Consider the following 72,089-nt stretch of genomic DNA (forward strand, 5'->3'; position numbering starts at 1 on the left):
GTTTTCCATTATGGAATGGTAAGAGCTTCAGCAGCTGTTTTTGGTTCAGAGAGAATAGGCTGAGTGGTTAAATAAGACTGACCGACACTGTGGCTTGTTGAATCTTGTGAAGTTTTGGACCTAGTGATCATAGGATGATGATTAGCAGTTGTGATTTTCTTTGGAAAAGGCATCACTACTTCAAGCTGTAATCCAGGAGAACAAGGATCTGAAGAACCATTTGAGATAGTTGTAGACAACACAACAGTGGTTGGAATTGCATCAGAAGTGGAATGAGGCACTGAAGATGAACTGACAGTGTGCTTAGCAGCAGACACGTTTTCTTTTGTAGAAGGCAGCATCACCTCCAATTGTATTCTAGGTGAACAGAAGCTAGGAGACATAGGTTTGTTTCTAGTGAGAATGTCATGAGAAGTGAGGGGAGATGTTGATGAAGTAGGCATGGTATTAATAGAGACATTGGTGGTTTCTCAACAGAAATCTGCTGAATCATTAGGAGAACAATCTGAACTAGAGCTTAAGCTATTGAGGTGATTAAGAGTCCATGATGAAACATCCCCTGTTATAGTACCCTCTAGACTTGAACTTGAGCCTGCAATATCAGAATCTTTGAAAAGAAAACAGTTAAATTCATCTTTAAAAGGAAAAGTGGTTTCATTAAATTTGCACTGTCGAACAATAAAAACCTTCCCTGAAGCTGAAAGGCACTTGTATCCTTTATGAGCATTGATGTAACCTATAAACACACATCTTTCAGTGTGATAGGATAGTTTATGCCTCTGGTATGGTCTGATAAAAGGATAACCACAGCATCCGAAGACCTTGAGATCAGTATAAGTTGGTTCTTGCTTGAACAACTTCTGAAAAGGAGACAGATTTGCAATTGGAGCTGAAGGCATCCTATTGACAAGGAAAGTCACTGTGTTAAAGGTTTGCCACCAGAGACAAAGAGGCATGCCAGCATGTGCTAGTAAAGTATGTCTCCTCTCTATTCTGCCATTCTGCTGGTGTAAGTATGGACAAGGGTGCCTAAAATGAATACCATGTTGTTGAAGATAACCAGCAAAAGGTCTAAACTCACCTCCCCAATCAGTTTGTAAACACTTCATTTTAGCATTCAAGTGATTTTCAGTAAAGGAATGAAACTGAGTAAAGACTTTGAAAGCTTCAAATTTTAACTTCAATGGATAAATCCACATGTACCTACTATAATCATCTACAAAGAACATATAGTATCGAAAACCCTCTGAAGAAGAAACTGGTGCAGGTCCCTATAAGTCAGAATACACCAATTCAAGTGGACCATTAGTTTGAAGATTAGAGGTAGGAAAAGAAATCTGATGCATTTTGCCAAATTGGCAAGCTTCACAAAAATTCAAGACTTTATTCTTATCAGAATCACATACAGAAACTTTATTCAGTATCAACTTTAAAGTTTTCTCTTGTGGGTGCCCCAATCGAGCATGCCACAAATTTGGAAGACTAATAGCAACATCCAGACAATCTTTACTCATACAGTTATGATCACTATTGTGATTCTCAACATGTAAACTACTATTATTACTAGAGGGAATATCAGGGTTGGCTGAAACAGCAACATGACAATGTGCATCACATGCTTTAGTGCTAGCACCAGGTGAAGGAGAAGCCATACTGGGAAGTGAGAGTTGAAGCTGATATAAATCATTCTTCAGGAAGCCTTGAAGCAGTACTTCTTTGGCGAGTTTATCCTTAACAAGACATTGATCAGAACAAAACTCAACAATTACACCATTATCTTTGGTTATTTAAGATATACTCAGCAAATTCTTGGCTATATGTGGAACACATAACATGTTTCTAAGATGCAATAACCTTGAAGATGACTTAGAAAATAAAAGAGACTCACTTGTGTATGTGACAGGGACAGATTGACCATTCCCAACCTGAACTGTGGAGCCACCTTGATAATTATTTTTAAGGAGCAGATTAGTGGCATCAGCTGTCATATGATTTGTGGCTTCAGAATCCACATACCAGGTTTGGTCATTAACAGTTTGTGGAGTAGTTATGGACAATTGATTAAGCTGTCCTGAAACACCTCAAACAACATGCTCTGCATAATCATGATTAGATCCTGTAAGACTTGAACAACCATTCTGAAAGTTTGTTGAACTAGAGCCCTGAATGTTTTGAAAACCTTGACAGTATGGAGGACTCTCTTGAAAACCTGAAAAATTCGAGTAAGTGGAAGGTGATTGTTGCATTGTCTGTCTGGGCAGATTCTTTGCCGCAAACATGGCTTGAGCTGTTTCACTTGATTGTCCAAGATTCTGACTATTATGAGACGGCATTAAGGGACTCGTAACAGGTACAGGAAAACCTTGAAATCCGTGATCAAACCTGTGATAGCACTGTACTGCAGAATGTCCTCCTTTACCACAGACTTGGCAGATTAGTTTAGGCCTAAAATAGCCTCTGCCTCTACCCCTATTTCTCATCATATATGGATTATACTAAAACATGCCAGAGTCAAAATTACTAAACGAATTATTTGCTGGTATAAACTGAGATTGGTAGGGTAAAGAAAATTCAGGATTGGGACTTCCTTGACGCATGGGATTTCCAACAAGCTGAGGCATATTAGACACATTAGAGCCCATTGGTGCAAAGGAGTGCATTGACATATTAGAAGATAACGGTACATTAGGTGGCATGAAGGTCTGATATGACAAATTCACACCTCCACTCACTCCACTCATATCAGATATAGGTTGTAAACTTTTGTTCTGAGATACCAAAGACACATTAGTGCTTCCTTGACTGAATCCTTGTTTAGAAACTACAAAAGCTGAACCAAGCTGATCATGAATACAATTGTAGGTATTATGTTGTCTCTCAAGTCGCATCTTATGCTTATGAAGTAGAAATTGAGCCTCTTGTAATGTAGTATTACCACTATTGGAAGTAAGGTTAGCAACCACTGCATCATATTCTGGTCCTAACCCGTCAAGAATGTACAACAACAGCTCTTCATCATTTATATTCACTCCATTTGCAACCAATTCATCCCCCAATTCTTTCATTTTCAGTACATATTCACTAATACTACATGAATCTTTCTTAGTAGTTTGTAGTAAATTTCTTAAATGTAGCGTCCTAGCTTTAGAAACTGATTGAAAATGCAATTCCAAAATATTCCAGATTTCATAGGCAGTATTGCATTTAGCTACGTGTCTAAACATTGATTCAGAGATAGTGGAAAATAACCAACCAACAAGGAACTGATCAAACTTCTTCCAAGTAAAATAGTTAGGGTTTGGTTTCTTTACCGTTTCCCCTAATTCATCTGACTTTTCTATCAAAAACATTGAAGGACAAGCTTTCTCTCTTGTAACAAAGCCATCCAATCCATGAGAGATTAACACTGGCAGAATTTCCGACCTCCAGAATTATAATTCCTCTCCAACAACTTGACTGAAATCGAAGGTAAAGTAGGAGTAGCAACTGTAGCTTCACAATTCGTAAAAATGGAGTCCATTGTTCCTAAAACTAAGGATGAACTAGCCAAATCAGAGTTTGGATTCACCATAGACGCGTGTCTAGGGCTCTGATACCATGAAAGGATTTGTGAAATTGAAGAAAAATTAAAGAAGAATCGAGAAGGAAGAAGAGAGAACACGTGACTGTAACTGAATCTTGTTCTGTTATTTTCTACACACATCGAAGCTGTTACAGATCTGCTTTTATATAAGCATTATAAAACAGAGTACTTAAAACATAGTGTTTAGAGAGTAGAACAAATTGCAGTGTTTTAAGACTTTGTCTAAAATGTTGCGTATTACAAAAGAGAGTCAGTCTTCATTAAGTCAGTCTTCAGTCTTCATTGAGTCAGTCTTCATCTCATTCTCTACTTAATAAATGTTACCAGCAGATCCACAACAAATAGCCAACTTTGATGTCTTAGAATATTGGAAAACCAGAAAATGTATTTTTCTGTATTATCAAGACTTGACTTGGATGTTTAGGCTGTTCATGTCTCAACTGTCTCATCTGAACAAACATTTAGTGCAAGTGGAAGAATTTTAAATGAAAAGAGGACCAAACTTTCACAAAAAATGATTGAAGTCCTTACATGTCTTCAAGATTGGGAACGGTTACGCCATCAAGATCAATACGACGTTGTCGACGATACTTTAATAGAATCATTTTAATTTTGTAAATAGATGATACGGATGAGGGAGGTCCTAGTCAACCCCCAAATTAGTTGTTTTGTAAATTGTAACTTGATAAATGAATAAATCCAAATTTTCTTATATTACAATTTTATTGTATTAAAATTGAATTAATATTTGAAATGTTAAGTTGTTAACAAACTAAAAAAAAAAAAAAAAAGTTGAATTGAATTGAATTATTGATATTTGAAAAGTTAACTAAAAACAATTACACAAAACAAAAGAAAATTAAAAAAAAAGGGTTAACCCGGCCTGGCCCGCAACATAACCCACCCGGTTAGGGTTGGCGGGCCGGGCTGGGCCAACCAATTCCAACAAAGTGGCGGGCCGGGTCAGCCCGACCCGCCACAACGGCCAACTCGTTGCAGGCCGAGTCGGGTTGGGCCGGACAGGTTGCTTTTCCACCTTTAAGTGTAAAGGTGATCGACATGTTTAACGTGGAATAATAATAATATTAATACTAGTAAGGATAAAAAGTTTATGGTATGATAATTACTTAGAGATTTATAATGAGTGATTGAAAGGACTTACTAATTTGGTTTATCCTAAGACTATATTTTGTTAATCCTTTTTGTGCATGCATGAGTCATGAATGAGAATGTATAGAAGGAAAATGAGAGGAAAAAATGGTACTTAGGATTTGGGTTTTTCTTCCCAACTTTTTTTTCTCAATTGTCTAGGTGGAGAAAATTTTATTACAATCAAAACTGGAGTTCAATGTCTTAGGATTTATTGTTTTTTGGCACTATAAATACCTCCTTGTTGGAAACTCGGAACAAAAACTACGCAGATAACTCTTCTCTTCATTGATATTCTCAACAGCAGCCAAGGAAGATGTCTACAAGGGTAAGGGTTTAATTGTTTAGCTGACTCTATTTGGGCAGGCAGGGATCAGATTAATTTCCATTTTTATGCTATAACTACCATCATATATGTTTGCGCAAAGGATCTATGCCTACTTCCTTCTGTGTAACCTGGAGTCCTGGACGATGGTCCTTAAGATCATCCATGACCATAAATATCGCAAGGGCAGTTCGGGGCGGTTGGATGATAATTTCCCGATCCTCCATTGTTGACGGAATAAGGCTCACCAGAAATGAATGCCCCACTTTCTTTCTTAGACAAGCTGCGAGTTCAACAGCGTCCAACCCAACTCCAATTACCTCGATCTGGCTCTGCTCCTCGCCTATCAACTTCAACGTCGATGACTCCACGCCTGAAATTATATATAGAACCAATCATAAGTTTTGTTAATTCATGTAAACTAAAATATTAACTAAGTTCTTTATTACCAAGAAAGCCTCCCGCAATGGACATGGCCTTAGCACGTTCTTGGTGGTTTCCACTGAAAATTGGATCACAAGCTGAGACTGAAACTCAGTAAGTAATAAGAAATTAAACTAGGAAATTAATCTGATCCCAAATAGAGTGAGCTTAATTTTCATTATAAGAAAACTAAATAAATAAACACTGGCCAAACAATTAAACCCTTACCCTAGTAGACCTTTTTCTGGGCTTCTTTTGAGATTATCAATGAAGAGAAGAGTTAAATACCCTACTTAGTAGGGCCCGTGAGGGTGCAAATTGAATGAAAAATAAATCTGATTTTCCTCTTTGAACAATCAGACGGAGGAGTAGAAGTTGGCGTGGGCATACGTGGCTTCTTATCCTACCGGATCTTTTTCTGCATAAAATGTCCACTTCATACTCAACCTGCTGGAAACAGTTTCAACACCCTCATAGTCACATTATTCGATCAACCAGGCCCTTTGATTAAACTTTAATACCAAAACTTCATCCTTTTCCAATGGTCTATTGGTAACCATTTGACACAAGATTTGGAAAATCCATTACACAAATGTTCAAAACAAGTCATCCTAGTTCACTTCATAAATTCTCATTATCTTATTCTGTTCACTACATAACATGAAGATATAAATTACGCCCATTAATGAACAAGACAATGAAGATTTTTCACTCTAACTTCGTGGCTTTACCTAATAGCCTAGTATAGCTTAGGATCCTCTCTTGATCCAAGTCTTATCTAAACAAAATTCACTGCTGTGATTGATGGTTAGTAAAAAGTAAAAGTAGGAAATAAATCTTATTCACAAATATCCCATCAATCCTACATATCGCAACTTCTTGTTACATAAAATGTTAAAAATTTACTCAAATATGCTGAATGTATAATATAACAAAGAATAGTAAGACCATATTTCCATAAATCTGATATCCTACTGAACCTGAAATGAAGATCAAAGTGAAACAGAACATTGTCATCCTTACAGAATATACGATAATGTTGGAATTATGAGGGGGCAAGAGATGCATTTTGAAAAAAACTGGAGTATATCCGAGAAATATCTTTAAATGAATTTAATTGTTATTGAATTGATTATAATTAAAACAACATTGACTATTTATACAAAAATTAAGCTATATAATAAGGAAACATAATATTGTAATAATATCTAAAGTCTCTTAGAATAAAAAAACATAATATTATATTGTTTCACAATTAAGGGAATATATTATTTGCATTCCATTTTGCACCCATATGCAAAGCCTTTTCTTCACGGAAGCTCATTCTACTGATGTACTCTGTTCGTTTATAATTAGGGCCTAAATCAAATAGCCATGAACATAATGGAAAGCTTCATTTACTCTTGTTCTCTTCCATAATTCAAGTGGTACTGGGACCCCCACATGCACATGCACTCACCTTATAAATCTGCTTTCTATAAAGCTGAAGCTGCCGCCCATATAAATCCTTCTTAATAGGCTCAAAAGGCCATATCCAACCTCTCCAATTGCTCCAACGAATTCTGGTTATACATAAACAACCCATGATACAAATCAAACCTATCTCCTTTCGTATTCTTCACCAAATTCAACAATGTCTCATACCCTTTTGTGTTAATTAGCGAAGACTCAATTCCAAACCTCTCCAACACTCTCCCCACTGTATGTGTCACAAACTGTGACCCTGCAGCGTACTTTTCATGTTCAATACAACTCAACTCCACCATTCTGCCCTTCTTTAGCAAATATGTTAAGAAACCTCTCGACTCGACTCTATCCTTCCCCATCATCTCCAATTCTAACTTTGTCATACACAAAAGGAAGACCAACCCACATATCTTTACCACTTTATGGACCAAACATCGGACGTGTACACAAGATATCAAACTCTTCTGGCAAATACTTCAAGAAAAGGAGGGAAGACTGGGTGGTGGGGTTAGAGAGAGAGGCTATATGGCGGAGAGAACATTTTTTCTGTTTTGTTTTGTTTTGTCTTTTGGGGAACTAGAAAGAAAGAGAGTTACTTGAGTGTTGCACAGAAGAGACAAGACAAGAGTGAAGAAGACTACACAACAGTGTGGGGTAACGAATTTGAAACGTGAAAAATGAAAACTGTCCACCACACCAATAATTTATTAAAACGTAAATAGTTAGTTGTGCATCAAATATCAATACAACGAATCATATCAATATTAGCATATAATACGACTTCAATCATCAAAAGATTGGAATTCAATCAATAGGTAAGTGATTAGCTTCATTTTTTCATTCAATTTGGCATCCAATTGTGTCTATAATTAGAATCTTTGTTAGTCTACGTCTTCTTGAGGCATAAGATGGGGTACCAGCTGGTCAGACCTCTTGAACTCAGATCGGAAAAGATAAAAAAAAAAAAAAATGGAGTCCAAATGCTCTTTCTTGCTCAAATGGTGACAGATGAACCTTACGTAAAAGTAAAAAATGGTAATATTAATAATGAATACATAATATTGATACCCATTCCAGATCAACAAGCTAATATGGGGCACAGGATTTAATAGTATATAAGAATCTATGAACTGAAATGTTTGACTCAATTTGCACCAAATCATATGACTGTATTTATTAATATAGTGAATTAACCATATTTCAGTTCACACATAATCCTGCTGGTTCAAATTTCAACTTAATCTGTACATAGGATCTTCCCAGCTACCATCTGAAGGTTTATATGGTGTGTATTGTGTGAATAAGCTAACTATATTTGTGGCTGGTGTTTGTTAAATATTATTAATGGCCTTATAATATTATACCCAAACTATTTGTGATGATCCTAGCAAGGGCATCATCAGTTCTCTCACGAATACGGTGGGCTCATTCCAGCCATCTCAGCAATACCTCCGGGCATCAATGGCCAAACCAGTGGCGGTAGTGCTGAGCATTCCAAGTGCAGCCACTGCAATACCATACATGGCAGCAAAGCTAAAACTAACAGAAATGCTGACTGCAACGGCAAAAATTGGAATGATTGTGGATTTGTGTCGTTATTCATATATATTTTTATTGGTTAATCAATTTCCAAATACAAGATTTATAATTAGCTGGCTATAATTGATTATTAGTGATTGTATTGGTTTCAAAATAATAATAATATATATTAAACCATAAGTCAAACCTCTGCCCCATTAGTATGATAAATAGATTTTTAATATTATAAGGCCATTAATAATATTTCATCTTCAAAGTTTGATGATTGAACTGCAATATATATATATATATATATATATAACATTTTTGATATAACATCATGTGACAAGATATGATTTGCTAATTTAAAGTTAAAATTAAACTTTTACCCAATCATATCTTATCACATAATATTGTATGAGAAATATTGTATGAAAATGATGTATATATATATATATAACATTTTTTATATAACATCATGTGACAAGATATGATTTGCTAATTTAAAGTTAAAATTAAACTTTTACCCAATCATATCTTGTCACATAATATTGTATGAGAAATATTGTATGAAAATGATGTATATAGATATAATATATATATATATATATATATATATATTAAGGTTTAGACTTAATAACTGAAGTGAGGACAAGAGGCAGATGTAGGTAATTGGAGTCTGGTTAGACGCTGTTAAACTCACAGCTTCGCTATGAAGAAAGTGGGGCATGCATGTGTGTGAGGCTTACTCTGTTTTATATATATTGATATTCATATAAATAAATTATATATAGTTATAAAAAATTTAATTCTCAATTTGAATAGTTTAAAAAGATAAACTCTATATTGTAATAAGTTTATTAAGTTATAATTTTTCTAATTTTCATCTTAAGAAAAGTTGTCTCCATTTAGTAAAATTATCTGTATATTGCAAAAAAAAAATATGTTATGTTATTAAAAGTTTAAGATGAAATAAAATATTATCTAAAGTTGTTTGAGATGATGATTTATGCTAGAGCTATTATTACATTTTTAATTGTAGGTAGATTACTCGTAGCATGAACATCTTCTTGTTGAAGCCAAATATTCTAGTTTCTCAAGTATGTTTAAAGCTTTTGGCACAAAACTTTTTGTATTTCCGTACTATCATCCTCATGATTATTTCCTTTATCTTTTTGTCTAATTGTAGTAATGATTTCTTCTTTAGTAAAACAATACACGATTTATTGCTCATTTGGATAATCGAGGCAAATATAATATCATTCGATTAGTGTATTGAAGTTATCGAATCTGGTCACTCAATTCTGCATGACTCTTTTATTCTCTTCATTCACTTCATTTGTAACTAGCAATTCATCGATATTGAGGGTCCTAATTTTGCAATCCTTAAAACCATTGGCAATTGTCTGTGGCTTCACATCAATTAACCATGCACAACTGCATTTACAGTTCCATCAACGACACTTATCTTTACTTGTTTCAAGACACGATCTTCTATCTATTTCAAAGTAGGCAATTAAAACGTTGAATTGAAATCCTAATAATACTAAAATATGAATTAAAATCTTAATATTGTACTACTAAAACATGAATTAATATAAGAAATCAAAACAATAATTTTTGTAACTACGCTTCTATTAAGTATAACTTTCTCATAATAATAAAATTAATTATTTCCATCATTGTAATTATAGAAAAGTTTAATTATATATAATATAATATATATATATTTCATCTCCTAAATTGTTCTCGGCACCATCTCTCTTGACTTAGGGAGAACGCTAGCACTCACCAGTTGGCATGCCCAAACTCCTCCTCAGCGACTTTGTAAGTTCAACAGAGTCCACCCATCTCCTATTACCACTAACTTCTGCGGCTGTTCCTCTATTTTTAAGTCCATTGATTCCACGCCTGAATTAATTAAATTAATTAATATAACCAATTAATCAAAGTTTAATTTGTCAAGGGTGTTTATTCATTAATTTAACTCAAAACAATTACAATGCATGCATGCATGCCCCAACTTTATGTTTGATTACCGTAAAAGCCAGCGGCGACCCTCATGGCGTCAGACTGGAACTCCGAGGCAGGCCCGGCTTAACCCCTAGGCAGGTGAGGCCCCTGCCTAGGCCCCCCAAAAAAGGGGTAAAAAAGAGGGCCTCAAATTATTTTTAAAATATTAAAACATATTATAATTTTTAATTCTCATCAATACCCAAGATTTTTTTTTAAGAGTATTTTAATATATTCATAATTTATCAATTCCCATCAATCTCACCGTGTCCAATCAACCATGCTTACTTAAAACACATTGGCGGCTATTTTTCCATTGAAAATGATACAATTTCACGTAATCTCCAGCTCTCAAATATCAAATCACATCTCTCTCTCCCCCAAATCTCTTATATAAACCTCATTTTACTTCAACGTTTTCTCATTTTTTACTTTCATTATTCTCTATCTCTACTCAGTTTACTCTCATCTCTCTTTCGCATCTCTCTCTTGTCTCTCCTTTCTCATCTTGTCTCTCATTTCTTAACTTTATTACATAAATTTATCAAGTGAATGTGATTTCATTATTATTATTTTATGCAAGGTAATATTAAGAGCTTTAAATCATTTACTCTTAGTATTCTCAACTGATTTTATTTATATTTGATCAAGTGAATAATTGATTTACATTATTATTTTTATGCAGGTAATAATATAAGATTTTGAGTATCAGCAAAGCAAAAAGCAAAATCAGGAGCATAAATCAGGTGCTAAAGTTCTTTCTTAATTTTTATAATTATTTTATTTTAATAAAATATATTAAGAGCTTTAAATTATTTATTCTTTGAATATAGATGCTACTAGGAAGTATGAATCTGGATTTGAAAAACGTAAGAAAAAAAAGAAATAGAAGACTAATTCAATCCCAAAAAGGTTCACTTGATAAATTTTGATTAATACAAAACACCAATGCTAGAAAAACCAAATGAAGATTTAAATGAAAAAAAATATTGAAAATTGTGAGAAATTTTAAAGATAAAAATTCAAATTCATCAAATACTAGTGAAGAGTCATGAAAATTTAGAAGAAGAAATTTCATTCGACAAAAATGAAAATATTAATGATATAGATAAAACAACTATTAAAAATATTTATGACCCGATACACTGGAATAATTTAGACACAAACTTATATGATTTATTAGTTGAGAAGGTCCAATTAGACAAGTTTTAGATTTTCCAAGAGATGAAAATTCAGACATTTTTCTACAATTCATTACATTCGAAATTACCAAATGGAGAAAAACATGATAAAAAATGGCTAATATATTCAAAGAATTAAATAAAGTATTTTGTTTTGTTGTAAATTATTTAGTTTAAAAGAAAAAACATTCAATTAGCAAATGAAGGGTGTGGAGATTGGAAAAATCTTAGTGCCAAGCAAAAGTCACGAAACAAGCAATGAACATGCTATAATATGAACATTTGGGTTGATGTTGAGATGAGATTGCTTAAAAACAAAACAATTGATAAATATTTACAAGAGAAAAAAATAAAGAGAAAGAGCATTGGAAGAATGTACTATTAAGAATTATAGCGGTTGTAAAAAATCTTTCAAAAAATAATTTGGCATTTCGTGGTACAAATGAGAAGATTTATAAGAAAATAATGGAAATTTTTGAGTTTAATTGAAATGATTGCTGAGTTTGATCTAATAATGCAAGAACACCTTAGACGTATTCAAAATGGAGAAATTCTTACTCATTATCTGGTCAAATATAACAAAATGAGTTGATAAAATATTTAGCATTAGAAATAAGAAATACCATTATTAAAAAAAATAAAAAATCAAAATATTTTTCAGTTATACTTGATTGTACCCCAGATACAAGTCATCAAGAACAATGTCACTATATTAAGATGTGTAGATATTTCAATAAGTCCAATAAAAATAGAAGAGTATTTTATAGATTTTATAAAAGTGGATGATACTTCTGGTATTAAAAAATCTTGAACTTGATATAAATAATGTGTGAGGACAAGGATATGATAATTGGTCTAATATGAAAGATAAACATCAAGGTATGCAAAAAATATTATTAGATATAAATTCTAGAGCATTTTATACACCATGTGGTTGTCACAGTCTTAATTTAGTTCTTGTGAAGGCTAATTCATGTACTAATGATATTACATTTTTTGGAGGTGACACAACGTATATACTCATTATTTTCTTCTTCTACAAAACGATGGAAAATTTGCAAGATCATGTTTCTAATTTGACACTAAGCCATTATCACAAACACGTTGGAAAAGTAGTGTTGAAAGTGTTAAAGCAATAAAATTTCAAGCTCCAGAAATAAGAGATGCTTTATATCAATTAGCAGAAACTAGTGAAGATCCTAAAACAAAAAGTGAAGCTATTTTTTAGTAACATATGAGATTGAAATTTTGAATTTCTATTAGGCATAATATTTGGTATGAAATGTTATTTGCTGTTAATACGGTTAGTAAATATTTACAATCTAAAAATATGGACATTGTGTTGCAACAGACAGTTGAAATATCTTGTTTCATTTTTTAAAAAATATAGAGAAAATGGGTTTACATCTTCTATGATTTCTACTAAAGAGATTGCAGAGCAAATGAATATAGAACCAAAATTTCATGAAAAGCGTATAATAAAGAAAAAAAAACAATTTAGAGGATGCAACGAAGAGAAGAAATTGTCTACTGAAGAATCTTTTAGAATAAATTATTTCACATATTTAGTTGATCATGTCATTTCCTCACTTCAAAGTAGGTTTGAACAATTTGAAATATATAGTAATAATTTTGGTTTCATTTATAATATAGAAAAGTTAAAATTGCTTGATGATGATAGTTTGCAGAAACATTGTTAAATCTTAAAAACTTTTAAAACATGACATGCTCTCTGATATTGATGGTTTAGATTTATATTCAGAATTAAAAATTTTAAAAGAAATTATAAACTTGGAAATTAAAACACCACTTGAGATACTGATTTTATAAAAAGGGGAATTCTTTTCAAATGCATGGATAGCTTATAGAATACTGTTAACTATTCCTGTTACTGTAGATTCAGCAGAAAGAAGTTTTTCAAAATTAAAGTTAATAAAATCTTATTTGCGTTCAACTATGTCACAAGAAAGATTAGGTAATTTGGCTATATTATCAATTGAAAAAGATTTGGTTTCTAAACTTGAATATAAAAATTTAATTAGTGATTTTGCATCTCAAAAGGCAAGAAAAATAAATTTGAAATAATTTTTTAATATATGTTTATATTATTAGAAGGCCCCTAAAATAAATCTTGCCTAGGGTCGCAAATGTTCTAGAGACGGCCCTGCTCCGAGGTAAGGCCAACAACTTCGATCACTATCTTTTGCTGAAACAACCCAAATACAAATGCATGGTTTTGTTGGAGAAGATGAATGATGAAGAGAAAACTGAAAGGTGAAACTGTAATTTGAGAAGAGACAGTGGTGTTATTTACAGTCGTTATAAAAACTCTATTATGCCTAAAAATCAGGCTCACATAAACTCGTATCAGCTGGCACTAATCAGAGCTCAAGAAGGTTTTGCATTGTCCAGAATCTGCCATGTTGCCTAAGACAAGAATAATATAGTTGTCAACAACCCAGCTGACTCAAGTTTTATCTATGAATGAATTTAGTTTGCATACCTCACACTTGTCCAAGACCCATTTAATTTAAGGATATTCTTTAAGTTCTTAACGAATGGGAAGGAAGGAGAGATTTGCACAGCACTAATCCACTTGCAGAAATATAATCATTACCTTCAGTATAGCGAGTGTAAATAATTAAGCAATCCCCCTCATAAAATCAGGATCAGACCCTTTGAATTCAACAAAGAAGATAACAAAGGCACAATACTAGAAAGAGAATTGGCTTGATATTTTCTAAGAACACTTAGAATACCAAGCACCTGTGACCTAGATAGCAGTTCATAACCTATTGTAATTTTGCCAACGACCAAGAACTGACTCATATAAAAGATAATAGTGGATGCAGGATTCGCTTTAAGCATCTGAACCATTATAAAGACCCTTATTATCTCTTTCATTTTTATGTTTTTGCATGCTACTGTAAAAATAGTATTATAATCAATTCTTATAATCATTTCATGTGTAATTTCTAAAATCTTTTAAACACTTTGCATGTGCGAAATTGGTGGTGTCAAAATCACACACCAACAAACTCATTGATAGAGTACTTACAAAATTAAAGAAATTAAGAGTGTAGGTTTATGTTATGTTCAATGTTAGGGCTCTAATTAATATCCAAATATGCCGTTTTGGTCGCTGATTACAATCTCTCTAGGGTTCATGTAAGAAATCATTATAATGATGAGTAAATTAATTAGTTAAGCTTCTGCTGTCTGATTAGAAAGTTTGTAATTGCGGAAGCATGGAGATGACGTTATGACATGATAACATAGATGCCCTCCACTTTGTGGATGCTCTGTCGTTGCTTTCTTATAAATGTATTCGACACGTCGGGGTTTGGTTATAAATTAAAACGATTTGAAGTTTCTAAATGGATAAGACAACGTCTTGTGTTTTTTTTTTTTTTCTTTTTCTTTATTTTGGTCGAGGAAACTTTTTGCTTTCTTCCTAGTTTTTGATGAAGGCTAGATTACTTCAGCAAATAATAGAAAGTTAAGGCTGCTAAGCCCTTAAGTCACGGTTTCTTGAAAATAATTTGAAGCAGGAACAGTTTTGGGTTATATTTTTCATTTGGGCTACAAACACTAAAAAGGAAATCATTTATATGGTATTTTTCATACAGGATATATTTAGGAGATTGAATAGTTAAGGCTTCGTTTGATTAGTTTTTTAGAGTAGTATTCTATGCTGAATAGCATTTTTGGAAAATATGTTAAGATTCAGATAAGTTTTGGGTACATTTTTAGAAAATATTTTCATTATTTTTAACTTTTTAAGTTTGTTAATTTAACTAAATACTCTCACAATAAAAGTTTATAAATTAGCAAAAATACCCTCATCTACTCACATATTACCGGTAGTTAGCTACCACTGTGGAAGGTGGTCAGAATAGTACACGACCGGCTAAATCTAGCTGGTCGTACAGTAATCTGACCTTTTTCGGCCAAATCCACTAGAAACGGCCAGATCAACAACCACGGATCTATGATGCATATGGTCGAAAATGGACAGATCAACGCATCTAGTTAAAAATGGACAAATTTGCCAGATCTAACTAGTCGTGTGACGTTACAACAACGACGGTGGCGGCTGGCGGATGATAATGACTTGAGTGGGTGGGGGTATTTTTGTTAATTTAAAAATTTTTATTGATAAAGGTAATTGTTAATGTTTTGCGTTGAATAGAATTAGATTAGATTTTGAGAATATTAAAATAAATACATTTTTGGTTTTAGTATAGAATAGTAGAATAGGATAGTGAAAAAGAGTATGCCAAAGAGACCCAAACTTCTCATTTGGGAAGTTACAGTTGGGATTGATCAATTACCAAAAGAACCAAAGATTTGAAGTTGATGAAGAGGGTGAAAGATTCGTGATGAAGGTGAGTTGCTAGGACATTTTCAATTATCACTTACAAGAGAATTAAACTATCATTATCAAATAGAAATTTTGGTGCTTTCATTAAACATAGGTGGTTGTATCTTGAAAATGATAATCTTGCTTCTTCAGGGAACTTAGAGAGATCAGCTGAAAAGCCCTTACAGCATCAATAGCCATCTGCAAATCAACAAAATCAGCAGGAAAAATGCCACCTCCACTTGGAGAAGATAAACTTATGAAAACTCGAGTGTTTTCAGAAGAATTAATGAAGTGAAAGAAGAGAGAGAGAGAGAGATCACGAATCTCCAGCTCTCAAATATCAAAATCACATCTCCTCTCTCCCCAAATCTCTTTATAAACCTCATTTTACTTCAACGTTTTCTCATTTTTTACTTTCATTATTCTCTAACTCTACTCAGTTTACTCTCATCTCTCCTTTCGCATCTCTCTCTTGTCTCCTTTCTCATCTCTTGTCTCTCATTTCTTAACTTTATTACATAAATTTATCAAGTGAATGTGATTTCCTTATTATTATTTTATGCAAGGTATATTAAGAGCTTTAATCATTTTACTCTTAGTATTCTCAACTGATTTTATTTATATTGATCAAGTGAATAATTGATTTACATTATTTTTTTATGCAGGGTAATATATAAGATTTTGAGTATAGCAAAGCAAAAAAGCAAATCAGGCATAAATCAGGTGCTAAAGTTCTTCTCATTTTATAATTTTTTTATTTTAATAAAATAATATTAAGAGCTTTAAATTATTTATTTCTTTGAATATAGATGTCTACTAGGAAGTATGAATCTGGATTTGAAAACATAGAAAAAAAAGAATAGAAGACTAATTCAATCCCAAAAAGGTGCACTTGATAAATTTGTTATATACAAAAACCAAATGCTAGAAAAACCAATGAAGATTTAAATGAAAAAATAATTGAAAATTGTGAAAAATTTTAAAGATAAAAATTCAATTCATCAAATACTAGTGAAGAGTCCATGAAATTTGAAGAAAATTTCATTCGACAAAAATGAAATATTAATGATATAGATAAAACAACTATTAAAAATATTTATGACCCTACACTGGAATAATTTAGACACAAACTTATATGATTTATTATTGAAGGTCCAATATACAAGTTTTAGATTTTCCAAGAGATGAAAATTCTAGACATTTTTCTACAATTCATTACATTCGAAAATTACCAAATGGAGAAAAACATGATAAAAATGCTAATATATTCAAAGAATTAAATAAAGTATTTTGTTTTTGTTGTAATTATTTAGTTTAAAAGCAATACAATTCAATTAGCAAATGAAGGGTGTGGAGATTGGAAAAATCTTAGTGCCAACGTAAAAGTCACGAAACAAGAATGAACATGCTATAATATGAACATTTGGGTTGATGTTGAGATGAGATTGCTAAAAACAAAACAATTTAAATATTTACAAGAGAAATAATAAGAGAAAGAGCATTGGAAAATGTCCTATTAAGAATTATAGCGGTTGTAAAAAATCTTTCAAAAAATAATTTGGCATTTCGTGGTACAAATGAGAAGATTTATCAAGAAAATAATGGAAATTTTTTGAGTTTAATTGAAATGATTGCTGAGTTTGATCTAATAATGCAAGAACACCTTAGACGTATTCAAAATGGAGAAAATTCTTACCATTATCTTGGTCATAATATACAAATGAGTTGATAAATATTTAGCATTAGAAATAGAAATACCATTATTAAAAAAAATCAAAAATCAAAATATTTTTCAGTTATACTTGTTGTACCCCGATACAAGTCATCAAGACAAATGTCACTTAATTAAGATGTGTAGATATTTCAATAAGTCCAATATAAAATAGAAGAGTATTTTATAGATTTTAAAAGTGGATGATACTTCTGGTATTAAAAAATCTTGAACTTGATATAAATAAGTGTAGGACAGGATATGATAATTGGTCTAATAGAAAGATAACATCAAGGTATGCAAAAATATTATTAGATATAAATTCTAGAGCATTTTATACACCATGTGGTTGTCACAGTCTTAATTTAGTTCTTTGATATGGCTAATTCATGTACTAATGATATTACATTTTTTGAGTGACACACGTATATACTCATTATTTTCTTCTTCTACAAAACGATGGAAAATTTGCAAGATCATGTTTCTAATTTGACACTTAAGCCATTATCACAAACACGTTGGAAAAGTAGTGTTGAAAGTGTTAAAGCAATAAAATTTCAAGCTCCAGAAATAAGAGATGCTTTATTCATTAGCAGAAACTAGTGAAGATCCTAAAACAAAAAGTGAAGCTATTTTTTAGTAACATATGAGATTGAAAATTTTGAATTTCTATTAGGCATGAATATTTGGTATGGAAATGTTTTTGCGTTAATACGGTTAGTAAATATTTACAATCTAAAAATATGGACATTGTTGTTGCAACAGATCAGTTGAAATATCTTGTTTCATTTTTTAAAAAAATATAGAGAAAATGTTTACATCTTCTATGATTTCTACTAAGAGATTGCAGAGCAAATGAATATAGAACCAAAATTCATGAAAAGCGTATAATAAAGAAAAAAAACAATTTATGAGGATGCAAACGAAGAGAAGAAATTGTCTACTGAAAATCTTTTAGAATAAATTATTTCACATATTTAGTTGATCATGTCATTTCCTCACTTCAAAGTAGGTTTGAACAATTTGAAATATATAGTAATAATTTTGGTTTCATTTATATATAGAAAAGTTAAAATGCTTGATGATGATAGTTTGCAGAAACATTGTTTAAATCAAAAACTTTTTAAAACATGACATGCTCTCTGATATTGATGGTTTAGATTTATATTCAAATTAAAAATTTTAAAAGAAATTATAATGGAAATTAAAACACCACTTGAGATACTAGATTTTATAAAAAAGGTGAATTCTTTTCCAATGCATGGATAGCTTATAGAATACTGTTAACTATTCCTGTTCGTAGCTTCAGCAGAAAGAAGTTTTTCAAAATTAAAGTTAATAAATCTTATTGCGTTCAACTATGTCACAAGAAAGATTAGGTAATTTGGCTATATTATCAATTGAAAAAGATTTGTGTTTCTAAACTTGAATATAAAAATTTAATTAGTGATTTTGCATCTCAAAGGCAAGAAAAAATAATTTGAAATATTTTTTAATATATGTTTATATTATTAGAAGCCCCTAAAATAAATTCTTGCCTAGGGTCGCAAATGTTCTAGAGACGGCCTGCTCCGAGGTAAGGCCAACAACTTCGATCACTATCTTTTGCTGAAACAACCCAAATACACAAATGCATGGTTTGTGAGAAGATGAAGATATTAAGGTTTTAGACTTAATAACTGAAGTGAGGACAAGAGGCAGATGTAGGTAATTGGAGTCTGGTTAGACGCTGTTAAACTCACAGCTTCGCTATGAAAGAAAGTGGGGCATGCATGTGTGATGAGGCTTACTCCTGTTTTATATATATATTGATATTCTATATAGAAATAAATTATATATAGTTATAAAAAATTTAATTCTCAATTTTGAATAGTTATAAATAAGAATAAACTCTATATTGTAATAAGTTTATTAAGTTATAATTTTTCTAATTTTCATCTTAAGAAAAGTTGTCTCCATTTAGTAATAATTATCTGTATATTGCAAAAAAAAAATATGTTATGTTACATTAAAAGTTTAAGATGAAATAAAATATTTATCTAAAGTTGTTTGAGATGATGATTTATGCTTTAGAGCTATTATTACATTTTTTAACTTGTAGGTAGATTACTCGCTAGCATGAACATCTTCTTGTTGAAGCCAAATATTTCTAGTTTCTCAAGTATGTTTAAAGCTTTTTGGCACAAAACTTTTTGTATTTCCGTACTATCATCCTCATGATTATTTCCTTTATCTTTTTGTCTAATTGTAGTAATGATTTCTTCTTTAGTTAAAACATACACGATTTATTGCTCATTTGGATAATCGAGGCAGATATTAATATCCATTCGATTAGTGTATTGAAGTTATCGAATCTGGTCACTCAATTCTGCATGACTCTTTTATTCTCTTCATTCACTTCATTTGTAACTAGCAATTCATCGATATTGAGGGTCCTAATTTTGCAATCCTTAAAACCATTGGCAATTGTCTGTGGCTTCACATCAATTAACCATGCACTAACTGCATTTACAGTTCCATCAACGACACTTATCTTTACTTGTTTCAAGACACGATCTTCTATCTATTTCAAAAGTAGGCAATTAAAACGTTGAATTGAAATCCTAATAATACTAAAATATGAATTAAAATCTTAATATTGTACTACTAAAACATGAATTATAATATAAGAAATCAAAACAATAATTTTTGTAACTACGCTTCTATTAAGTTATAACTTTCTCATAATAATAAAATTAATTATTTCCATCATTGTAATTATAGAAAAGGTTTAATATATATATATATATATATATATATATATTTCATCTCCTAAATTGTTCTCGGCACCATCTCTCTTGACCTTAGGGAGAACGCTAGCACTCACCAGTTTGGCATGCCCAAACTCCTTCCTCAGCGACTTTGTAAGTTCAACAGAGTCCACTCCATCTCCTATTACCACTAACTTCTGCGGCTGTTCCTCTATTTTTAAGTCCATTGATTCCACGCCTGAATTAATTAAATTAATTAATATAACCAATTAATCAAAGTTTAATTTGTCAAGGGTGTTTATTCATTAATTTAACTCAAAACAATTACAATGCATGCATGCATGCCCCAACTTTATGTTTGATTACCGTAAAAGCCAGCGGCGACCCTCATGGCGTCAGACTGGAACTCCGAGGCAGGCCCGGCTTAACCCCTAGGCAGGTGAGGCCCCTGCCTAGGGCCCCCCAAAAAAGGGGTAAAAAAGAGGGCCTCAAATTATTTTTTAAAATATTAAAATATATTTATAATTTTTTAATCCTTATCAATCCCACCAGACTCGCCTATGTCTATCTTTACCCAAGATTTTTTTTTTAAGAGTATTTTAATATATTCATAATTTATCAATTCCCATCAATCTCACCGTGTCCAATCAACCATGCTTACTTAAAACACAATTGGCGGCTATTTTTCCATTGAAAATTGATACAATTTCACGNACGTTTGTCTATGGCTCTGATACCATGTGAGAGGTACGAAGAAAACAGGGAGGAACAAAGAAAGAAAGAGATCTGAAATTCTTCTGTATTTTTCACTATGTTGAAGAAGTACAGTAAGTTGACATTTATAGTAAAAACAGAGCAAAAATACGTAAAGCAGAAAACAGAATGTAAAACTGTTACAGAGACGTAAAACAGACTGCAAAGCTGTTACAGTGGTAAAACTAACTTAACAACTTTTCTAACAAACTTCTTAAACTGATTAACAGTTTTAACAACTTCATTAATCAGTTTACTAACACTCACCATAGAATATGAGTCATTTAAGCCCATTAAAAATTGTAATAATTTCTGCTAATTAATGTGCTCAAGAAATGCTTTTGCAGAAACACTGTTTGGTATAGGTAGGCTTACTAGTGAATCCAATTCATCCCAAAAAGACTTAAGTTTGTTGTAGTATATTGCCACAGTGTTTGTTCCTTGTGTGACATTGGCAATTTCTCAGTGAAGACCAAAGATTCGAGTTTCGTTAACCTTATGATATTGCTCTTTCAAGTCTTGCCAAACTTGAGTAGCATCGGTTGAGTAAACAATCCCATTGAAATGTCCTTTGATACCAAGTTGAATATCTACGCAAGCACCAATGAATTACATCGTTCCCATTGCAAAACTAATTGAAAGTGAATAGAGGTCCTTGTGCAGGTTCCATTGACAAAACCTAGCTTATTTTTCGCACACAAGAAGACAATCATTGCCCTACTCCATATCCCATAATTCTCAATCCCTTGTAGCTGCTCAGAGACTAAAACAGAACCAGTTGTATCTGAGGGGTGAACATAAAAGGGAGAATTGGAGTCAATCGAAGGAATTACAGATTCTTCAGTCGAAGATGCCATAATCAGATCAACAAGATTGAAGCCTCGGAGAGCTGAACTGAAACTGAATAAGACAAACTGAATCAGATCAGCAAAATCAAAACTTCAGAGAGACAAACTGGAACAAAAGAAGACGAGCTGAAGCTGAAGAACGGTAAGAATTTCAAGCTCCTTTGAACTTAATCAAAGTGAAATTCGAGTTTGATTGACTCTAGTTTTGCGGAAAAAATTGTTGCTCTGATACCATGTTGAATATATTGAGAGAAATCGAGGAAGAAGCCATTTGGGGAAAAAAAATATACTGTTTTGTTATTGAATAATGCTTTTTACAAAAAATTTATACAATAACTGATGCAAATTAACCCAAGTAACTGCACTTAGCTAACTACAGTTAACAATTAACACAGTCATACATCTTAACTAATCTTCACATTAACTATATACAACTAACTTACTGCTTAACACAACAACTAATTCACAACAATCATGTTTAGTTTCTGCAATCCATCTGAGGATTTCCAAAGCTTAAATAACATAATTAAACCGTAAATTCTTCTCAGCCTCATCTCTAAATATTTTGTGCACCTCCATCAGGCCCAGCTTAACCCCTAGGGCCCCCAAAAAATGGGTAAAAAAGGGGGCCTAAAATTATTTTTTAATATATTTATAATTTTTCAATTCTCATCAATCCCACCATATACTCGCCTATGCCTATTTCTACCCAAAATTATTTTTTTAAGAGTTTTTTAATATATTTGTAATTTCTCAATTCCCATCAATCTCATCATATGTCCAATCAGCCATGCCTATCACTAAACTAAAAACATAATTAGCGGCTCATTTTTCCGTTGAAAATTGAAACACCTTCACGCAACTCTCCAACTCTCAAATATCAAATCACATCTCCTCTCCCACCCAAATGGGAATCACCTTCTCTTATATAAACCTCATTTCACTTAAAGTTTTCTCATCTTTTACTCTTATTATTCTCAACTCAATTTACTCTCTTGTCTCTCCTTTCTCATCTTTATTACATAAATTTATCAAGTGAATGTGATTTATGTTATTATTTTTATGCAAGGTAATATTAAGAGCTTTAAATCATTTTACTCTTAGCATTCTCAACTGATTTTACTTTATATTTGATCAAGTGAATAAATGATTTACATTATTATTTTTATGCAGGGTAATAATATAAGATTTTTGAGTATCAGCACAGCAAAAAGCAAAATCAGGTGCTAAAGTTCCTTCTTAATTTTTATAATTTTTTTTTTATTTTAACAAAATAATATTAAGAGCTCTAAATTATTTATTCTTTGAATATAGATGTCTACTAGAAAGTGTGAATCTGGATTTGAAAAACAGAAGAAAAAAAAAAAAGAATAAAAGAACTAATTCAATCCCAAAAATGTGCACTTGATAAATTTGTTATTAATACAAAACACCAAATGCTAGAAAAACCAAATGAAGATTTAAATGAAAAATCAATTGAGTTGATAAATATTTTAGCATTAGAAATAAGAAATACCATTATTAAAAAAAATCAAAGAATCAAAATATTTTTCAGTTATACTTGATTGTACCCCAGATACAAGTCATCAAGAACAAATGTCACTTATATTAAGATGTGTAGATATTTCAATAAGTCCAATAAAAATAGAAGAGTACTTTATAGATTTTATAAAAGTGGATGATACTTCTGGTCAAGGCCTTTTTAATGTTCTCACAAGTATATTAAAAAATCTTGAACTTGATGTAAATAATGTGAGAGGACAAAGATATGATAATGGGTCTAATATGAAAGGTAAACATCAAGGTGTGCAAAAAAGATTATTAGATATAAATTCTAGAGCATTTTATACACCCTGTGGTTGTCACGGTCTTAATTTAGTTCTTTGTGATATGGCTAATTCATGTACTAATGCTATTACATTTTTTGGAGTGACACAACGTATATACTCATTATTTTCTTCTTCTACAAAACGATGGAAAATTTTGCAAGATCATGTTTTTAATTTGGAAAAATGATATCCTTACAAAGACCTATATAAAGAGGGCTACAAAGTGACATGAGAGAGAAGAAAAAAACAAAGAAAGAACGGAAAAAGAGAGAGAGAGAGAGAAATCATAAAGATCAAGGGTAGCAATTGTCCCCCTTTTGTAATTGTCTTTGTATGCCCCCTTTGTATTTGTCTTTGTAAGCCTAGCACTTCTCTTTTAATTTAACACATAAGCCATTATCACAAACACGTTGGGAAAGTCGTGTTGAAAGTGTTAAAGCAATAAAATTTTCAGCTCCACAAATAAGAGATGTTTTATATCAATTAGCAGAAACTAGTGAAGATCCTAAAAGAAAAAGTGAAGCTATTTCTTTAGTAAAATATGAGATTGAAAATTTTGAATTTCTATTAAGCATGAATATTTGGTATGAAATGTTATTTGCTATTAATGCGGTTAATAAATATTTACAATCTAAAAAAATGGACATTGTTGTTGCAACAGATCAGTTGAAACGTCTTGTTTCATTTTTTGAAAAATATAGAGAAAATGGGTTTACATCTTCTATGATTTCTACTAAAGAAATTGCAGAGCAAATGAATATAGAACCAAAATTTCATAAAAAACGTATAATAAAGAGAAAAAAACAATTTGATGAGAATGAAAACGAAGANTATATTTGGTGGAAGGCAACTATCTGTCACTGTCGGGGTTTTGATCTGTGCCAATTTCTAAAATCAAGGGATGTAAAAATAATTATACCGATTAGTTTATATATTAAATTTTGGGGAAATAACTTACACCTACCCGAGGTTGGGCGAAACAACAGATTGGTACCTAAAAAGTTTCAAAAAGACAAACAGGTACCTTCCGTTAGTGAAAAGACTAGAATGCCCTTTGAGAAATATTAGTCTATTTTTTAATTATTTTTAGACCCCTTAAGTTTATTAATTCCATCAAATACCCCAGAAAAAAGTTTAAAAATTAACAAAAACACCCTCACACACCCATACTTGCCAGATTCTGATGGCTACTGTCGGTGATAGCCGGAATCTATCACAACGGTCTACTCCACCACTGAAAATGGCTGGTAGTTCACCGATCTGGCCATCAACGGTCGCAACACTCCATCTTTGACGACCATTTCTTTAGTCGTCACTTTCCGGCCAGATCTGACATTTTCACGTCAGATTTGGCCTTTTCCAGCCAGATCTACTATAGATCTGGCTGGAAAAGGCCAGATCGGTGAATTACTGGTCATTTACGGTGGTGGCCGCCGAAATCTGGCAAGTATGGGTGGGTGGATGGGGGTGTTTTTGTTAATTTTTAATCTTTTTTCTGGAGGTATTTGATGGAATTAATAAACTTAAGGGGTCTAAAAGTAATTAAAAAAATAGACTGATATTTCTCAAAGGGTATTCTAATCTTTTCACTAACGGAAGGTACCTGTTTGTTGTTTTGAAACCTTTTAAGTACCAATTGGTTGTTTTGCCAAACCTTGGGTAGGAATAACTTGTTCGGCCTTAAATTTTTGTTCTTATAATTTAGAGCTGATGGATGTTGACCAATGGGTGGTAGGGCATGTCGGTTAATATTTTTTCTAAAAATAATTAAATTGGAAGTGGGATCCCTGAAAGTTAGGTAGATGTCAAATAATTTTTATGTTAAAAAATTAAGCACATCGCCCGTTTATTTTATAATTATTTTAAGTCTAAATCTCACCTAATTGAACGTGGGGCATGCATCTTCGATCTTACACATATTCTTTTAAAGATGTCATGCGATGTGAAGATCAGAAGCTTGATGTGATACCACACTATGACACAGAACTTTCATTTTCCATCAATTCAATCCCAGTATTAGTTTTGTCAAATTTTCATAATTAAACAATGATAATACAGTTATCTAATACACTATTCTCAAGTTTAATTTTTATTCAATTAAAATTAAAAAAAATAAGGATATTAAGAAAAAAGGGAGGGGGGAGGGATCATTGCGTATATAACAGGTGTTACTCCAACATAATTTACTATCACAATAACACTGGTTGTCATTCCTCATTCCTGGTTAAAGAAATTTGTGTAATTAATACAGTCCAATCAAAATTGTGTATCAGCTTTAATTTTAAACCCCTAAAAGAAGCAGCGACACTAAACGAGTCAATATTTTTGTCTCAAATTGTTAGGCACAAGACAAAATTTAAGGAAAATAAATTTTCCAACTCATACTCCAAGCACTATCATCCTCTCTTATCTTTTGAAAGACTTTTCACAATTGAGAAGCCACCAACACAACACATCATTACATCTTATAATTAGTTCATAAATGTTGTGTCAAAAATAACACTTATATCAGTACACCAATTAAAGCTTAACAAACACTCAAAAGACAAAGTAGTATTAGCTATCAAAACCCAAATCGCCTCAAAGAGATAGTTTATATTAATTCCATCTCATTTTAAGATAATAATTAATGAGTGGTCTCTACATGTCAAGACAACTTACAAAAGCATTCATTACACCTCAAATGTATAAATGGGCACATCTCTTCACAAAAAAGGAGACGGGGCATATGAGAGCTGAGCACAAACGAGAGTTTCAACCATTATTTTTTCTCTGTAAATAAAATATTTCTCCATTTTTGTACGCCTTACAGGCAATATCAGAAAAATAGTCAGAGAATAATAAAATAACAATGGATGTAAGATTCGCTTTAAGCATCCGAACCACTATAAAAATTCCTCTTGTCAACTATTATTTATTTTTCTGCAAACATATATAATCTCTGTACTATAATCAACTCTCATAATCATTCATGTGTAATTTTTAAGAGCAGTTTAACACTTTACACGTGTGAGTCGTTGGTGTTAAAATCACGTATCAACAATAAACATGCTTAATTTCTTTCGAGCAGGAATGAGTGAGTTGGTGATCATTAAATTAACATGAAAATTTCTTCATCTAATTTACAGTTATGCATACCCTGTCAACATGTTGATACTTTCAGCATGTAATATCAAAATATTATAATTAGAATAATATTATGCTTACAACTGAGTCATATAATTAAACATACAATCAGGCAAAAAAAAAAAAGACAAAGTAGTCATTTTACATGAATTTTATAAAACTTTTGTTTGGTTATATGATTCAATGGTAAGCATAGCTTATTTTTATAATTATTGACCATGCTTATGTGGATAAACAATAGGCATCATTTCTTTCATGTAATGCTTTCTTTTTTTCGTTCTTAGGTCTGAATTTTATGTCCACACATGAATTTTTTTTTTTTCTTGGTACAGTTTTTAGGTTCGAATTTCGATTATATACATGAGAAAATCACATATATAAAATTCCATGTTATTTATAGGTCTAGTAATATCTGAAACATGTCTAACTAAGAAACCTAATTAATGTAGTACTGTACTGTCGGTGTAATGTTGCTAAAATCTCAATATTGTAAGAGCAACATTTTCATATTTAAAATTGTAATATTCCACGTGTACAACGTTACGTCCCTTAAAAACATAATAAAATCAACGTTGTGGAGCACGAATTCAATGAGAAATGTATTTATTTTATCATATTCATATATATCATCAACCTGTGAAATACATAGACGTAAAATTCGATCTGCAGGCCGAACAAGGCAGACAAGCAGAGCAGCAAATACAAAGCTATGAATCCATGAAAATGATAAGCGTGTTTTCTTTCTTTTCTACATATCCATTATTATTATTATTNATTTCTGGTATGCGGGCTTGAAGGGTTGCGCTCAACAGTCAAAAGACTCACAGGTCTGTGTATTGAGCCCAACTTTCTTAAGATTCAGGTTTATATTTAGGCCTTCTAATACAGTAACAGGCTGGGTTCAGCTCCAGCCAACCTGTCTCATTCGACTTGTCTATTCTACCAAGCTGATACCATATAATCATTTAGAAAGGCTGTCTACTTGACTGCAAAATCCAAATCGACAAAGTGACGATTATCAAGCTGCGTCTAAAAGACAATCTCTATGTCATTTTTGACAAAAGCAAAAATGATATGATTGAATCTGACTTTCCTCATTGATTAAATGGTTCATATAGATAAATTGTGGTTTCTTCGATTTTGATAGATGACAACTTGCATTTCCATTTGTGATTAGGGATGCTGAAAATATCCAGCAAGGTTAAATACTCAAAAAACCCCAGTTTCACCATGTGAGAAATCTCTGAATAAGGTTAAGTTCAGAGGTGAGAAATCTCTGAGAAAAATTATGGCTCCGTTTGGTTCACAATTTTGTGTTTTTGGGAAAAGTTTTTTGAAAAAAGTTAAAAAAAAAAGTTGAATTGGGTGGGTATTACGATGTAGGATTTACAAATTATAAAATACCCCCTATGTTTGCATTTTTACAAAACACCCCTTATAATAAAACATTAAAAGTTAACAAAAACACCCCCAATCTACCCTCAAATACGGACAGTCGGCCACCACCGCCGGAGGGTGGCCGGAGTCGCCGTAACAAAAACATTAAAAATATTTAGGGGTATTTAATTGAATTAACAAATTTAGGGGGTTTAAAAAATGTTGAATAAAGTTGAATAATATTATAAGTTTTTGGGTATTTTACTGTTTAACTTTTTTGGGAATACTAAAAGTAGTATTCCCAAAATCCAACCAAACGAAGCCTATATCTCCGGAACCGAGGACAGAGAAAAGGAAAGGTGAAAACTTGCAAAAGTTGTCCTCATCATTGGTAAAAATATGTAATATTATTAAATATATATAATTTTGTACTTAATATTTCATTTAAATTAATGAATAAAATCCAAGGATTTTTGGGTACGGGAGCTGGGTTGGGTATAGTATTCCCCTCCTAGGACAGCCCCATGCTCGCTCCCAAAAATCCAAGGTTGGGGGCTAGGGCCAAAGGAGAAAACATCTTTAACGGAGATGGGATTGGAGATGAAGGTCCCCGACCTTGTCTCAGGAAATTGTCAACCCTATTTATAGTAAGATGTCAGCATAACTCAATCAAATATTAAATAGATTAAAAGGACACTTATTATTATTATTATTATTATTATTATTATTATTATTTTCAATCAATTACATTGAATGCCAATGATTTATAAATTTCACCACTTGAAGCATACACTTATCGAATATTTACCACGTCGAGACAAAGTGCTGCTAGATATATGCTAATCCTCTTTTAAGCAGGTACACCTACATTTTGAAGATTCATCAAACTTGACCTACTTTATTTTGTTTATACTTACATGATTATAAATGGGTGTGGATCTAGCAATCCTCTTTGGAATACCAAGAACCACGATGCCAATTAACTTAGCCCGTTTATTCCATGTCAAGGAAATACCTGATGTCGTTTCTGCACAATGGAGAGCGATGCATACTGAGAGATAATTCTTATTTCTTCATACACAATGGTAAGCGTATTTAAAGATTATAGTGATGCATTTATGAACTCTATTAACATATTAAGGGTGCCGTTTACTATGTCATGCCCCCGTATAATTTCATGAAGTAATAGTAGGACGAACGACTTGCGCATACCCAAGGTTTGCCGTAATAACAAACTGGTACCTAAAAGGTTTGGAAACGACAAACAGATATCTTTTCTCATGTGCTGTTAGTGATTTCTGTTTGTTAATAGTGAAAAGACTAAAATGCCCTTAAAAGTTTGATATTTTAGTTTTTTATAAATTTAAAAGTTTCTAAAAAACCTCCTAGGTTTGCTAATTTAACTAAACACCCCCATATATAAAAAGTTTGTTAAATGACAAAAACACCCCCATCACCCGCAATGCCAAATTCCGACCACCACCGCCGAAAACTAGCCGAGAAATTGCGTTACAACACAGACCCGTCGGATCTGTGTCGTAACGTGTCGATTTGGCCTTTTCTGGCCAGATCCCCCACGGATCTAGCCAGAAAAGGCCAAATCTGGCCGTCGAGGCAGCAAATGGAGTTTTGCGACCTCGACGACCAGATCTGGCCTTTTCCGGCTATATCCGTGGCTGATCTTGCCGGAAAATGCCAGATCTACGGCTAGATCTAGCCATCGTGGCCGCAAAACTCCATTTGCGGCGTCGACAACCAGATCTGGTCGTAGATCTGGCCTTTTCCGGCCAGATCAACCACGAATCTGGCCGGAAAAGGCCAAATCGTAGCGTTACGACACAGATCCGACGGGTCTGTGTCGTAACGCAATTTTCGGCCAGATTCTAACTGTGGTGGCCGGAATCTGGCACTGTAGGTAGTGGGGGTGTTTTTGTCATTTAACAAACTTTTTATATATAGGGGTGTTTAGTTAAATTAGCAAACCTAGGGGGTTTTTTAGAAATTTTTAAATTTGTAAAAAACTAAAATATCAAACTTTGAAGGGCATTTTAGTCTTTTCACTGTTAACAAACAAAAATCACTAACAGCACATGACGGAAGGTACTTGTTTGTCGTTTTCAAACCTTTTAGGTACCACTCTGTCTTTACAGCAAACCCTGGGTATGCGCAAGTCATTTGGCCAGTAATAGTATTTAAACCCATTGATTTGTTAATAGCCTCTTGTCAAATGTTTTTTTGCAAATGGGTACCAATTTTTCAAATCTATGTATGACTTTTCTTTCGATTTAGGGAAGCCCATTGATCCCAAAATCTTCTCTTCATTAGAATACAAGCAAAAGAAAATAGTTTTTTATCATCTTTAAAATGCTGAAGCTTAAAGCTTCCTTAAATCTTTTTTTTTTTTTTTTTAAATTCTGTCTTATTTTTGCACATTCATCACACATACTAAATCTTTTGAACACTATTGCCTTTTTTTTTTCACTAGGATTATCCGAATCAGCTTGCATATACCTCAACCAATCTTCCGAGGTCTTGAAACTACTGGTTGAATAAGAACCTCAATGATCATCCCTATTAGTGTCTAGGATGATTCAAACTAAAAAGCGGATGAAGCCTCCTTTTACTTTTTTTTTTTTTTTTTTACTGCCGGGCTACCTAATGGTGGTTCCCTATTGCCCTCTTCCATCGCCTAAAGTTTAACACATTTTACAAAGGATCTCAATAGTCTTCTCAGATTTAAGCTCCTTAAAGCTTCTTGCTTACTATTGACCTTGGTTTCATTAGCACCTGCCTCACCTGAGTATGGATTCTAGAGCCTATATCATTTTCCCATAGCCTTCAAAATCATAACCTTTAGAAATGATAATTCTCTGCAAACCCTGAACTCTATAAATGTGGATGAAGAACCATTTCCTATTCCTAAATTTTTCTATCCAAACTTGGAAAGAACGGCCTTAAAAAATATTTGAAGACTGAATTTCTGTTCTTGCCTGAGTAAACTCAATCATTTTTTTTTTCTTCCAACCAAATCACACAATATTCCCGATCCATTGAAGATCAAATAAGTTAAAAATTTGTTCTATCTTAAAACAACTGCTCTCTCTTATTTGGAAGTTCCTTGATGTAAATACAGTTATTAGATAATCACTAACATTACTTGTAGCAAGTTCACTTGAAAATAAAAGAAGAAGGCTTTTCCGAAATCCCTGCTCATATTTATGATTTGTAAGAATATTATCCTCAAATTGTGTATACAAAATAATAATTAGTGAGTTCCATGCAGGCGCATCACTCTTTATTCTTAATATTAATATATGAGTAATGTTATACTAACAACTTATTCTCATAAACTTCTCTTACAACCTTAACGTGTCAACTGATTAGCGCTATCAGGTCAGCTCCTACCACACTCAAGGCATACATGCATTACGGGAAACAAACGGTCATTCCTAGAGAAGGAACGGTCGTCCCCTATGAAGGAATGGATGTTCCTTAAAGGAACATTTCCTTCTCTTTTCTTCGTCTTCTCTTCTTCTTCTTCTTCTTCTCCTCCTCTTGAGAAACATTCATTCCTTCCGTTTCTAACAGCCATACCTTTATAAGAAATGGCTCTTGTCTTCTCTTCTTCTTCTTTGTCTCCTCCTCTTGAGAAACGGTCGTTCCTTTCTGTTATGCAATCAACCTATAAAGAGAACTGAAACAAACAATAAACCCAGAAAACACAAGCAACAACACAAGATCTTTACCGTGGTTCACTTGCCCGATTTGAGCAAGCTACATCCACGTTGAACTCTGGAAAGAGAGTTCGCTGCACTATGATTAAAGAACACTCGATTACAGTCACAATTACAAAAGAAAGACTCTCCAAGAAAACCCAGATCGAACACCACTTTCTGAACCCGTAATCTGCCCTAGGACTCCTCTATCCTAGAAATCCCTATAACAAGAACACAACAGTTCTTTCCCTTGATTGATTAACCCAAACCACTCAAGAAACCCACAGATTACACAGAAAAATCATACTCAAAGTAAGAACCCTAGTTTTCTAAAGAAAAACGAAAACCTGCTCTCAATTTTTGTTCGATCTACTGTTATAACAGGAACCCTAAACCTTTTATAGCGTTGACTGGAGGATTGATCTCAGCCGTTGGCTTTCCTTCTGAATTAGCGGTCAGGATCATTCAGGAGCTGTCTCACAAACGACACCGTTCCATTAAATTCAATACGACACCGTTTCAGCATTCACTCACAACACTTTCGTTTCTAATGATCATACATTTATAAGAAACAATCGTTTCATATGAAAAGAACAATCGTTTCTGTTTTAGGTGTGGTAGAGCTGCCGTGACAGTGTTAGATTAGGTGCCACGTCTGTGTTGTGAGAGGGGGTTGTTGGCCTAGGATTATTCTTAATATATATGGTAATAATTGTGGCAAGAGCAATAACCGGAATACAACTTGGACAAATAATATGCTCTAATAATTGGAGGAATATATCAAGGGGTGAAATTGGAAAATAAATTATTAACGGTTCATTTTGTTCCTAGTCCCTGTTGTAACGGTGGGATCCATGTGGAACAAACCGAAACCATATGTTCTTTCGCGGGTAAACTAAGGCGCAAAATCCCGACCACCACCACCACCACCACCATCAACATCCAATCCCTCCTTTCAAATTTCGCTTCCAGAACTTGTTTTGCGCTTTACGCTTTGTCCTGTCCCTTCTCAATCCATGCCATTGAAATTACTATGAACCTCTCTGCCAATGATCTCCGCCTCAATTCTTTCCACGCCACCGCTTCCACCTCCACCTCCACTATTCTCTTCAAGAAAACTTCTATCCACTTCCTCCAAGTTCGCGTCTATCGGAAACGTCGCCGTTTCAAACTTACTGTTAGAAGTAGCCTCAACTATCCTTTCGAAAACCTCTTTCATAGCTTGCCAAACCTCTTCGCCTCCACTAGCTCCCTCGATTTGCTCGCTCCGGCTTTAGGCCTTTTCTCTGGACTCGCTATTTATGCCTCTCAGTCCACTTCTAATAAACCGCCCCCACTATCATGTATTGGAAATTGGGTTTTGTTCACCAGTCCGACGCCGTTTAATCGTTTTGTCATTCTTCGGTGCCCTTCCATATCGTTAAAAGACAGTGATTTCTTAGAGAATGTAAATGAGAAGCTCGTGAAGGAAGATAGACATTTTGTGAGATTAAATAGTGGGAGGATTCAGGTGAGAAGTGGAGATGATGAGAGGGCGAGTGAATTGGAGACGAAATTGAAGTACCAAAGAGTTTGTATAAATACGGAGGATGGTGGTGTCGTTTCGTTAGATTGGCCTGCGAATTTGGACCTGATGGAGGAGCATGGATTGGACACCACTTTGTTGTTGGTGCCGGGAACCGCGGAGGGCAGCATGGAGAAGAGTATTCGGTCGTTTGTTTGTGAAACACTGGAGCACGGGTTCTTTCCGGTGGTTATGAATCCTAGAGGTTGTGGTGGTTCGCCTCTTACCACAGCTCGGTAAGCAACCAAGCTGCTGTTTATTTTGAGCATTTCAAACTTTTTCTAATATTGCAGTAATTTAATTTGTTGTGTTTTGATGTGTGGGAAAGTTCTGGATACAATTAGTTTGTTGTGTTTATTAGACGAGAAATTTCTTTTTTTGGCCTTATGATTGACAATTTGTTGCATAATCATGTTTTATCGTAAAATGTCAAAAGACTTTACTGGCTGCCAACACTGCAATGGTTTTGATTTTGGTTGTTGTTTGAGGAAGGATGTGAGCTTGTCGTTGTGTAGAATAAACCTGAGAATAAAAAGGGGTGGACAAAGTGAAGATAAAAAAGGGAACATGACTTGTTATTTGGTTAAAGCAAAGGTGTGGCTTGATGGGATGTCATTGCTAGTATGACAAATGAATGAGACTGTGCCTGAGTTCCTCTTCGTCATTTGTTTGAGTCTCATACTTGAGCTCTAGGTGATAACTAATCTGTACAGGTTCTTGTTGAATATTTCTTTCCAAAACTAACCTGATAGTAGGGCTGCTTAACTACATTATGTAGGTTATTTACGGCTGCTGACAGCGATGATATCTGCACTGCTATACAGTTCATCAACAAGGCAAGGCCATGGACAACTTTGATGGGTGTTGGCTGGGGATATGGTGCAAACATGTTGACAAAATACTTGGCAGAAGTTGGAGAAAGCACACCTCTTACAGCTGTAACGTGCATAGACAATCCTTTTGACTTAGAGGAGGTCACAAGGTCCTCTCCTCATCACATTGCCTTGGATCAGAAGCTCACTAATGGATTGATAGATATCCTGCGATCTAACAAGGTTGATTATTGCTTCAAATGTTTTACTCTTCCAGTGCAAATGTTTCAAACGTTCATTGGAGGAATGCAACACTCAATGTTTTATTTTTCCAAATCTTGTTAGTCGTTTAATTTAAGTAGGATCCTTAGGTTTGTTCTCACAACTTATTCTAAGTTAATTCTTCAGGAATTATTTCAAGGCCGAGCAAAAGGTTTTGATGTGGAAAAGGCTCTATTGGCAAAATCTGTTCGTGATTTTGAACAAGCAATATCTATGGTATCTTATGGTTTTGAGGCCATTGAAGACTTCTATTCGGAATCTAGTACTCGAAGTATGGCTGGAAATGTGAAGATTCCTGTTCTATTTATACAGGTGCATATTTTTGTGGTTCTAATTCCATCTTGCTTTGGACTTTGCACAAGACCAATTTATTCTTGAATTATGCCTGTTCCAATATTGGCCAAAACTTATGGTATTGTTTATATGGTTCAATGGAACATATTTCTAGGATCTTTTCTTCTTTATTTAGAATCTATTTTTCTGCTTTGTTGTACTGAGCTAGATATAAAGGGTTCTCAAGCTTCACTTTTCTATATCATGAGTAATCTTAATTGAGTATTATACCTTGTCAGTCTTAGGTGGCTGGGCTTATAAGATAACATCTGAGTCAAGTCCAGTCCAGATGTAGGTTAGTCAAAATGGGTTCATTTGTTGTTATGAGTCCAGTAGCAGGTTAATTGAGTTACCTCTTACCAGGGTGAGCGAGCATAGCTAGTTTTAACTTGCAACTTTAGTAACACCACGCAATGAGGAATTTCCAAAATTTCTGTGACTCGTAGGATATGTCTCCAATTTTCACTTAAGGACATGGAACTTGTGTAACATGTGTAAGGAGAGTTGTCAAGGTTGCACTTTGATAGGAACCCACTCTTAAATTGATAGAAATTGGGCTGGGCAGTAGGCCTTTGATAGAATTGGGCTAGGCAGTGTTCTTTTTGTGGGCTTGGGTAAAACTCTCCTTGGAAAACCGGCTTGCCAAAGGAGGATGCCCAAGCCCTTATAAACCACATGTCTACCCGTTTTCCCTCTCAATGTGGGATCCCAACATTTCCCCTTACTTCGAGACCCAACACCCTCGTTGGTCTTTTTTCTAGAGAGCGCATGCCCTCATCGGCCTTTACTGCCCTCCCTTCGAGTCTTACTTCGCCTAGAAGCTTGTCAACAACTCTCCTTCTCCACCCCTCGGGGGGCCACTGAGCCTTGCTGCATGGGCTCGGAAGGTGGAGTCTGCTCTGATACCATTTGATAGGAACCCAATCCCAAATTGATAGAAATTGAGCTAAGCAGTAGGCCCTTGATAGAATTGAGATAGATAGTGGTCTTTTTGTGGACTTGGGTAGAACTCTCCTTGGAAAACCTACTTGTCAAGGGGGGGTGCCCAAGCTCTTATAACCACATGCCCACCCCTTTCCCTTCCAATGTGGGATCCTAACACACTCTCATTTATAAAAAAATACGTCAACCATTTTGAGGTTGCTATGCAGTTTTCGTTAGGAGATAGCCACATACTTGCAAGCCTGATAATAACATTTACTATCTGTGGTTCTTCTACAAGCATACAAACACATGATTATATTTTAGCACATATGTTGAAAATTATAAATAATGCACATGATAAGCTGTTACCTACCATTAAATGCAAAAATTAGATAGCTTTAGTGGTCAATGCAATATAATTCACTTTTTCTGTCTCTCAGTATGGCAAACATCTTTCTTAATTATCTGCTTAAAGATCTAGTAGTGGTTGTGATTTTGCAAAATATGCATCAGTTATCTGCTGTCAATAATGTCTTGCTTGTCAACCATTCCACTATTCTGAAGTTGATCATTAAGATAAGTGCTCTGTCCCTTTAACAGAAGTTAACTAATCATAATCCTGTCAATTTGTCAGAATGATAGTGGAACACTGCCACCGTTTTCCGTCCCACGCAGTTTGATAGCTGAAAATCCATATACTAGCCTTCTCTTGTGTTCTTGTCCTCCATCTACTATTATTGCAAGTAATAGAGCTGCTGAATATTGGTGCCAGCATCTTACCATCGAGGTAATGACTTCTTTCTCGTTGGCTACTGAAGATTGAATACAGGAATTTAAATCTACCTCATTGTCAACAAAGGTGGGTTGTTTGTCTGAATGGGCGGCTGATAATTTCTATCATTTCCATTGCAATGTCTGGGTCTTTTGAATCATTTAATAATTTTCATCTATTGTGTTTATAGTTCTAAGAATCACACTAAGATTACTGTAACATAACTTTTAAATAAACTATCTCTGAATTTCATTGTTTTGAATTCTTTATAGCTGCTTCTTGAAATCCTAGTGTAAACCATTAAGTTTTTATATCTCTTTATTTACTTAAATTTACCCATACGGAATATATTTGTGTTAGAATTTAATGAGCAATTTTCTCTTTGCTGAGAATGCTAGCTGTGGAGAGTTAGATTTTTTTTTCCCTGAAATTTTGATTTGATGTTCAGGGAATGAAGATCATTTCTTGTCTATAACAATACTCTGATCTGATACTCAGCTATAGTATTTTTATTTTTCACTTTGTTTTTTAATTTATTTTATTTTATGTTCGGTCCTCAGCAATTCAATTTTCGTTCATATCTTGATCAGCAAGAACAGTAGAATCTTTTAAGGGACTTATTGTGTTGGAATCTCTTGGTTGCATTTATGTGTTTCTTTTCAAGAGGGAAAGAGAGCTAAATTTCTTTGGAGTTGGTTTATATGGGAAAAACAAATAATCGTATATTTGGTGAGAAAGGAGATGATAACAATGAGGCTTTATGGGATAGAGTTAGACCTTTTGCTTCTAGTTGGGCTTCAGTTTCAAAGTTGGGAGGAGATCTTGGGCTAACTTTGTTTGCTTATTCTAGGATAGGGAATGGAAGATTATGTTTGGTATATTTTTTTCACTGTCTTGCAGATAATAGTTCCCCTCTTCAGATTTTTTTATCTCTCTGTAGATTTCTAGTCCACTGATATACATACATCAACCTCTTCTTTAACATAGTTTAATGGTTTCTTATCAAAAAAAAAAAAAAAAAAAAGGAATCTCTTCGTCACTATGCCTCAAAGCTTTTAAGTTCGATAATTGTCATGAGTAATTTCCCTTACCCAATTATCATATTTTATTTGAAATTATAATTTCATCCCCCTCAATTCCATCAAATATGTTGGATATTAGGGTGACAAGTGATATTCTGATCAGTATTCTTTTTGTGAATGCAGTGGCTCACAGCCGTGGAGCTTGGACTATTAAAGGGTCGTCATCCGCTTCTGAAAGATGTAGATGTTACCATCAACCCTTCAAAAGGCTTAGCTCTTGTGGAAGGTAGAGCAACTGATAAGGATGTTAAAGTTAACAAGCTCTTAGATCTTAGTCAGACAAATGCTTTGAACAGTTATTCCATTGACGGTATAAAGGAAATGCTGGAAAAAAGTAATGATAATGATAGCATCCATCAAAGATACAGAAGAGAGCCACAAAGAAATGTGGAGCTTGACAAAAAGGAATTGCAAGAAATGGACAATGGTGCATTGCAGGAGACTGGTCCTGTTGACGCAGAACTGGTCAAAGAGGAGGAAGGCAGTCCAGTAGATAGCGAAAGGAGCCAAGTGTTACAGTCTACACAAGTGGTTATGAATATGCTTGACGTAACTATGCCTGGCACACTGACAGAAGAAGAGAAGAAAAAGGTAATCATTGAATTTGCTATTTCTTGTTTTGACATTCATCTCTTAATTACTCTGGGCTCAATATGTTACATGCTAATATTACATTTTTGGAGCCGTAGTCTTGTACATGATTGATTTGAAGTGAGCATAAAAATTCAAGCATGCAAGTGTATATGTGTGCTTAAAAATAAAAATATTTTAGGCTTATAATTTAAAATGATTTTGAATATGGAATGAGGAAATAACTGTCTTTTATTAACGCAATATGGATATAATTGGCATCTTAAAGAAATAATTTAACTTAACTACTTCTTACCCTCTGACCACTTTCAAATAAAAAATTCTCACCTGCCTTTAAAAAGCTTTTGCTGAAACTGCTGAGAGTTTGCTTTTTCTGCTTTGATTCCCAAGGAGTTACAGGATTCTTGTTTTTTTTCTTTATTCATCTCAATGAGGAGGGCTGCTAAGTTGATTTTGTATAGTCTTCGTGCTTTGTGTCCAGGGTAGGGATGATTATTCGTTGTATTTCGTACAGAATTTGTTTCCCCTTGGTTTTTTTATTCTTCATGGCACCTAGTTTGCAGAGTTTCTTCACATACTGGCGTTTAATTCTTATTACAAAGTTTATAATTTCTAATCCAGAAAAAAAGGCATATCATGAAAAGAGATGAAAAGAAGAAAAAACAATGTGTGGGTACATCTGATACCATGGCAATCTATCAGTATATTGTACCACAAGTAAAAAAAAATTTATGAACAAGTTGATCATATGAAGTCTTAGGATATATCTTAAAGAAAACTTATTCTGGTTAAAATACTTATACATAAGTTTTAGGATATGAAATTTCCAGTTACATTAACTTGTTCCTTCCTTTGGTTATTATAATGTTTCAGTAATTTTTATGTCCAGGTCTTGACTGCTGTTGGTCAAGGAGAGACAATTATGAAAGCTCTGCAAGATGCTGTGCCTGAAGATGTGCGCGGAAATCTTATGGCTGCAGTATCTGGGATTTTGCATGTTGAGGGCAGAAACTTAAAATTAGATGGACTTCTGGATATTGGTAAGATACCTAACGTAAAGTCAAAGATCCAAGAGAAAGTCATAGGAATATCAAGTGCTGAAGGGTTGTATAAAGATCCTCATAGAGCAGATCAGGTGAAAAGGGTTGACAATTTGGCGGAGGGCTCTGACAACGTACAACCTGGCATGGCCAAGCCTGATGGTGGATTACCTTCAGAAAATTTTCCGAAATCTGATGATGTAGGTCTATCTAAGTCAATGAGTGGTCCTCAATCTGATATTTCTAGTTCAGTCAGCAAGAACACTAACGAGTCTGGAAATAATCATGAAAATGATGGGTTCACTAAAGAAAAGGCTGTTCCATATTCTAACATTGGTGATAAGGGATCAGAGATAAGTGCTAATTCTAACAATACTGGTCAGCCTGAAAAGGCTGTAGGTCCTGAGGAATATGAGTCCAAAGTGGAACAGGAAGGTGGAGTATCCCAAGTAGAAACAAAACCTGAGAATAGTACCCAGAAAGCCGGAGATAAAGCCCTTGATCCTTCCTCTGATCAAAATAAGATGACATCTGCCAATGTTACAGAGGACACAGTTTCGCCTATGGGATCCTCTTCTGAAGCTCAATCAATTGAGAAGGAAGGAGATGATAATCGGAAGAGAGAAAATAAAACTTTGCAGCCTGCACCTGATCTTAATCCTTCTACCTTCAGTGTTTCTCAAGCACTAGATGCACTGACAGGAATGGATGATTCCACCCAAATGGCTGTTAACAATGTTTTCGGTGTAATAGAAAATATGATTACTCAGTTGGAAGAGGAAAATGGTGATGCAAATGATGTCAAGGAGAGAAATGAGGTTAAGGATGAGAAAATTGATCATTTCTCTGAGAAACAAAGAATTGGAAGTCATGAAAGATTGGAAAAAGAAGACTTTGGGAATGAGCTGAGTTTACAGTCTCCTGCATCATCTGATCCTTCTACAGATAATAGTTGTGAAAGTGGTATGGACATTCATCATGATGCAAGAACTGAGAGAGTGGAGGGTGAACACAATCAAAATCCCATTTTATTTGATAGCAATGGTCCTAATTATTCTCAGGGAAATAAGATAGCTAAAAGTTTAGATATGGAGAAAAAGAGGGAAATAGTTGGGAGCAAACTTTTGTCTGTAAATTCAGATGGACTAAATTATGGAAATAACTTACCATTATACAACCCTGTGAATCCTTATGGGGAGTCAACACAAAATGAACACTTAAGCAGATATCCTATCTCAAAAATGCCAAATGCCAAATCATTGGATCTGGATACAACTACTGCTCTATTGCTTGACTACTTTCCAGAAGAAGGTCAATGGAAGCTCTGGGAACAAACTGGAAATTTCGGAGATTCTATTCGTGATTTTAGCACTTGTGAGGATGATGACAGAGAAGTGCAAGCCCACTCATTTGCAGAGGTAGATGATGCAGATAAATTTATTGAACCACCATATGTAATATTAGATACAGATAAACAACAAGAACCCGCTGGAGAATATAAAATGAAGGATCATATGAGTGAAAATGTTGAAAGTAGCGAGGTTGCATTGACAGAGTTGATGCGCTTTGTGAAAAATATTATGTTTAATTCTTTGAAGGTCGAAGTTGAACGCAAGCTAAGTCCATCTGATAGGAAAGAAATGGAATCAAATGTTGTTAGAGATATAGAAAAAGTGGCAAATGCTGTCTCTTTGGCTGTTGGGAATGACAGGGAACATATTTGGTATTTGGATGATAAACACTACAGTATGGACTGTACTTCCGAAAAAGTTGGCGCACTTCAAGGTGAAAATATTATTAGAGCCATTTCCTCTGCTGTCCAGGGCACAAGTTATCTGAGAAAAGTGCTTCCAGTTGGTGTTATTGGAGGCTCTAGTTTAGCTGCTTTGCGAAAATATTTCAATGTGTCTACTGAGAATGATAATGGTCAAAAAGAACTGATGGTCTATGATCTAAACAAGAAATCTGGGGGGAGAAAACACGATAAGGTCGGGGTAACAAAGATTAGTCAGATGCCTTTTGACAAAAACACTAGTTCAAATGTTTCAGTGAACAGAGAAGTGGTAGGGGATAAATTGAAAAACTTAAACAATGGAGGTGTCATGGCTGGTGCTGTTACAGCTGCCCTGGGAGCATCTGCATTACTTGTAAAGCAATCGGTATGCATTAATTTATTTAAGTGCGTATTTGACATATATGTATTTCCTTTTTCTGTGTGGCTTTTCTAAACTAATTGTATAAAATAGACACTAACACAAACTTCATTCTCAGCATATAAGTTCTTTACTGGGTATAGGTATCTTTCTTCCTCTAGGTAGCAGATTCTGCTGTGTGATAGTTTGTCTGCAATTTGTTTCTCAGGTGCTTGAGAGCGTTAGAAATATCTCTTTTCTTGAAGTATATTGCAGCACTAATATGTTAATTATTCTGTATTATTTATTTATGTAATAGCAGCAAGTCTGTTCTCCATATTTTATAGTTATGAACTTTCATTATGTCATTATCTATTATTTGTTCTTGGGTTGAGGGGGTGGGAGTCTTACATGTGTGTTTCTCATGCTTGCTGCTGAACGTAAATGTGAAGGATTCGTATGAAAACAAAATTGGTGAAAATATGTCCAAGCCCTTAAATGAGAAAGAAAATCATCAGAAAGAACCCGCGAAGCTGGAGGAGGCAATGTCTGAAAGAAACCAGAATAGCATAGTCACAAGCCTTGCTGAGAAAGCCATGTCAGTTGCTGGTCCAGTAGTACCAACAAAGGGAGGTGGTGAAGTGGATCAAGACAGGTCTTTAACTCATAACTTGTTTATATATTTTTTTTTTAAGGACTTTTTCAGTTTATTTTTTAAAGAGTATTTTTTTCACTTCCTACGTGAACAGGTTGGTCACAATGTTGGCCGATTTAGGACAAAAGGGTGGCATGTTGAAGCTAGTTGGCAAAATTGCTTTGCTTTGGGGTGGTCTACGTGGTGCAATGAGTCTGACTGACAAGCTTATCTTGTTTCTGCGTATAGCTGATCGCCCATTGTTCCAAAGGTATTCTTAAAGGTCATTATGCAGTATCTAATGTTTCATCTATCAATCTCCTTTTCTCCTTAGGAAAACTGTAGTAAACCAAAATTAACTTGACAGGAGTTAAAATCAATATAAGGAAGTATTTTTCTTATTAAGAGTTTTTCCCTATTTTGGCTGAAATGGAAGATAGTATTAGTTTTTGATTCGTATAACCACTGCAACCTACTTGAACTGTAGGCTTACACTCTATTCCGAAGAGAAGATATTGACCCTTGTAGAACAGACTGGTAAAGGGACATCTAGTCTTCCCTAGATGGTTTAATAAGAATTTTGTAGAGTTAAATGAATGAAGTAATAGATCTTTTTTTTTTTAAATTACATGTATATTATTTTATTAGTAATTCTTTTAAAATTTTTGGTTCTTCCCTTAGGATTCTTGGTTTTGTCGGCATGGTGCTTGTTCTATGGTCACCTGTTGTTGTTCCGCTGCTGCCAACTCTTGTGCAGAGTTGGGCAACAAATAATCCCTCCAGAATTGCAGAGCTTGCTTGCATCATTGGGCTCTATACTGCTGTTATGATACTGGTCGTGATATGGGGCAGAAGAATACATGGATATGAAAATCCACTGGAGCGGTATGGGCTTGATATGACTTCGTTATCCAAGGTATGATTATAATCTAGAAATATATGTCAGACAAGGTCTAGACATTAGCAACTGCGACTGATTTAATGTTTATGTTCATGATGACAATGGGGTGATCCTCATTGGAACTGAAGTTTTAGCCTGAATATCAAATTTTGCCCACTAGTTCAGCAGTGTGCAGCAGTAGTGGCATGTTGGAACAATCTTTATGTGAATTTAAGTGAAGTTAGAATTGTCCGTTGATTTCAAGGTAGTGAAAGGATTGCGAAGATCTAGCATTTTGTGCCAGTGTCTAATTAATTGTGACCTCCTTCTAGGCAAACAAACTCTCAATGTTTCTCGTGCTTCATTTTTTTCAATATCCCATTCCACCAAAAACAGTTTTAGATTTCTTATTTGTCTGTGATTCCATTGATCTTTGTCATCAAAGGTGTAATTAAATGACAATTTCTTCTCCTCGTTTTAGTGAATATATAATTTTTAAATTAATAAGTAGTTTGGATGTTGATTCACCTGACTTCCATATTGTATTGCAACCTTATGGTCTTTAAATGGATATGCATCCTCTGGCTTTGCTTGTCTTGGAGAAAGAATTAACATTGAGCTTTTCCCTTAGCAGGGCCAAAATTTTTTGAAGGGGTTTATTGCAGGTGTCATGCTTGTGCTATTACTACAGTCAGTGAAGGCTTTACTCGGTTGTGCAAATTTCTCTTGGCCATCAAGTATTCCATCACCTTTAAATGCTGTGACGTGGCTCAGAGTGTGTGGGAAATCCTTTATGCTGGCATGTCGAGGTATCATAACAGCAACTGCCGTACTGCTAGTTGAAGAATTGCTTTTCAGGTCATGGTTGCCTGAAGAAATTGCCACAGATCTTGGTTATCATCGTGGAATTATGATCTCGGGACTTGCATTTTCTCTATTTCAGAGGTATATTTTTAATTGCTATTTTGCAGTATTATATTGATGTAATTTTACTGTTTTAATGTTTGCCATTACTTTCCCATCCTTGATCTCATATGGAGTTGAAAGAGTTAATCTAGCCTTACAATCTTGATTTTCCTTTCTCCCATTTTGTTAGCAATATATTGGCCGTTCTACCATGAAAATTTTGGCCCTTCTAAATTATGGGAAACGTGTAACAAAAAAGGTTAAGACTTTCTTTAGGTCCTTGAACTTTCATTTGGGTCAAAATTTAGTTTTAAATTTCAGTTGACAAATTAGTTAATAGTGAATGAGCATCCATGCTAATTAAAGGTGTTTGATCAAGCAGTATTGTTATGTTGAGAATCTTGAGATGACATATTTTGCTGACCTAACCTCTTCAATTGCCAGATTCAATTAATGAAATAATTCTTACAATATGATAATGTTTTGCTACAAGGAATTCATTGATCATTCTGTTGATCTTCGTTTTCCCCAAAATTTCTGCTATAGATATGTTAACTTAGTTGGTATGTTATAGCATTGAGTTTTAAGAATGATATGGCAATCACTCTTCCAACCACTTATGGTAACTTGCCATTGAGATTTCAGGTCTCCACAGGCAATTCCAGGACTATGGCTATTATCTTTGGCTCTGGCAGGTCTTCGTCAAAGAAGTCAAGGCAGCCTTTCTGTTCCAATTGGTTTGCGTGCTGGGATTATGGCCTCTAGTTTGGTTTTACAAACTGGTGGCTTCCTAACCTACAATCCGCATTTCCCTGTTTGGGTAACTGGAACTTATCCATTCCAACCGTTCAGTGGAGTATTTGGTCTTGTATTCTGTTTATTATTGGCAGTTACTATGTATCCGAGACAGCCTCTGGGAAAGGAAGAAATTGAAAATGGCCATTAGGGAGTGAACAAAATTATCTGACTGTCAATGGTTGAGTTACATCATGAAGAATGTCTGAGACCTTTAAGATTATGGATGCTTGGCGACTTCCATCAATTTTCACTTGTGATGTCGGGGTTGAAAGAATATTACTGGAAATCTGTGAGAAGGATAAAAGGAAAATAGAGAGTAAAATGGTAAATGTTAGGAATTGCCTTGTTTATAATGGCAAAATCTCTATAGCAGAGGGCACTGTTTGCACATATGAGTGGTAAAGATACTGATCACAGTGTACAGTTGTTGAACCTAGAAAATAAATTACCAAATACGAAGGCGAGTTTTGTACGTAGGAAAGAAATATTTATTTTCAAGTTTCAACCTTTTACATGTTTGCGTCAAAGTGTACAGGGATTTTGCGTTCACATTTGTTGATTTGCCTTTACCTTACAATGTCATAAAGAATACTGTGATTTTCTACACTATGGTTGCGAAATGTAAACTTTGCAATTCTGAAAATCATATAGCAATTTTTGGGCTTTTAGTTCTTTGTCATACAAGTAGCATTGGGTTTTTGCTTTTCACTTTTCTACAAGCAAATACTCTTAAGGGGGCGTTTGGATCATATAATATTTTATTATAGGAGAATGTTATATTAACGGAAAGATAAATCATCTTAAAGATGATTGGGAATATTTAGAAAATATGTTTTGTTGGTTCGAATAAATTTGTAAATAATATGTTTGGTTGGAAGGATAAATGAGTAAGTATATTATATAGATTACTAAATTGCTCTTTCTTTTTAAATATTAATATAATATTATTTTTTAAATCATTTCTTTTAACCCCTTACATTTGAAATTTTGCTAAAACACTCTAGTCATATAAAACTTTAATTTGTAGCAAAATCACCGCCACCCACCCCAAGCCATTGTCGGCAGCCAGCCACCACCACCGGCAGCCAACCACCACCACCGGCTGTCATCGGTAGTCGACAGAATGGCGCACAACTGGTTGTATATGGCCAGTCGTGCGTCGGTAAAGCCTATTCTAGTCATGGATCACAGATCTATGGACGTGAAACATCATAGAAACGGTCAAATCTGGTCATTTCCGGCCATGGATCTGGAAAATGTCTTACTAACGCACAACCAACCAAATCCCGCTAGTCGTGCATCATTACAACGACTGACGTCAACGGTAGTGAGTAACAGTCGGCGGTGGTATTGGGTGGCTAAGGGTTTTTTGTTAACTTTTAAACTTTTTATGACTGGAGTGTTTTAGCTAATTTCTCAAATGTAGAGGGGCTGAGAAATTGTTATTTGGTAGATATTTAAGGGCAACTGTGTTCGAAATGGTATTTAATCAAGGGCAAAATAGGTATAAAAATTAGATTATCCCAGTAATGTTTTAATCCCAATAGTTGGGGGAGGGTATCGTATTACCCCACATTACCAACAATAAATACTATTTGCAATAAAAGATTCTCATAATGTTTTATTACTTGCAAACTAAATATCATAATCTTACAAAATAAACGAAAATTGCATATTTTATCTTATATGTCACCGATCCAAACGCATCTTAAGAGAAAAGGAAGTAGTATGCTTTCAAGTTTCAACCATTGCTTTAAAACCCGGACCGGATGGCAACCCGCTTCACTGTATGGGTCACGGGTCAACCTGTCCAACCGGTTAGACCGGTCGGTTGGACCAGTGATGTTAGCTCAGCCAAAACAAAATATCTTCTTTTTTTTTTTTTTTTTTTTTTGAAAATTTCATAATACTAACTTAAAGTACTACCCAATTCAAACTCAATAACAATCCCAATTTAACTACAATCCAAAGTCCCCAAACATCATCCATTACAAATTAAATGATAAAATACTTAATAATTAATAAAAAAAACTGCAAGTGTTTTTTACATACAAATTCAGTAAACAAATTATCCAAAAAAAAAAAAAAAAAAAAAAAAAAAAAAAAAAAAAAAAAAAAAAAAAAAAAAGAGTGGAAATATCTTTACAAAAGAGAGAGGTGTCATCTTCATCGATTTTGAGCAGGAGAAGTGTTGTCGTCGTCGATTCCAGCGAAGGAGGAAGGTGTCGTCATCGTGCAAGGCAGAAGGGAGGTGTGTTGTCGCCGAAATCCAGCGAGTGAGATGCTGCCTTCGTCGAGCAAGGGAGAAGGGAAGTGCATCGTTACCAAAATCCAGTGAAGGAGGTGATGTCGTCGTTGAGCGACACAATCCAACAAGGGAGGTGCTGCCGTCATCGAGCAAGGAAGAAGGGAGGTGCGTCGTCACCGAAATCCAACAAGGGAAGTGTTGCCATCGTTGAGCAAGGGAGAAGGGAAGTGCGTTATCATCGAAATCCAACGAGGGAGGTGCTGTCGTCGTCGAGCAAGGGTTCAAGGGAGAGTAGAGTTGAGATGGAGTTGAGAGATTGAATTGAGTGCAATTATCTGAGAAGGGAGTTGCGATTTTGGAGAGTTGAGAGATTGAAGAGAATGGAGAAGTGGAGTCACGTGAAAAATAAATCAGATTTAGGGTTTTTTTCATTTTAAATATTGACCCGGTTTACCAAGAGGTCCGGTTCGACCGAGTGGGTCGCATTGTTCATCCGATTTGATAACGGGTTTAAGTGGTTTTTAAGTAATAGTGGGTTTTATATTAGTTCGAATCGGACACATACAATCGGATCTCGATTGAATCGGTTAGACCGATCGATCTGACTTTTAAATCAGAGGTTTCAACCACACAAAAAAAAATAATAATGTTACATGCTCTGTTTTAAAAACCGGACCGGACCGGTTGGACCGTGAACCGGTAGCTTCTCCGGTCCGGTTTAGGTCTCAGGGGGGTTTTTGAAATATTTTAAAATTATGAGGGTTACTTTGTAATTTTATAGGGGTATTTTGAAGATATATCAAAAGTTTAGGGATTAATTGGTAATTTTATTGGGGTATTTTTGGAATAAATAAAAATTTTAGAGACCAATTTGAACTTTTTTAAGGGAATTTTTGTAATATATTAAGATTTAAGGGGTTAATAGGTAATTTTTTAAAAATAAAATATTACTGACGTCACTGGTCCAATCGACCGGTCCAACCGGTTGGACCGATTGAACCGTGACCCGGACAGCAAAACGATTTACCCTCTGGTCCGGGTTTTAAAACAATGGTTACATGTACAAAGAAATTATACAAAGATTTATGTAGTGATGTGATAAAAAATGAATAAAAAAGTGAATACAAAAAATCAAACTCTTCATATTTATCCCTTCATTCATTTCTTACCCTGTCACTTTATATACAAATCTTTATAAGATTCCGTGCATACATCTGTAAAAAGAAAAGGGTAAAGGATGTAAGACGCAACTAATGTAGCCAAAAGGCTGTACAAATTAAAAAACATATTTTGACTTAAATATCACATCAAATTGTAATCCAATCTAAAGTTTTTTATTCTTTATTCTTTATTGTTTTTGCCGGTCACTATCGGCTTTTGATTAAAGAATAAAGGCCGTCAGTGGACGGGACCCCTATCATATGATAATATGATATCTCACGGCAGAGCAAATAAGATGTCTAATTAATTCTATTGTTTCGTACTTCCTCGTAACCAACGGCAAAAAATATTTAGAAAATTATTCATTCACATTGATGACGAAGGATTAAATCCGTACGCTCTTTTTGTCAAAGAGGCAGTGATCGAGTTTTGGCATTGGTTGAAAACAACTGTTAAATATTGAGTAACTTTCAGCATCACCCTCTGCCTACAGAACTTCTTTTGCACCATATACTCAAGAAATTCAGTATCTCATTTGCTTATTCGTTGCCGGAAAAGTGGAAATGACTTCCAATTGGTACTTCGTCAAAACACAACATATGGTTCTTCAGCGATATTGATAATCCGTCTTAGCAGAGTAAAATGTTAAAATTGATTGAAATATTTAGATTACAATAGGCAGGAAATGAAGGCAGAAAGATGAGAAAACAAAAGTCACAAACTTTACTGGAATTGATGGGCTCAAAACCCAGATGCAAACAATGCCGAGAAAACGCAAAAGAAAAATATTGAAGAAAAAAAATGAAGCAGAGGTAAAAAATTCCATTTCGTCCAATCGCAATCCCCAAACAGCTATTATTCTTCAACACTCAGAAACCTCCACTTGGACCAACCACCATGACACTTCCTCAGCTTTTAATTACTCAACAGCCAGAGGAACAGACTCGGCCTGAAAACATCACACAGATGAAATGCAATATGATCAGAAAAATACTCTTACAGAAACTACATTCATTTACCAAATTTTTTCCATCTTTTAAAAATGCCTCAAGAAATCTTCAAAGAACCTTACCAGCTTACGATACTTGAGGGCGTAAAACATTTCGAGGTAGCGTCTGCTCTCAAGACGGTCAAGGTTAGATACATGTTTCCAGAAGCCATAAACTCCAGTCAGGGTCAGAAGCCTTTGAGAGTATATCTTCCATGTGTACCTACACAACAAGGGAAATAAAGAAAAAATCTCAAAACAAACTTCAAACAAACTCATCAAAAGCTTATAAAGACAGAAGGCAGTGTACTAACTTCTCTTCAATGCGCTTCAGCCCACCCAGTGAGATCTTGTCCCAGTGAGAAGGATCCACCTTGCACTTCTCAAAGAAGCCGACAAGGATTTCAGCAGCCTGCTCACCATGGTAAGGATCAATGTGGAAGCCAGATTTTCCATTCACTATAATCTCAGCTGGACCACCTTTGCAAGTTGCAAATGTCGGCAATCCACAGGTCATGGCCTCAACAACAGTCAAGCCAAAGGCCTCATACAATGCAGGCTGCACGAAAGCTCCTTTTGTATCACAAATGTAGCGATATAATTCACCATTCCTGACCCTGTTCATCTGAGATGAAATCCATCTGAACTGGCCGTTCAACTTGTATGTTTCAATAAGGCTATACATCTTCTTCATTTCAGCTTGCTCTTCCAAGTCTTTGGATTCCTTTCTTCTATCACCACCAACAACGACTAAGTTAACCAATTCACGTAGCTTAGTGTTCTTCCCATACCACTCCACAAGCCCTGTTAAATTCTTCACACGGTCCAGCCTTGCCATTGTAAATAGGATAGGCTTGCTGCGGTCTTTCAACACACATCTGTTTGAAAAGAATTCATTAACAATAATTGATTTCAATAATTTATTTGGTGTTATCAATTTAGTTAAACATTAAATATAAAATATGGTAAGGCAAGGGAGGCAAACTCACAAGTGTTCCTCATTCTCAACAGAGCTGTAAAGTAGCTTGTCAATCTCAGGGTGGAAAGATTTCAGCCTTCTTTTCTCCTCAGTATACGGGAAGTATATGCTCATATCAGCACCAGGGGATACAATGTTGAACTTTGGATCAAACACATCAATACCATGTACGACACGGTAGAGTCCAGGAAGTGTGAAAGCAGTGTGACTCTCATATTGGCCAACAGTATCCTTGCTGAAATCATAAAGAAGGTAACAATTTTAGGGCCTCGATATGATAGCAGTACTAGTAAAAAATAATTAAATAATATCGTATACTGTGTAAAAGAGATCTGACCTTCCAGCAATTTCCTGGTAGGTACTGGTGATGATAAAGTCTGTATGATTCATTGCTATAAGATCAGCTGTAAATTGGCAAGAGAAGTGGTACTTTTCATCCAATTTTTTCCAGTAGATGTCTGAATCTGGATATTTTGTTTTCTCAAGAGCATGAGCAATGGTACACTGGAAAGAAAAGCAAAAAACATGAGAAAATTATCACTACTTCAAGGTGCCGAAAAGAAAAGCATCTAAATGTAGCAATAACAACAAGAGACATCAGCTATAGGTCTTAGAAACAAACCTGTGTAACACCTAATTTGTGGGCTAACAAAGAAGCAACAATGTTGCCATCACTATAGTTCCCAATGATCAGATCAGGCTTGCCCTGCAACTCTTTACCAATTTCAACAGCAACATCCTGGCAATATCAAAAAGTAAATGGCTCATTAGTCAATTAAAATAAAGAAATCAAAATCAGTGAAAATTCTACCCGTAATGAAATGTTTTTACCTCAGTGTATGTTTCTAGGTAGGGCCAGACTTCAAATCGTGAGATCCATTTGCGAACAATTCCCTTCTCTGTTCTAAAGGGAACTCGGAGTATATCTGAATACTTAGTTCCATACACTTTCTCAAGTCGCTGACCACAAGTTGTCCCTGCTGCATCCGGGAGGAGTCTAGTAATCTGTGTATGACAATAAGATTTAGCACAAAGCAAAAATTAGGCTCATAACACAGCTTTGAATAAACTAAAAGAAACCATAACTATTTTTTACAAACTTGGAAATTAACCCAAACCCTTTCCCAGCCTTCCCCACCTTAGTGAGAGTGGGATCTGATCCGAAGATCTATTGTATAACACCAACAATTCTAGCCAGTTGAACAAATTAACCCACAACAAGGGGCTCATATATCCCATTGAACTTGAGAAAACTTACAATGAGGATGCGAGGGGTGATGTCAAGTCCTTGCTGCTTTATACGAAGAAGCATCTCATCCTCCAGGGCACGCACTTGATCCAAGATGTAAACAACCTGGAAGAAACTTAAATTAGTTAACAAAGCATATATAACACCAACTAAACCTACAACAGATTACGCTCGCCAACTTCAATACCTGGCCACCAGTGTCAGGGTAACCCAAAACATTGTCTTGAGCAAAGTATCCGTGGGGAGTGAGAATAACAACATTGAAGACCATGGGTATTCTGCCAAGGAAATTCTCGAGAGTGCAGGGATCAGGTGCCTCAAGAAGATCCAAAAGAAGTTGAATCATCTCTAGAACACGCTCTGCGGTGTCACCCCAACCTCTCTCCAAACCAATCTCCTGGAATTTGAGTAAAAACTCAGAGTAGGGTGTTTCAGGTGCCAGCGTAGACAGATACTCCTCGGCCTTCCTCAGAACATACTGAAGAGAATTCAGGTTATGAATCCTGTCATTCAGCATCATATTCTGCACAAAACATTTAACAAATTAGCACAGCGGTCATTTTCTTAAGAACATCTTCACATCCTGAAATCCAGTAAATCTAAAGACCAACAGGTATACCTTGCCCTTGTGGCAGTGGACTCGGAGAAATTCAAGCAGTGGGTGCATGCTCTCCTTGTCATGGAAGAGTTTTGCAGAAAGGTGGCGGTTAAGGAACTCCACTCCATTTCCAATCGACTTTGAGAGAGTTGGGCGAGGAACTGATGCAGTAAATGGCTCAAAGTCCAACTCAAGCACAAAGTTGCCATTGGTGCTGCAATACACAAACAAACATTCATATTAAGCAACAAAACTCAGTAAATAAAAGAGATGGGGTAAAAAATCTATAGATCAAAACCAAAGTTTATTACCTTCCATCAACAAGTTCTTCCTTGAAGTGGAGGTATTCAGCCACACGGAGCTCCTCGACAACGAGTGCATGAACATTCACACGAATGTACTCCCAAACACCAGGCCTTGGACGAACAGCAAGTGCAACCCACGGAGGTAAGACTATCGCTTCCTGAAATCAGTCGAAACAGGTTAAGAAACTAAGCACTGTAAAAGAAATCGCAATAGTGGCAAAAGGAAACGAAGTTGATGATGTACCTGAGTGGATCTAAGAACTTCAGCGAATGCCCCATCACTCAGTTTCTTTCTGTTCTCATCAGGGATTGCTTCAAACTCAAGAATAAGTTGATGGTTTTGCAGGATCCCCTTCCCCTTAGTCTCAAGCCTGCAACATAAATACTCCAACTCATCAATTATTTAACCAATAATTTATTCCCCCTTGCTTATTTAAAAAAAAAAAAAACTAGTTTTAAATGCAAAGATCCTTGCTGATTACCTCGACAGAAGGGCCAAGATTTCATTCCTGTGAGAAGAAAGAGTTTCATCCAAACGTTCACGGAGGCTGTGAACGCGAGTCAAAGCACGGTCGCCCATTGTTTCTGAACAAGCAACAGTAGCAAAAATCTCAGACTACTTCAACAACAGAGGATCAAAGTGCAAGTAACACGTTGAAAATTATCCAAACAAAGTTAGAGTTAAATAGGCAGAGATGGATCATGGATAAACATCATTTAAGTCAAAACCAACCTCAGTTTATGCTATTCTAGAAGGAAAGTTCAGAAATTCAAAACCTACCACCTCAGTCTCACCAACCAACCACATTAACGTATTAATTGAAGTTTAGTCTTTCACAGTTCAACTAAGATTACGGTCTTAATTTACTTAAACAGAGATTAAGATCTCTCTGCATTTGGTGCATGCTTACCATACTCAACAAATTTCTTAATTACCAAGTAAACAGAGTTGCAGGATCATGTAAAAAGGGGAAACAAACTTTGACTAGCAACAGAATCTGAAGCTGATTTTTTTATTCCAAGAAGTTATAAAAAATCTACAACAAGATCACTAGCAATTGTAATAAGATCCAGAACTGTGTTAGTGTAAAGAAACAGAGTACTGGTTTGTCATCAAAACATTGACCAGATGAAATATTAAACAGAAACTTTGTAAAGAATACGTAAGACATAATATTCAGAACTAAAAATAAACAGAATAACGAACAAGAAAAAGAGAAATAAAGCACCTAAACGAAATACAGAGACGGCACAACACAAGGAAGAACGAAAAAGGAATGCAAAAGTAGGAGTCTGGCGTTGAAATTTATAGACTACCAGAGCCCGACAATGGTAAATGCCGAAATTGTCTACGGCAGGTAATAAATTAAAATGGTTCGAGGGTACTTTAGTAATTTCACTAGACTTGAAGCCGAATTAAAATTTGATTTCGGAAAGAAAAATTTGCAGAAAAATGCAACTAAAGAAATAGTCAATGATTACTGAGCTTTAAAACCGGAGAGATATTTAATGTAACCTAACGATATTTTTACAGTTCTTGTGGTTCAAGAAACTTACCCTACAATCAAAGACAAAAGAGAGAGATGAAATAGTAATGAAGAAAAAGGAAAGCAAACGCGTGTAGGGTCGACAATCGAGACAGAGACTACTAGATGCAGTATGTGGGGTCTCTTAGGTATAGGTGAATCTGAACGGTGAACGTCTGATCATCATCATCATCATCATCACAACCATGACTTTTTTTACGTCTTACTGGCCGCTAATTTTTTTATGCTTTTAATGCATCGTGACCCGTCACACGTACAAAATTTATGCAGTATAAAATGTTCAGTGTGTGAAATGAACCAATCAGAAAACGAAAACGGAGAAGAAGAAGCTTCAAGGAAAATGCTTTAATCCTATTACCTTGAAATGCAACAAAATATACAAAGAAAGAAGATGAACAGAAGAACGAATCAATGAATGAAATGAACGCAGAGCTCCAATAGAAATAACGCAAATATGCAAAGCGAAGAGAGGATATACAAATGGGATGGAGAATAAGGCGAGGCTAGGGAGCTTTTTATACACAAAAAGAGTGAGTGCTGTGCTTCCTTCCTCGTGATTAATGGTGTTTGATTTAAGAAAATAAATTAATAATGCCTATGCCTCTATTTCCGTGAAAATGCCCTTATTACTGCCTGCGGTTTCATTGTTCCTTTCACAAACCGCTTTTCTCTCTACTTTACCAGTACCCCATCATTTTACTCCATATATTGTTAATTTGTTGCATTTTAATTTCATAAATCTCATGATTTTTTTTTTATTATTATTATTATATGTTGAACCAAAAATGATTATTTAATTAAAATTGATTTTATCTAGGGTGTTCTGGTTTTCCTATGGATTGTTGTTGGATTTGACTCGACTACCTTGCTTAGTTGCTTGTTTTTTATATTAAAACTAGTGTAAGACAAACACGCCCTTGCGTTCTAAAGGTGGCAAGTTTTGGCGGGGCGTTATTGTCAATTTCCAATACTGTTTGCGCCTGCCACGTCTCTGTTCATGGGGTGTTTACGTCATTTCAATCCGATAATAAATATGTAAAAAGATTATAATATATTTTCCTTCTCGTATAAAGACTGGAAAATCACAGAGCGCCAGTTACGGTCAGCTTGTCGGGAAGAACGAGGAGAAAAGATTTTTGCACGTGTGACGTGGCGATAAGTAATTGGATATCGGGGAAAGAACCTGTAACCGGAGAGAGCTGAGCCTATCAAAGTCAAGTTTAGGTGGAGCATTTTACTGTGGGCACTCACGCGTAAAAGTGCGAGACAGCGAAGTGTGGAATTGGATTGGATAAATTTGAATAAGGTCACTATTGTCTGACGTGTCAACGTAATTACACCGACAAAAAGTTTAATTTACTCTTAAGTTAAGTAAAGAGGCTTATCCATTCAGTAAAGTGGCTACCACTGTGGTTTTGGCCTTTGGGGACACTGGTATTAATTCTCTCTAAATTTAATCCCCCACCAGGCCACCACCCCTTCCTCGGCCTTTCTTTAGTTCAGTTTATGGCTCTTTTGTTCCAACTTGCCAACCACTCATTGTCTTTCACTATTTAATTATATGTATAAATATAAAACAATTAAACAGTTTAAACTAAAAGGAGTTGGTAGAATATGCCAAGTTACTAACATTATTGATTAAAATAAAATGTTTTTAATGTGTGTTTTAAACTTTAAATGATAAATTAACTTTTCTTATTTTTTAATAATTTATTTAATTTTTAATAATTATATCAATTTATCACTTTTAAGTTTCTTAAACTTGGAAAAAAGTTCTCTTTAAATGTGTCCAAGCAGCTAAGTTATAAGTTGACAAATTGAAAAGGGTGTATATTAGAAACTCAAAATATAAATAAACTTTTTATTATATATCAATATCATCATCTAAATAAATAAACTTTGTTCATAAAATGTATAGACTTCTTTAGATAATAAGTAATATTAATTAATTGTTTTGACTTATAAACATAATTCCCCTTAAAATAAGTGAATAAATTACTCTGATTGGGAGATATTAGTTGAAGTATACATCCAATAGATAAAACAAATTATATCATGTTATAGCAACCTTCGAACAACTCTCCCATTTAATTACTAAAAAAAAGGTACAAGTAAATTATAAATATAAAGAAAAAAAGTGCTTGACAATCACATGTAAATTATAAATATACTGGACGTGATTTTAAGTATGACACGTAGTGCATCTCTATAATAATACTCTATATAGTAATAATTTTTATGTAGTTATAAAAAAATTTGGTCTCAATTTGGGTTAGTTATAAATAAGAATAAATTTCACATTGTAATAAATTATAATTTTTCTAGGTCCGTCTTAAGGAACTTACCTCTACATGATAATAATTATATATATATTATAAAAAATATATGTTATGTTGTCTTAAATGTTTAAGATGAAATATATTATTTATCTAAAGTTATTTGGGATAATGATTTATGTTTTAGAGTTGTTACTATATTTTTTATCATGTGGGTACGTAATAAGTTGTCAAGAGGACACCTTCTTATTGAAGCCAAAATATTTCTAGATCTCAACATGTTTAGAGCTTCTTAGCATGAAATTTTTGGTATTTCCGTACTATCATCGTGAAGATTATCTATTTCCTCTTCTTGTCTAATTCCGGTAATGATTTCTTCTTCAGTAATTAAAACATACACAACTTGTTGCTCATTTGAATAATTGAGGGAGACATTAATATCCATTTGATTAGTATAGTGAAGTTGTCGAATCTGATCACACAATTTTTCAATAACTCTTTAATATCTGTTTTCGTACTATCCTAATATTACTAAAACAATGAATTGAAATATTAATACTACTAAAACATGAAGTATAAATAATAAATCAAAACAATAATTCTTGTAACTAAACCTTTATTAAATTATAACCTCCTCATAGTAAGACCATCTCCAATCCATTGCACCAAATTGGTGCAAATTTTGGTGTAAAATACTATTGCATCTCAAACCTACTACACCAAATATTACACTAAAAAGAATATTCTTTATAACATTCTCTTTCTTTTTCTTTTATTATAATAATAAACAATTAATCTATTTTACTCGTTATTTTTGTATATATTAATTAAATATTGTGAATGATATTTTTATTAAATAATAATTACTTTGAAAATTATACTAATTTAATAAAATTAAGCATTTATTTAATCAAATAAATATTACATTTAATATAGAAAAACATTACATCCAATATAAAATGATACCAAAAAAAATAATAATAATAACAACACAAATATAAAATTTCATATTAATAGTAATTTAATTTTCCGAATTAGCATGTTCTTCCCACAAATGATCAATTAATGCATTTCGAAGAGCATGATGAGCCTCCGTATCCTTAATTTATCTATGTCGAGCAAGAAAATTTTGAAATCGGATTTTTTCATCTACGACAAGCTTTTGAGATTTGTGGCTAATTCAAAAAGATGTATTGTCCATTCAAGCTTTTTAAATTTATAGCTTATTTCAAAAGATATTATTCATTCAAGCTCAAAAAGATGTGTTGTCCATTCAAGCTTTTTAGATCTAGAGTTTTTAAATTAGTGTTAATTTTTACTTTGAGTTATTGTAGTTTAATATTTGCATTGAATAAAGTCTTACTTTTACTTTTTCATCATTTTTGGTGTGATTTTTGGTGTAAAATTTAATAATCAAAATATCAAATTAACTTAACAAAAATTTAAAAAAAAAAAAAAAACCTACAGTGCCAGGCCAATTTGGTGTGGCGCTAGCGCTGGGTTAGAGCAAAAACCCACGCCATTTTGGTGTTTTTTATACCAAAATGGCGTGGGTTGGAGATGCCCTAATAAATTTAATTGATCCCAACATTATAATTATAGAGAGGTTTTACTGTATTTTTATATATATAATAAACTATCCTTCTACAGTGTCACATTCTTCATTCCATGTCAAATCAGTTGCATTTTGTGACACCATTTTTTATTTTTTTTATGGCCAACTGATTTTTTAGACCTTAAAAGTAAAAACTTTAGCAGTTATTCTTATTAGTAATCGAGGAGAGACTCGAACTGTTAAGCCATCTAGAGGTAATTTTTGTGACACAATTTTGTTTCAGCCACATTAAACTTTTGTTGTATAAATTATCATGGAATCAGTGGAAATAAATAATTTAAAACAATAATCAAATAAATTTTGTATAAAAATAAAACATTATCTCTAAATTAAGGATAGGCATAGTCCCAGCCAAGTTGGGGACCCAACCCAGCCCCGCTTGAATGGGGCAAGGTTTCCCCGAATTGTTTGGAGTTCGGGTCAAGCCCGGGCTCAAAATCTGTCCCTGAATTTGGGAACGGGATTGATCTTGCCCCGCCTCGGCCCACTTCACCCGAATTCTCTGACCTGGCCAATACAATATTATTATTATTATATATAAATATTTGTAGTAAGGTTTAATTTTAACCATTTAATCCTATCTTAATTTCAATAGTTGAAAATCAATCAATCAAGCCATAAATTATAAAAGAACAAATTATAATTGTATGAGTATTTTATGAAACCATATACAAATGAGTAATAAATAATAATTGATTAAATATAATAAATCATTATAAATATTTGTAACACATAATAAATATGTTATATATGTATAATGTATCAATTGATATACATAATATATATATATTATATATGTGTAACGTATCATTTGATATATATATATATATTATGTTATTATCTGTAATCATTTGTTAATACATCATATATATGTTATATATGTATAATGTATCATTTGATATTATTTATTATAATAAATAAATAAATCATTTTATATATATATTTTTTTTGTCCCTCATTGAATTATTATTTCAATTCCATTACCTTATTGCCCATGTTATATTATAGTTGTTATTTATTTAGAATTTATTAATTTGGAGAAAATAATAATAAGGTAGGCTCAAGGATGCAAAACCTCCAAATGGGGATTCCAGGGATTTCCCAAATTCCCCATTTGGGGATTGGGCCTAATTCAGGAATTCCTCATTCGAGCTTCAGGCTAGAACCGAGGAATCCTCTTGGGTTTTTGGGCCGGGGCTGGAGATAGGGGTCCCCAACTCCGCCCCGGCTCAGTGCCCATCCCTAATCTCTTATCTATGAGAAGTTAAAAATTTAAGACAGTGAGTATTAAATCATTATGGTTGATTCAATAACACCATCTCAATGTATAATTGTTTATAGTTATTAATCTACTGTAGGGAAGAAATTTTTGTCTAATATAACACCAATCAAAATGTGGTTTAAACGGTTTAGGGTTGATTTCAATCATATTTGCCTTTACAAACTTAATCTGATTAATTGTGTTGTGTTTGAATTAAAGATCTTAACCCCCAACCTATTTAGTGGCAGGATTAATTAAACAAGTTGTGTATTATAACAAGATTAATTAAACGGATTGTTTAATTTGTTTGTGAAACAGTTAATAAACGGGTTAGACATATATTAAACATATCATAAACTAATTAAATGAGTTGAATATGTCCAAAAGTTAAACTTGTTATAAATAGGTTAAATCGTATTGAGATACGAGCATGATATATTTATTAAACATGTTAAGTGAGTCATATTCATGTTACTCGTTCAATAATAATGTCATATTAATATTGAAACTTCTCACATGATTATTATTATTTAAATAATAAACAAACCCATAACCCAAATTTTTTTGGATTTGTCATCAATTTGGTACATACATGACAACATGTTTATTTTGATATGGTACTTTTGATAGTTTTATACAATTTTTTCATTAAATATATATTGGATACATACAAATTCTTTATATAAATTCGTCTGATAATGTTAGTCTATAAATGTCATGTTATTTTTTAAATATATGTGCTTTCAATTATACCATATTATGTAAGGGGTTTTTGAAAAAAAAAAAAAACCTGTGTGTTTGAGCTTTTTATAGTGAGCACCCATTAGTTTAAAAATATGTATTAACTCTCTGTGTTTGACATATTTTATAGTGAACATATGTTGGTTTCGGAAATGCGACCATAACCTCGTATGTTTGACTTTTTTTTTTTTTTTTTTGGTAACAAACGCTCGCTGGTTTTAAAACTGTTATCAATTCAATCTTCAAGTTTATTAACAATTTTATCTATTTAACTTCCAAAAAATATATTAACCCCTTAACATTGTTGATAGATTTTGAGTATGAGGTTGATAGAATTTAGGTAAATAGTAAAAAACGTTATTTCCTTCAAAAATTGAGGTTTGTGTCATATTTTTTAAGCTAACAGGTGTCCACTTTAAAAAAAAAAACAAAAAAAACCAAACACATGAGGGTTAGAGCGATATTTAAAACCAATGGGCGCTCACAAAAAAGAGCAAACACATTGGGGGTTTGCCAAAAGAAAAAAACCCTGTCGTAATACGTATACCACGCATATAAGTAATATGAATAACACATTTATATTCAGCTCACGTGGATCCCTAATTTTGGAGGCAAAGAAAAATACATGGAAGTGATTGAGGGTAGAGTAAATAGTTTGTAAGATAGTCCTGACTCCTGAGTCCTCTCTGGCTGGCTGGCTATGTCTTAGTCAAGAGGATAAAAATGAGGTGTCATAATAAGTTATCCAATGGAGCCCCACTTTTGACAGCTAACCTTGCCTAGCTGTCCAGGTACGGAATGTTTTATGAGGTCCCTCCATAAATTCGCCATTTAATATTTATGTCTAAATTCAACTTAGACCAACAGGTTTATGCTATTACGACATCCTAATTGTGTTTTGAAGAGCATCTTTTGTATGAGTAAAAAGTTCTTTATTTTTAAGAAACAGACTTAATAAGAGAGAAAATTAATAAATAAAATAGATAGAAACTTATAATTTATTAATTAAAATTAGGATATAGAGTAAAATTTGACTCTTTAAATATAGAGAGTCAAACTCACTCTCTAATTTATATTTTAAAGATAAAAAACATATTAGACTCTTGTTTTTATGGATAAACTCTTTATAATAAAGAGTTAAGGTCATATAAAAATTCATTTGGAGATGCTCTTAAACATTAAGGAGAAAATTCATAAACATATTTCTAGGGGTGTGAATTGAAAAATAGCTCATTTATAATTTTACCGAAAGTTGACTACTTTAAAATTTAATAGTTGCTTGTATATTTACCAAACATTAAAAAAAAAAAAAAAATGTTAGAGCACTTTCAAAGAATTCTTCATATAACCTAAACTCTTTATTATAAAGAGTTTATCTATAAAAATAAGAGTATAAGAGCATCTCCAATTATGCTCTTTATTTTGAAGAGTATCTTTCATATAAATAAAGAGTATCTTTATTAATTTTTAAATATAAAGAACACAATTTTTTATTCAAATCCAATAGACTCTTTAAATTTAATGAAGATGCTCTTTATTTTTAAGAAATAGACTTAATGGGAGAGAGAATTAATAAACAAAATGTATAGGAACTTATAGTTTATTAATTAAAATTATGATAGAGAGTGAAATTTGACTCTCTCATTAATGTGGAGAGTCAAACTCACTCTCTAATTTATATTTTAAATATAAAGAGTCTATTGGACTCTTGTTTTTATGGATAAACTCTTTATAATAAAGAGTCATTTGGAGATGCTCTAACAAACTTTTTATTCTTTAAATATAAATTAAAGAGTGAGTTTCACTCTTCACATTTAAATTAGGATAAAGAGAATCAAATTTCACTCTCTATCATAATTTTAAATAATAAATTGCAAGTTTTTATGCATTTTATTTATAATTTATCTCTCCTATTAAGTTTTCTTCTTGAAAAAACATATTCTGTCTCTTAAAATTTAAAGACTTTATTAGATTTAAATAAAAATTTTGTTTTTTATATTTAAAAATCAATGAAAATGTTATTTATTTATATGAAATGTACTATTTAAAATAAAGAGTATCATTAGAGATAGCCTTAGAGATTAAACTAAGCTTATTTAGTTTTTCTATTAAAAGTCTAGTTTATTTAGTCTTGTTAAAATAGGACTTTGTAGTTTTTGATAAGGTTAGTATTAAAATTCTTAGTTTAGGTAGAATAAGGGAGGATGAGTAATATTAAACTTATAAACTTTTTATACAAACTGACGTGATAAAAGATTATTGAATGATTTTAAATTTAAAATAATTAAAAGAAATTACATGACAAACATACAAAGTTACCGTAAATGTAGTATTATTCATTTAATAAATTAATATTAGAAAACTCTTTTACAACTTTCTAACTAAACAGCTAATTAAATTTTCACAAAACTTAATTCTTTATAAGCTCTATTTTAATAAGCTTTTATTCGATTCACTTTACTCGGATAACCTGTATTAGAAAGACCTTAATACGAATGATGGAGAACCCTAAATAGCTTGAGATTAACATAAAATATATATTTTGAATAGCATCCGCAATAGTGAACCAATCCCCACAGAGGAAAGTAGGTCCAAGAAAGAGCTAGCTAGCTCATTATTTCTTTTGTGCTGGCAACAAAATTAGTAGACAAGATTTAAGTAAGAAAGCGACGTTGAGTGAACCACCCTTTCTCTAACAATATTGGATGGGAGGTTGATTTTTATTTTTGCTTCTGCAGAATAATAATAGTTTGGTCTGCCTAACGCTTTAACTAAAAGTCAATAACTTATGGAAATGGAACTGCATGCAACTTCCAAACTCAGCAAAATTAAAGCTTGGAATTGCCGATGAGTTTACCAGTCCTTCTCAGAAAACATATTCACTTACTCACTCACCAACCAAAATTTAGTTAAAGCTAGTTATCATGCTTCAATTGAACTACTCCTAATTAAGAGAAACAAAAGATGCATAATTTTCATGTAATAATGAGAAAAGAAATTCTGCTTGTCTTTCTGGATACACATTTTAGGCGTATTTTTTAGTTGTAATATTTGTTTGAAATCGATGAAAAATGAGTAAAACATTATATTTCTTCTAGATAATAGAAATGAACATCTGTTTACCTTGTATTTTTTTCCTTAAATAATTAGTTGTAAAAGACTTTTTCAACAAGTCTTATTAGAGACCATTCTGTTGATCATGCTACAACTCACGGACCAAATCTAATCACAGAAGAACAACCAAGAATCAAGGACTACAGTTGGACTAATAGCCAAGAGTCAGCCAAGAATCAAGGCTCACAACGGTTACAATCTTCACAGCCACAATTATAGCTAGCTTTCCTAGAATAATTCTTAAATTATCTGTATATATTTAGCACTGTATTCGTTTGTAAAGTGTGAGAAAAATATATAGTTTGATCCACTATACTATCAATATTCAAACTTCATCATGGTATCAGTAGAGCCAATCTCTAACGAGAACCCGATCCCAATCCCAAAACCAATCTCCACTCCACCCTCTCCCACTGAAATCCCCTTGATTGCTCTCAACATCTCTGCCCAGATCAACGAAAAACTCACTCCTTCCACCTCCAATGGCGTGCACAGTTTGAGGCTCTTCTTATTGGCTATAATCTTCTCGATTACGTTGCTGGAGATAATCCATGCCTCAACAACACAACACCCCTGACTCCATCCTTCAAAAATCTCACGGGTCAGGCAGGATAACTATCCTTAGCGCTCTTCTGGCTTCCACCATCCCTACAATTACTCCCTTCATCTCGACTACCAAAATCAAAGAAGCAGGGCCAAAAAATACTATGTATGCAGCAAGTCACGCACTGAGCTATGCAACTCAAAGAGGAGCTTACACTGATCAACGGGAAAATAAAACAGCAGGAGGACCTTATACCGTGAAGTCTCTTGCAGATGAGATTGCTCTAATTGATCATCCCATCTCTGTGATGATCTCACTCTCTACATTCTCAACGGTTGGGACTTGCTTTTCGTGAGATTGTCGCCCCGATTCGTGCCCGTGACAAATCCTACATTTGAGGAGCTCATGATTTGCTCGTAAGCCATGAGGTGTATCTCTGCCGTCTTGAAACTGCTACTCAGCAACTGGTGGCAATGGGGCACGGCAACTTTCAGTCGCTCTGGTACAATTGCTACAGTGCGGCTCCTTCAAATGGCAACAGGGCACTCAAGGCTTCACTAAGTCCTAGAAGTAAGCCTCACCTAGGCCGAACAATAAAAAGTCCTTCACTACTGGAGGGAAACCCACGGCCAACGCCTCTATCAGCCTAAATGCAACTGTGTGACCAGCTAGGCCATGTTGTCAAACAGTGTTCGAGACTGCAATTTTCAGAGCCACTGTAATTGTGTTTCCACCTCTCATCAAAAGGATACTAAATGGTAATTGATTCTGCTGCTTCTCATAATATACAGGTGACTTGGCCAATTTATCAGTCCACTCGGAATATGATGGCACCGATGAAGTTGTAATTGGTGATGGTTCAGGTTGCATGTCTCCATTGGTTCTTGGTTTTTCATTCCCCATTCTGTACATTTCAATAAATGATACTCTGGTGTTCCAAGTATTCGCAAAAATTTAATTTCAGTCCATTACTTTATAATCAAAATCGTGTTTTTATTGAATTTCACCCTCTTACTTTCTTTTCAAGGATCAGATCAGGGGGCAATACTTCTCAAAGGTGCATGTGAAAACGGTGTGTACGCTTTCGGACTCATTGGTGGGCTATCTCCTCAAATGGTTGGCAATGTGCATGAGAGGAAGTTGATTGATGGGTGGCATAAGCGGCGGGCATCCCTCTCACAAATTGTGACCTCTCTGTTAATGCTTTTTCCTTCCAATAAAAAAAGAACATCAAGTGTACCTCTTAAAAAGCCCATCAACAACCCTTTCATTTAACAAGTTTAAAGTAATGCACCTCTTGATCTCATTTACACCGATGTTTGGGGTCCTTCCCATATTGTTGATCTTGATGGGTCACGATACTACTTAATTTTGGTTGACCATTTTACTAAATATATGTGGTTTTATCCCATGCCAACCAAGTCCAATGTTAGTAGCATTTTTCCTCAATTTAAAAATCTGTTGAAACTAAGTTTAAACCAAATAAAAAGTGTTTACTCGGACAACGGTGGTGAGTTGTGGCTCTTAAAAATTATTTTCCAATACATGGAAAGCCATTACACCCACGCTCCTCCACTCCCCCACAAAATGGCGTTGCTGAACGCCGTCATCGTCATCTGTTGAAACGGGACTCACTCTTTTAACGGATGCCCACTTACCACTTCATATGGCCTCAGCTTTTCAAACAGCTGCTTACCTCATAAATCGTCAACCAACCCCTTCTTAAATAATAAATGTCCCTTTGAAAGTTTATTCAATAAAACACAAATATCTCAAATTAAGGCAATTTGGTTGTTTGTGTTTTTCCCTTACCGGCCTTACAATACTCACAAGCTTAGCCCAAAGCAAGCCCCTGTATTTTTTTGGGCACTCTCAAACTCAGAGTTCGTATCGGTGCATGGACTTGCAAACAAAGAAAAATTATCTCTCACGGCATGTGCTTTTCATGAAAAACAAAAGCCTTTTTCTTCTTCACTGTAGCTCCCCTCGAAAAATTCTCTGCCTGTCGCCGTTGCCCATCGCGCACCTTCAAATACCGCAACCACCACAGGCGAGGATGGACGGTGCACTGCTTCCACAGCACCTTCAGCATGCCTCTTTCACGATTCCAATTCAAATGCAATCCAGTCAATCCGACTCTCTACGCCCGTTGATAATCAATCAGCCATGCAACATCCGTACCCATTTATGACCCACACGCCGATGAACAATATCTACAAACCAAAGCAATTCCATTCGGTCTCAAAACACCCCATTCCACCCATCCTTGAAACAACTTGTGTGAGTCAAGCCATCGTGATCCAAAATGGAGGAGTGCCATATCTGATGAGTTAACGGCACTAATGAGACATCACACGTGGAACTTGGTTTCCCCACCCCCTCATTGTCAACCAGTGGGCTGCAAATGGGTGTTTAGAGTCAAAAGAAAATCAGATGGGTCTGTGATCGGTTTTTTAAGCGAGCTTGTCGCCAAACGTTTCAATCAACGACCTGGGTTGGATTACAATGAGACATTAGTCCAGTTGTAAAACCCGCAACAAACGGACTGTTCTGACCATTTCTGTGATGCATGGGTAGTCCTTGCGACAACTGGATGTTAACAAGCATTTTGCATGGAAAATTGAATGAAATGTGTATTGATTCAACCCCCTGGTTTCAAAGATTTGTCAAAACCTAATCATGTTTGCAGGTTACAGAAGACCATTTAGGTCTTAAACAGCTCCAAGGGAATGGTACTTGGCTTTAAAGACAAAAATTATAGAGTTTGGGTTTGAAAATTCCAAGGCTGACAGCTCTCTATTCATTTATAAATCTGCACTGTTTTATGCTTTGTTGGTATATGTAGATGATTTAGTCATCACTGGCAGCGACAATGAGTTTGTGAGCTCAATCATTGAACAACTTAGAGTCTCTTTCTCCCTAAAGGACATGGGGTCTTTCACTTTTTCCTTGGCATGGAGGTCATTCCCACCACAGTTGGACTTTTTGTCTCAGCATAAATATATACATGACATTCTCTCCAAAAAAACATGCTCGGTGCCAAAGAGGTGTCCACTCCATTGTCCACCACAACTACTCTCACACACCTTGATGGCACTTCCTCTGTGGACAGCACACATTTCGGCGTGTTAGAGGTGGACTTCAGTACCTTCTCTTACCGTCCAGACATATCATTTGCGTGCAACAACTTTCACAATTCATGCATAACTAATGCTACGCACTGGACAGCAGCAAAGAGACTTCTACGATATTTGAAGCATACCATTTATCATGGCATTCACATTCGCAAAGCTACAGCTCCTGGACCAACTCTAATTACTATACTGACGCTGATTGGGCTGGCAACTATGATGATAGAAGCTAAACATCTGCCATATTTGCTTCCTTGGTTCCAATCCAATTTCTGGAGTTCAAAAAAACAAAGGGCTGTTGCAAGATCATCCACCGAAGCGGAATATAGAGCCCTTGCAAATGCTGGCTCTGAAACCATCTGGTACTACCCTATTAAGGAATCAACTGACTCTCTCTTCCCCACCAACATTGCTTTGTGACAACTGGGTGCCACCCAACTTAGTTTTAATCTGTTCAACACTCGGATGAAGCACATTCAAATAGATCTTCACTTTGTTTGGGATATGGTTCAGAAAGGCATTGATAGTTCGTCAAATAAGTCAAGATAACTTGCGATCTCCTACCAAGCCCTGTCCCAACAACGCAAGAACAAATAAGAATCAAGATTGGAATTGCCGATGGGACCTATCTCGCGGGGTTTGTATTAGAGACCATTCTGCAGATCATGCTACAGCTCACGGACCAAATCTAATCACAGAAGAACAGCCAAGAATCAAGGACAACAGCTGGACTAATAGCCAAGAGTCAGCCAAGAATCAAGGACAACAGCTGGACTAATAGCCAAGAGTCAGCCAAGAATCAAGGCTCACAACGGTTACAATCTTCACAGCCACAATTATAGCTAGCTTTCCCAGAATAATTCTTAAATTATCTGTATATATTTAGCACAGTATTCGTTTGTAAAGTGTGAGAAATATTATAATCAGTTTTATCAATATACTGTCAATATTCAAACTTCATCAACTGTCACGTAAAAGGGGCCAAATAAGTGGTCAAATTCTATGGAAGAAGGCTGTTAATCAATGAGTTTTGAATGTGAGCATCCATTTGGTGTTATCGCTTTATCACTGTTTATAGCCACTAACGCCACTGCACATCCTAGGAATGTCAACAACTGCATGGCTACCAGTTTTGTCTCCTTTTAGCCTTGAATTCCCATTCGGCGTCACATAATACTTAGCATTGTAAATTTTGGTTGGCCATGCACGGCTCTTGGCGAGTTCATTCGCTCAGCTACCACTCCATGACCTTTTCTTAGATAATCTTCATTATCGGCAAGCTCTTCTAGTTTTCCATTCGGGACACCGGGTTCTTAACCTTCCTTCAGCTCTAGCAATGCTATTTTAGCTTCTTCTACCGCCACAGTCTCTAGCATACCACTCACGAAAGCCCTTACTCTCCCTGCTATTTGTTAACTCTTTGCCCCAATCCTCGCTCACTAAGGTGCTTCATGAAAGTCGACACAACCGCTCGGCTTAGTCACTTGTCTCCGTGCATTGCCTCCCCTGTCCAGGTGAAATTCAGCTCAAACCTTTGAACAAATATCCCACGATTCCGTTCGGGAAATTCAAAGCTAACCGACTCAGCCGCAAACAAGCTGTCTCAAACTAGCTTGGCTACTCTCGAGCCAGTCACTAGTATGTTAAGACCTCTTATTAGAGCCTCACGGTATGACTCTTCACTCGTCTCGACAAAAGTGCACTCTTGTGTTTGGAAGACCACCAGCTTTCACAACCAAATAAAAGACTCCTGCCTGCTTCCAACCAGCTTCACTCGGCTAAATAAGATGTCAAACTCATCAGTCGGTAAACATCCTCCATTCGGCATCCCGTGAAGAGTCAAGCAAAAGGTATGTCTCATTACAACTCAGCATATGTAAAGCACCACAACATGACAAGTACCGTAGACACTCCCATTTGACCAACATCTCTCACCCGGCAACGTGAGCCGAGCCAACTTGTATGGAGCATTCAACATGCGATGCAACTGCCGGCATTTCTCGGCATGGGGAACATTACCCGTTCCAATATGATGAACGAATGGTTTTCGTTCGGTTGGAATTCCCCATTCGGCTCAATCATCTTCATTTGGCTCATCCACTCCATGGATATTTTTCTCTCTTTAACCTATTATTCATTTGCTTTATTATATACGCACACCATGCTGCAATGCATATTACTTTCTGCCTATGACTTATTCGGTTGACTCGGTTTACTATTGATAAATGCGCTCCACGCATGTCATTCTTCCATTTAAGTTTTATTTTTCATTTGGTCTTGCACATGCACGCCATGAATCACTTCTCCATTCAACCATAAGTTTGTTTGACTTATTACTTCCCCATATTAGCATATTCTTAATTTGGTCTACTATTACACATGCACGCCATTATTTCTCTTATTCGATTTATTGTGGATAATTGTACACCATGCGGGATACCCGATTAATGCTCCATTCACGACTCTACACCTTCGAATCGGCCCTGCCCGATTCACGACTCTACACCTTCAAATCTGCCCTGCCCGATTCACGAATTACACGTTCGATCGGCCCTACCCGATTAATGAGTTTACGCCTTCGATCGGCCTAGCCCGATTCATGAGTTTACACATTCGATCGGCCCAGCCCGATTCCTAAGTTTACACATTCGATTAAATCTACTCTCTAAGCTAAATACTCTTTAACTTAGAGAGTGGGAAGCTAACTGTTAGGGCAAAAAATCGTCTTGGGCTTGACGAGGCCCAATAACGAAATAAACATGTCATGGCCCAAGACCTCAACCAAATCCGGATTGGGCCTACGCTTAAAATCACCTTGTGAACTATCCACTCTACTAGTTGGGCTATCCTATAAGTTAAGCTAAACTGGGTTTCAACCCGATAGCTTACAACAGTCCATAAATAGGAAATCAGAATCCCATTCTCTTTCCTCTTCTATTAAGATTCTAAATCTTATTTAAACTGTTAAACTTAATCTGATAAGGGGAAGAAATCATATTTCTTTCTTGATAAGGATTATCTCCCAAAAAAGAGGACTCAATGTCCTACTAGGATTCCAACCCCTTGGGTTCACTATAAAAATAGATGCTTGCCCTCTCATTAAGCATGCAATCTCTCACAGTCAATCTACACTACTCAAAACCATCTATATGCTCCTAAGTTCTTGCTCCAAGAACCTAACGCCTCTGCCGTAGTCCTAGCCTCCGACAAGACTCATGATAATTCTTCGTCTCCTTAATTCTTATCAAATAATCTCTTTCAACCTCGCTGACTTGAGCGTCGGAGTACCTACGGCAAACACCACTCCGGTGTTTTCCGGAAGCTTCACGCTTGCCTTTTATGTGTGTAGATCTAGCGGATTGTCAGTGGCCTCAATCTCACGGGATCAGACCCTATTTTCATGACGGTATATTTTTTGCATCTACAAGTATTATCTAGAAATTTTTAACTTATTTTGACAATAAAAAAGTTTAATTTAAATTCCCTAGAATATATAATCACAGCTTTTAAAAAAAAAAAAAAAACATAACTTGCCCGACATTAAATCATTTTGCATCACAATTTTTATTTCTTCAGATGCAGCTTATTTAACGATAATGATTTTAGAAGTCACACTAGCACCAGCAGTGACTAAACTTTTATGATACAATTTCCATATTACTTATCCACTTTCCTCCTCATTTTTAATCCTCATTACATCAAGATATGATCTTCCTCGCCTTTCGCTGGAAAATATTCCCTTCATATATTCAGTCATACTTATTGTCTTAAACAACGCTGGAGTCTCGGGTGTAATAAGACTTGGCGTCGGACCAATATTGCCGTCGATTTTCGAGCTATAAAATGTGCCGATTGAGAGCCTTTCTTTCATTGAGTTTCCAGTTGCTCGATGCTCATTGTTTTGGTAAATTCAATTCATTACAATCTGCAAAAATCATAACACAAAAAATTAGGCATTAACTACTACAAGAAAGACGAAGAAAGGTTTGAGTTCTTTTAACTTGAATTAATTACTTAAATTGTCGACACAAATTTTCATCCATTACAATCCAGTGATTTAAAAGTTGAAGAGCTTGCAATGAAAATAACGACCTCCAACTTCGATCTTAAATCCGTTAGATTGTAAAATATTCATGAATCAGAGAATTAGTATCTCAATTTAAGTTAAAATTTTAAATTAAAAGATCTTATCCCAGAAAAAGAAATGCTATTTTTTGACGAGCATCACCTCCAACATGTCCCCGATATTGATGACAAAAGCGTTCGGTATGGGTTTATCGGGAACCCACATGCCATCTTTCTTGAATTAAAGACCTTCCATTTCATTGAGCTGAAGGAGAATTGTGAACCCGACATTGTCAGAGTAAGGAGTGAGGCCCATAAGGAGCTCTGGTTGTGGACATGGCGATCCCCCTTTTACGCCCCCATGTCGCCACAAGGGTAGTAGTTTAATCTTATGCCTTGCATTCCTTCTTCAAAATATTCTTTAATGTCATCGGCTACCATTCTTAACGCTTTTGCCATTTTGTTCAGGATTTTCATGGTAGAATTTTTAACTCTGCCGAATAAGCTTCCAACGTATCTCTACATGCATTATGTAAGCAAAACGAAAGTTCTCAACTGCAAACTTAAACTCCGAAATTTAAATCCAGATCTAAACTCATGTTAATAAAAGTATCAACTCATTTACATTTTTTTTTTTTTTTTTTTAGCCATGAAAATCAAGACTAAATTCTACGATTCTTGTTCAACTTTAACATGTAAGAGTTAACTTGTTAATGAGAAATTAATCCAGGTTTTGAAAAAATCAAGACGTGCACAAAATTGACTATATATACAAAAAATGTAAGAGTTCGAAGAAAAGAGCAGGCAAGAGTGTTGTGGGGATTTAATTGGATACCAGCAAATCCTAGATCTCTTAAAGCGAAAAATTATCCGAACAAAGGACAAACAAATAACCACACATAGAAACACAGGTTTATAGTGGTTCACTCTCTGTATGAGAGTTATGTCCACTTTGTCGCTTTCCGTATGAGAGCTACATTCATTTTACCACTGCGGAATTTCACTATTGAAAAGAAAATAAATTACAAGAATCTTTCACAAGCCTCACAAATTGACTCGCTCATTAAACCCTATTTGATGGCTCTCACTCTCTAATTGTGGCTTTGCCTTCTATTGCTTTTATGATATCTAACTCTAGGACTTAACCCTTTTTTATAAGTAATACATGGGATACCATTCCTAATAGGACTCAAATCTCATATCCTAATAGGAATTTTATTTTAATTCCTAGTACAATTATATTCCCTATTCTCAATTGTATTCCTAAAAAAAACAAAATTCTAAATAAAAATATATTAGGAAAACCCATGTCCTAATCCAACTCTAATTTGGATTGAATTTGGCTCAACAATCTCCCACTTAGAGACTAATTCAATATGTCT

General features: G+C 34.5%; 2 protein-coding genes across 2 annotated transcripts; one reads left to right on the plus strand and one right to left on the minus strand.

The window, feature by feature from the left end:
- The first annotated feature begins 33,009 nt into the window (after positions 1–33,009).
- On the plus strand, positions 33,010–45,542 carry LOC116142018. The gene is made up of 11 exons (XM_031427475.1): positions 33,010–33,935; positions 34,478–34,754; positions 34,920–35,105; positions 36,685–36,837; positions 38,028–38,495; positions 39,385–41,694; positions 42,120–42,322; positions 42,417–42,572; positions 42,983–43,217; positions 43,816–44,126; positions 44,733–45,542. The coding sequence occupies exons 1-11, from the start codon at positions 33,169–33,171 to the stop codon at positions 45,031–45,033; spliced, it is 5,367 nt and encodes a 1,788-aa protein (XP_031283335.1). The 5' UTR covers positions 33,010–33,168; the 3' UTR covers positions 45,034–45,542.
- Positions 45,543–48,910: 3,368 nt separating this feature from the next.
- On the minus strand, positions 48,911–53,794 carry LOC116142065 (sucrose synthase). Its single transcript, XM_031427519.1, has 14 exons — positions 53,643–53,794; positions 52,896–52,998; positions 52,658–52,784; positions 52,420–52,571; positions 52,130–52,322; positions 51,698–52,033; positions 51,520–51,615; positions 51,093–51,266; positions 50,884–51,000; positions 50,599–50,765; positions 50,272–50,496; positions 49,597–50,160; positions 49,367–49,505; positions 48,911–49,243 (listed from the first exon to the last, which is right to left on the minus strand). The coding sequence occupies exons 2-14, from the start codon at positions 52,991–52,993 to the stop codon at positions 49,214–49,216; spliced, it is 2,418 nt and encodes an 805-aa protein (XP_031283379.1). The 5' UTR covers positions 52,994–52,998; positions 53,643–53,794; the 3' UTR covers positions 48,911–49,213.
- Between the last annotated feature and the right edge of the window lie 18,295 nt (positions 53,795–72,089).

This window comes from Pistacia vera, unplaced genomic scaffold, assembly GCF_008641045.1.
Source record: "Pistacia vera cultivar Batoury unplaced genomic scaffold, PisVer_v2 Contig404, whole genome shotgun sequence".
NCBI lineage: Eukaryota > Viridiplantae > Streptophyta > Magnoliopsida > Sapindales > Anacardiaceae > Pistacia > Pistacia vera.

Bases quoted from the DNA above. Each gene is read 5' to 3' on its own strand.
- LOC116142018 (XM_031427475.1), top strand. From the start codon at position 33,169: ATGAACCTCTCTGCCAATGATCTCCGCCTCAATTCTTTCCACGCCACC. The intron at 34,755-34,919 runs GTTGATTATTGC...TTAATTCTTCAG, and splicing joins ATATCCTGCGATCTAACAAG to GAATTATTTCAAGGCCGAGC. The intron at 44,127-44,732 runs GTATATTTTTAA...TTGAGATTTCAG, and splicing joins GCATTTTCTCTATTTCAGAG to GTCTCCACAGGCAATTCCAG.
- LOC116142065 (XM_031427519.1), bottom strand. From the start codon at position 52,993: ATGGGCGACCGTGCTTTGACTCGCGTTCACAGCCTCCGTGAACGTTTG. The intron at 52,323-52,419 runs GTAATAAACTTT...TGTGTATTGCAG, and splicing joins GAAGAACTTGTTGATGGAAG to CACCAATGGCAACTTTGTGC. The intron at 49,244-49,366 runs GTAAGGTTCTTT...TGATGTTTTCAG, and splicing joins CCCTCAAGTATCGTAAGCTG to GCCGAGTCTGTTCCTCTGGC.